At 46.7% G+C, this 72,089-nt stretch overlaps 1 protein-coding gene across 1 annotated transcript; it reads right to left on the bottom strand.

Annotated features, from left to right (window-relative positions):
* Positions 1 to 11,711: 11,711 nt before the first annotated feature.
* LOC120026327 (ceramide glucosyltransferase-like) lies at positions 11,712 to 69,386 on the bottom strand. Its single transcript, XM_038971167.1, has 9 exons — positions 69,213 to 69,386; positions 55,539 to 55,680; positions 45,091 to 45,193; positions 31,414 to 31,515; positions 26,274 to 26,386; positions 23,117 to 23,295; positions 22,185 to 22,271; positions 21,663 to 21,849; positions 11,712 to 12,942 (listed from the first exon to the last, which is right to left on the bottom strand). The coding sequence occupies exons 1-9, from the start codon at positions 69,308 to 69,310 to the stop codon at positions 12,772 to 12,774; spliced, it is 1,182 nt and encodes a 393-aa protein (XP_038827095.1). The 5' UTR covers positions 69,311 to 69,386; the 3' UTR covers positions 11,712 to 12,771.
* Positions 69,387 to 72,089: the final 2,703 nt, after the last annotated feature.

Below are 72,089 nucleotides of genomic sequence, written 5' to 3'. Positions count from 1 at the left end.
GGTAACATGAATAAGTATATTTCAAGCTATACGGGCAACCTGATGGATCCAGAGCTGTAGAGGTTAATTATGGACTTTATACAACATACTACTGCATTATACAGGGACCCATAGGATATTATACAGGGACCAATAGGATATTATACAGGGACCCATAGGATATTATACAGGGACCCATAGGATATTATACAGGGACCCATAGGATATTATACAGGGACCCATAGGATATTATACAGGGACCAATAGGATATTATACAGGGACCAATAGGATATTATACAGGGATCAATAGGATATTATACAGGGACCAATGGGATATTATACAGGGACCCATAGGATATTATACAGGGACCAATAGAATATTATACAGGGACCCATAGGATATTATAGCCTTGCTGCTATTCCAGTTTCAACTGTTCTGCCTGCGGTTATGGAACCGCCACCTGTCCCAGACCTGCTGTTTTCAACTCTTAATGATCGGCTATGAAAAGCCAACTGAAAATTATTCATGATTATTATTTGACCATGCTTGTCACTTATGAACATTTTGAACATCTTGGCATAGTTCTGTTATAATCTCCACCCGGCACAGCCAGAAGAGGACTGGCCACCAATGTGTATTCAAATTGTGTATCTTATGTATTATACATATTTATTACGTTTGGTTGATACCATTACAAGCACTGCTTTCTGACACCTCGTTTATTTAAAGTTTGAAAATATGATGATATTTTCCCTCTAAATTGTGTAGGTATCTAATCTATTAGTGGAAAAACAAAGGCTGGACAAATGTGTTTAAAAAAAATATGTTTTCCTTGTTTTTATTTACTGTTTACCTCTGTATTGTACAGCTGGAAACTATCATAGCAAGAGATATTAAAGCTTTATCAAACCATACCAAGGTGTACAGTCTTCATTGTATACGTATTGTTTTATATAATATAAATATTGTATTGGACCTCCGATATTATCTAACTTCAGTGGAATTTTACATTGAGTTTAACCTATTTTCTACAGGAAGTAGTTGCAGACAGGAAGTTGTCTCATTGTTTTCCAGAACATTTCTTGGTGTTCAAACTGGCTACAATCCACTGTCATCCTTGTGCTGAAAACTCTTTAGATGGCATAATCTGTATGTAGAAACATTCTGGAATATTATATCAGCACTTATGTGGCACTATTTAGTTTATTGGTACGTTTGCCCTGCTTTTAACGGAGTTAAAATTTCGCTAGCTAGCTACCTTTTAGAATTAGCCGCTCCCGTTGTAATGAATGGAATTTTGCTAGGCAGCACGGATTTACCATTCATCACTGCTACACTGTTACAGGTGTATGTAAATGTGTATTTATGTTACAATCTACTTACGTTAAGCTATACTCACCTCTAAATTGATCCAAATTGTTACTATGGGATCAACTAAAGAGTGATATATTTTCATGTGTAACCTGTTTGACAGTATTATATTTAGCTTACCTGCTGTATATAAAACTTCTTTTTGTATTGCAGTTTCACACTTGATAATTGTACATTAAACCTGCCAAAGACAACACCTGCCTACTCCTTGGAGGAGGAGTTTATGAAGAGTTTACCTGGCTGTTGGACACATGCTTATTGGGAGACTGAGGTCAAGTTGGTTTCCTATTCACACATTCGGACATTCAACAGGCATAACCCAAAAGCCATTTTAAGAATGTAAAAATCAATCAACTAATATACCGTTTGTTACAGAATCATCAAACTAGATATTATTGGGCCTCCCGGGTGGCGCAGTGGTCTAAGGCACTGCATTGCAGTGCTAGCTGTGTCACTAGAGGTTCTGGGTTCGAGTCCAAGCTCTGTCACAGCCGGCCGCAACCGGGAGACCCATGGGGTGGCGCACAATTGGCCCAGCATCGTCCGGGTTAGGGGAGGCAGGGATATTGACCGGCAGGGAAATCCTTGTCCCATTGCGCACTAGAAACTCTTGTGGCAGGCCCGGGCGCAGTGCACGCTGACACGGTTGCCAGGAGCACTGTGTTTCCTCCAACACATTGGTGCGACTGGCTTCCGGGTTAAGTGGGCATTGTGTCAAGAAGCAGTGCGGCTTGGCTGGGTCGTGTTTCTGAGAACGCACGGCTCTCGACATTCGCCTCTCCCGAGTCCGTACGGGAGTTGCAGCGATGAGACTGTAACTACAAATTGGATACCACGAAATTGGAGAGAAAAAAGGGGTAAAAGTAACAACAATAATAAAATTAAAATAAAAAGACTGAGGCCTTCATGTTACAGTGTGGACAGACTGCATCCCATAACGGCACCCTATTCCCTATATAGTGCACTACTTTAGACCGGAACCCTATTCCTAATATAGTACACTACTTTAGACCAGAGCCCTATGGCACCCTATTCCCTATATATAGTGCACTACTTTAGACCAGAGCCCTATAGAACCCTATTCCCTATATATAGTGCACTACCGCTGACCAGAGCCCTGTGGTAAGTACCCTTGTCCAAGCCAGAATGTCCTGTTTTCTGAAGCGTGAGGCAGCTTGATGTACAGGTACACCCCTTGGACACAATGCTAGTCTATCGTTGACCCCTATAGGCCTTCCTTGGTCTAAAGTAGTGCACTATATCGGGAATAGTGTGCCATTTGGGACGCAGACACTGCCACTGTGGTCCATTAGTCCTGCCAGGCTGGGACATTAACATGGCCTGATACTCCAACCTGCCAGTTAGATTCATGACTTCACCTGATCACCAGTCACTAGGTAGTTATCCTCATGTCCTACTACACATCACAGCAAGTTATAACATGAGCTAGATGTTATGATGATGCTCAACATCGTATCAATGAGACAAAAAAATAAAATAAAATCAGGTCACCTAATTGTCACATGCTGACCAAACCGCCCACACGTTGATGTCGTCCACCCACACGTTGATGTCGTCCACCCACACGTTGATGTTGTTCACCCACACGTTGATGTCGTCCACCCACACGTTGATTTTGTTCACCCACACACGTTGATGTTGTTCACCCACACGTTGATGTTGTTCACCCACACGTTGATGTCGTCCACCCACACGTTGATGTTGTCCACCCACACGTTGATGTTGTCCACCCACACGTTGATGTCGTCCACCCACACGTTGATGTCGTCGACCCACACGTTGATGTTGTCCACCCACACGTTGATGTCGTCCACCCACACGTTGATGTCGTCCACCCACACGTTGATGTCGTCCACCCACACGTTGATGTCGTCGACCCACACGTTGATGTTGTTCACCCACACGTTGATGTCGTCGACCCACACGTTGATGTTGTTCACCCACACGTTGATGTCGTCCACCCACACGTTGATGTTGTTCACCCACACGTTGATGTTGTTCACCCACACGTTGATGTCGTCCACCCACACGTTGATGTCGTCCACCCACACGTTGATGTTGTTCACCCACACGTTGATGTCGTCCACCCACACGTTGATGTTGTCCACCCACACGTTGATGTTGTTCACCCACACGTTGATGTCGTCCACCCACACGTTGATGTTGTCCACCCACACGTTGATGTTGTCCACCCACACGTTGATGTCGTCCACCCACACGTTGATGTCGTCCACCCACACGTTGATTTTGTTCACCCACACGTTGATGTTGTTCACCCACACGTTGATGTCGTCCACCCACACGTTGATTTTGTTCACCCACACGTTGATGTTGTTCACCCACACGTTGATTTTGTTCACCCACGAGTTGATGTTGTCCACCCACACGTTGATGTTGTTCACCCACACGTTGATGTTGTCCACCCACACGTTGATTTTGTTCACCCACACGTTGATGTTGTTCACCCACACGTTGATGTTGTTCACCCACACGTTGATGTCGTCCACCCACACGTTGATGTCGTCCACCCACACGTTGATGTCGTCGACCCACACGTTGATGTTGTCCACCCACACGTTGATGTCGTTCACCCACACGTTGATTTTGTTCACCCACACGTTGATTTTGTTCACCCACACAAGTTGATTTTGTTCACCCACGAGTTGATTTTGTCCACCCACACGTTGATGTTGTTCACCCACACGTTGATGTCGTTCACCCACACGTTGATTTTGTTCACCCACACGTTGTTGTTCACCCACACACGTTGATTTTGTTCACCCACACGTTGTTGTTCACCCACACACGTTGATTTTGTTCACCCACACACGTTGATGTTGTTCACCCACACGTTGATGTTGTTCACCCACACGTTGATGTCGTCCACCCACACACGTTGATGTCGTCCACCCACACGTTGATGTCGTCCACCCACACGTTGATGTCGTCCACCCACACGTTGATGTCGTCCACCCACACGTTGATGTCGTCCACCCACACGTTGATGTTGTTCACCCACACGTTGATGTTGTCCACCCACACCAGAAGCGATCAGGTACCCCAGGTTGAAATATCAAAACAAACTCTGAACCAATTATATTAATTTGGGGACAGGTCAAAAAGAATGAAACATTTATGGCAATTTAGCTAGCTAGATTGTTGTTGCTAACTAATTTGTCCTGGGATATAAACATTGGGTTGTTATTTTACCTGAAATGCACAAGGTCCTCTACTCCAACAATTAATCCACAGATAAAACGGTCAACTGAATTTGTTTCTCGTAATCTCTCCTCCTTCATTCAGGCTTCTTTTTTATGTTTGGACTTTATATGACGGTTGGCAACCAACTTTACAGCATTACTACAACCGACTGGAGCGTGGACCTAAGTTCATCTTTCAAAACACCCATGTGGGTATATGCTCCTAAAAACCAATGAGGAGATGGGATGTGGGTATATGCTCCTATCAACCAATGAGGAGATGGGATGTGGGTATATGCTCCTAAAAACCAATGAGGAGATGGGACATGGGTATATACTCCTATAAACCAATGAGGAGATGGGACGTGGGTATATACTCCTAAAAACCAATGAGGAGATGGGACGTGGGTATATACTCCTATAAACCAATGAGGAGATGGGACGTGGGTATATGCTCCTATCAACCAATGAGGAGATGGGACGTGGGTATATGCTCCTAAAAACCAATGAGGAGATGGGAGAGGCCGGACTTGCAGTGCGTTGAGGGTCACAAATAGAACCAATTTCTATTTTAGTGCCTGGCCACGCACGAGCAGTGTGGGTGCAATGATTGGTAGTTGTTCGATGAGTAACATGTAGATAGACATTTATTTAGCGACGCTCACGAGCTGTGTGGTCAGCACGTTAGTAGGTAGTTGTTCCATGAGTACAGAAGACTGCACTCAAAGAAAAAACTTTCAAAGTTGACATTTTCCCAGTTTGACTGACGTTCACATCTTAAAGTAAGGGACTGTCGTTTCTCTTTATTTATTTGAGCTGTTCTTGCCATAATATGGACTTGGTCTTTTACCAAATAGGGCTATCTTCTGTATACCAACCCTACCTTGTCACAACACAACTGATTGGTTCAAACACATTAAGGAAAGAAATTCAAAATTAACCTTTAACAAGGCACAGCTGTTAATTGAAATCCATTCCAGGTGACTAGCTCATGAAGCTGGTTGAGAAAATTGCAAAGTGTGCAAAGCTGTCAAGGCAAAGAGTGGCTATTTGAAGAATCTCAAACAAATCAAAATATATTTTATATTTAACACTTTTTTGGTTACTACATGATTCCATATGTGAAATTTCATAGTTTTGATGTCTTCACTATTATTCTACAATGTAGAAAATAGTAAAAAAAATAAAGAAAAACCCTTGAATGAGTAGGTGTGTGTCCAAACTCTTGACTGGTAGTGTATGTAATAATCATAGAGACTCTGACGCAGGCATAAATAGTAAAACTAGTTCAGTTCCCCAAAGTACATCACAATAATACAATCTTTTTTTATTTGCAATGTTCAAAAAAGGCCATCAATAGCATGGACACACACACGCGCACACACAAAATAAGTCTAAACTAGGAAATGTACAGTGCATTGTAGACTTGTCAATCAATGAGGTGATCAGATGATACTTTATGAAGAGAACAGTTGAAAGAGGGAAACCAGCATTCTGACGACAGCTCTGATAGTCACTCACAACCATGAAGCAAGATGGCTGCCAGATCATATATAAATGCTCACCTAGGCTATCGTCCCAAAAATGGCACCTTATTCCCTATTTAGTAGCAAACATTGTTCAAACGGCTTACATCAGCTCTAACTGAAAACCTAAACAAATAGTATTCTAACAATTATTTACAGGCATTATTCCATTCAATAGTCTTATTGAAGTCTTATTGAACTACATAAGTTGTTTTTTAAATTTACATACCGTCTTTCAATATCTGAAATGTTTCAAAACGAGACAGGAAGATAATGCATCTTAAATCTATTCTGTTTTAGTGGAATAAAGTCTCGTTCAGGAAACTGTATTCCTTATTGCTGTTACTTTCGCTTCCTCTGTCTTTGTCACTAAGGACAATCTTTACATCTCAAATGGCACCATATTCCTTACATAGTGTACTAGTTTTGACCGGGGCCCATCACGAGACCAGGGTCCAGTAAAAACTAGTGCACTTTATAGGGAATAGCGTCCCATTTGGCCTTCACCCTGTGTTATTGATGGGGCTCTGGAATCTCAATGGCTTCTTTCACTGTATCCCTGGTGTCCGGCCTGAGAATTTCCCTGGGCTAAGACCCTGGTGTCCGGTCTGAGACCTTCCCTGGGATAAGACCCTGGTGTCCGGCCTGAGACCTTCCCTGGGATAAGACCCTGGTGTCCGGCCTGAGACCTTCCCTGGGATAAGACCCTGGTGTCCGGCCTGAGACCTTCCCTGGGATAAGACCCTGGTGTCCGGCCTGAGACCTTCCCTGGGCTTAAACCCTGGTGTCCGGCCTGAGACCTTCCCTGGGATAAGACCCTGGTGTCCGGCCTGAGACCTTCCCTGGGATAAGACCCTGGTGTCCGGCCTGAGACCTTCCCTGGGATAAGACCCTGGTGTCCGGCCTGAGACCTTCCCTGGGATAAGACCCTGGTGTCCGGCCTGAGACCTTCCCTGGGATAAGACCCTGGTGTCCGGCCTGAGACCTTCCCTGGGATAAGACCCTGGTGTCCGGCCTGAGACCTTCCCTGGGATAAGACCCTGGTGTCCGGCCTGAGACCTTCCCTGGGATAAGACCCTGGTGTCCGGCCTGAGACCTTCCCTGGGATAAGACCCTGGTGTCCGGCCTGAGACCTTCCCTGGGATAAGACCCTGGTGTCCGGCCTGAGACCTTCCCTGGGATAAGACCCTGGTGTCCGGCCTGAGACCTTCCCTGGGATAAGACCCTGGTGTCCGGCCTGAGACCTTCCCTGGGATAAGACCCTGGTGTCCGGCCTGAGACCTTCCCTGGGATAAGACCCTGGTGTCCGGCCTGAGACCTTCCCTGGGATAAGACCCTGGTGTCCGGCCTGAGACCTTCCCTGGGATAAGACCCTGGTGTCCGGCCTGAGACCTTCCCTGGGATAAGACCCTGGTGTCCGGCCTGAGACCTTCCCTGGGATAAGACCCTGGTGTCCGGCCTGAGACCTTCCCTGGGATAAGACCCTGGTGTCCGGCCTGAGACCTTCCCTGGGATAAGACCCTGGTGTCCGGCCTGAGACCTTCCCTGGGCTTAAACCCTGGTGTCCGGCCTGAGACCTTCCCTGGGCTTAAACCCTGGTGTCCGGCCTGAGACCTTCCCTGGGCTAAGACCCTGGTGTCCGGCCTGAGACCTTCCCTGGGCTAAGACCCTGGTGTCCGGCCTGAGACCTTCCCTGGGATAAGACCCTGGTGTCCGGCCTGAGACCTTCCCTGGGCTTAAACCCTGGTGTCCGGCCTGAGACCTTCCCTGGGCTAAGACCCTGGTGTCCGGCCTGAGACCTTCCCTGGGCTAAGACCCTGGTGTCCGGCCTGAGACCTTCCCTGGGCTAAGACCCTGGTGTCCGGCCTGAGACCTTCCCTTGGCTTAAACCCTGGTGTCCGGCCTGAGACCTTCCCTGGGATAAGACCCTGGTGTCCGGCCTGAGACCTTCCCTGGGATAAGACCCTGGTGTCCGGCCTGAGACCTTCCCTGGGATAAGACCCTGGTGTCCGGCCTGAGACCTTCCTGGGCTAAGACCCTGGTGTCCGGCCTGAGACCTTCCTGGGCTAAGACCCTGGTGTCCGGCCTGAGACCTTCCCTGGGCTAAGACCCTGGTGTCCGGCCTGAGACCTTCCCTGGGATAAGACCCTGGTGTCCGGCCTGAGACCTTCCCTGGGATAAGACCCTGGTGTCCGGCCTGAGACCTTCCCTGGGATAAGACCCTGGTGTCCGGCCTGAGACCTTCCCTGGGATAAGACCCTGGTGTCCGGCCTGAGACCTTCCCTGGGATAAGACCCTGGTGTCCGGCCTGAGACCTTCCCTGGGATAAGACCCTGGTGTCCGGCCTGAGACCTTCCCTGGGATAAGACCCTGGTGTCCGGCCTGAGACCTTCCCTGGGATAAGACCCTGGTGTCCGGCCTGAGACCTTCCCTGGGATAAGACCCTGGTGTCCGGCCTGAGACCTTCCCTGGGATAAGACCCTGGTGTCCGGCCTGAGACCTTCCCTGGGATAAGACCCTGGTGTCCGGCCTGAGACCTTCCCTGGGATAAGACCCTGGTGTCCGGCCTGAGACCTTCCCTGGGATAAGACCCTGGTGTCCGGCCTGAGACCTTCCCTGGGATAAGACCCTGGTGTCCGGCCTGAGACCTTCCCTGGGATAAGACCCTGGTGTCCGGCCTGAGACCTTCCCTGGGATAAGACCCTGGTGTCCGGCCTGAGACCTTCCCTGGGATAAGACCCTGGTGTCCGGCCTGAGACCTTCCCTGGGATAAGACCCTGGTGTCCGGCCTGAGACCTTCCCTGGGATAAGACCCTGGTGTCCGGCCTGAGACCTTCCCTGGGATAAGACCCTGGTGTCCGGCCTGAGACCTTCCCTGGGATAAGACCCTGGTGTCCGGCCTGAGACCTTCCCTGGGATAAGACCCTGGTGTCCGGCCTGAGACCTTCCCTGGGCTTAAACCCTGGTGTCCGGCCTGAGACCTTCCCTGGGCTAAGACCCTGGTGTCCGGCCTGAGATCTTCCCTGGGCTAAGACCCTGGTGTCCGGCCTGAGACCTTCCCTGGGCTAAGACCCTGGTGTCCGGCCTGAGACCTTCCCTGGGATAAGACCCTGGTGTCCGGCCTGAGACCTTCCCTGGGATAAGACCCTGGTGTCCGGCCTGAGACCTTCCCTGGGATAAGACCCTGGTGTCCGGCCTGAGACCTTCCCTGGGATAAGACCCTGGTGTCCGGCCTGAGACCTTCCCTGGGATAAGACCCTGGTGTCCGGCCTGAGACCTTCCCTGGGATAAGACCCTGGTGTCCGGCCTGAGACCTTCCCTGGGATAAGACCCTGGTGTCCGGCCTGAGACCTTCCCTGGGATAAGACCCTGGTGTCCGGCCTGAGACCTTCCCTGGGATAAGACCCTGGTGTCCGGCCTGAGACCTTCCCTGGGATAAGACCCTGGTGTCCGGCCTGAGACCTTCCCTGGGATAAGACCCTGGTGTCCGGCCTGAGACCTTCCCTGGGATAAGACCCTGGTGTCCGGCCTGAGACCTTCCCTGGGCTTAAACCCTGGTGTCCGGCCTGAGACCTTCCCTGGGCTTAAACCCTGGTGTCCGGCCTGAGACCTTCCCTGGGCTAAGACCCTGGTGTCCGGCCTGAGACCTTCCCTGGGCTAAGACCCTGGTGTCCGGCCTGAGACCTTCCCTGGGATAAGACCCTGGTGTCCGGCCTGAGACCTTCCCTGGGATAAGACCCTGGTGTCCGGCCTGAGACCTTCCCTGGGATAAGACCCTGGTGTCCGGCCTGAGACCTTCCCTGGGATAAGACCCTGGTGTCCGGCCTGAGACCTTCCCTGGGATAAGACCCTGGTGTTGCACCACGTCAGACCGCTACCTCCCTAGCCATGACGAAATTATATGTTCTGTTTAGTCGTATCTATCAGGCAGGGGGGGGGGGGGGGGGATCCCAAAATGGCACCCTATTCCCTATACACTGAGTGGACAAAACATTAAGAACACCTGCTCTTTCCATTGACACAGACTGACCAGGTGAACTCTATGATCCCTTATTGATGTCACCTGTTAAATCCAGTTCAATCAGTGTAGATGAAGGAGAGGAGACAAGGTTAAAGAAGGATTTTTAAGCCTTGAGACAAATGAGACATGGATTGTGTGTGTGTGTCATTCAGAGGGTGAATGGACAAGACAAAAGATTTAAGTTTGTGTCAAGAACTGCAATGCTGCTGGGTTTTTCACACTCAACAGTTTCCCGGGTGTATCAAGAATGGTTCACCACCCAAAGGGCATCCAGCAGTCAACTTGACACAACTGTGGGAAGCATTGGAGTCAACATGGGCCAGCATCCCTGTGGAATGCTTTTGACACCTTTGTAGAGTCCATGCCCCGATGAACTAAGGCTGTTCTGAGGTCAGGTGGCCTCTCTTTTGACTAAATAAATATCGTATTTCCTTCAGTCAGTCGACAGGTCACAATAATCACTGTGCTGATAATGTAGTCTGCCGGTCATTGTAAATATGGTGCATGGTTGTGGCACAGGGTTACTTTGTCCACTACACTTTTAGCCAGCGGAAAACCTCTTGCTGAGGTAACTAAATCAAAGCTGCCATTTCGTTTTGGGAGTGGGAGGCACCCAGAACCTTTTCATTAGACCTGTCTGTCTGTCTGTATATAGTCATTAGACCCGTCTGTCTGTCTGTATATAGTCATTAGACCCGTCTGTATATTCCTCATGTCCTCTCTCCCCCCAGACCTGATTAGGATTATCTGGCTCACCATTGGGTCTATCCCCTATTTAGTGCATTACTTTTGACCAGGGCTCTGGTCCAATTTGGGACACATCCAGGGACTTTCTGAGCTCAACATGTTAACGCTCTACTGATTCATCTCATAGAATAATGAATAGCAGCTGATTATCTGACTTCACAATACTGCTCTATGTCCAGACAGCCTGGGGAGGGAGAGAGAGAGAGAGGGAGAGGCAGGGAGGCTACGTGAGAGTGAGCGAGAGGCAGGGAGGCTACGTGAGAGTGAGCGAGAGACAGGGAGGCTACGTGAGAGTGAGAGAAAGGCAGGGAGGCTACGTGAGAGTGAGAGAGAGACAGGGAGGCTACGTGAGAGTGAGAGAGAGGCAGGGAGGCTACGTGAGAGTGAGCGAGAGGCAGGGAGGCTACGTGAGAGTGAGAGAAAGGCAGGGAGGCTATGTGAGAGTGAGAGAGAGAGAGGGAGCGAGGGAGAGATATAAATAATATAGATATAAAAAGTATTCACTTTAAAAAGGTATTCTCTCGTATGTATAGGTTTGCCATCCAACCCCAGAGTCTAAGCCTGGTAGCACAGTAGTCACATTATGTATACAGTCACACGATAAAAGACCTAGGGTTGTGTCACAAATGGAACCCTGTTCACCCTACATAGTGCACTACAGAGCTACATGGGACCAGGTCAAAAGCAGTAAATGATAGGGAACAGGGTACCATTGTGGACGCACACCCTACAGCTATAGAACTTCCACACTACACAATGTGACACGAATGAAATGGAGGCAGAAGATAGAAACATATGGAAAACATTTCTTCTCACCAAAAAAACACACTTTTAAACCCCCAAAATGTTTCAGCCTAAACTTTATATTGCTGCCTGTCTTCTTGTGTTTAAATGACAGCACACTGACAGACCAGACAGGGGAACTTCACAGGAGTGAAGGTGGAACAGAGCTTCATACTGTAGGGTCGGGCTTTTGTTCCAACCCTGCACCAAAACACACCCAATCAGCTAATCAATGGTCCAGACCCAAAGTGTGTTAGTGCTGGGTTGTAATAAAAACCTTGCACAACCAGGAAGTAACTCTCCAGGAGCTAAGCAGGAAACTCCTGATGAGTAAGTAGAGCTGTGATCTTGTCGGCTCAGATAACTACAGATCAGAGTACCAGCACATGGCTTGAAAATAAATCTGACCAGGCAACAACAACAAAAAAATGGAGCAAAGGGAATTCATAAATTGTAGTTCTCATATTTAAAAAATATATATTTTTAAAGTGAGTGGAGAATGATTTTATTCTAGTTAGTGCTGCTTGAGACTTAGCGATATTGTACCAACATATTAATGATAGCCCAGTGAAGCTTACAGTAAGAAGTGCACATCTTACCCCCAAAGCCTGGCTGAAGAGAGTCACGCTATTTGCAAATGGCACCCTATTCCCTTTATAGGGCCCATTGGGCTCTGGTCAAAAGTAGTGCACTACATAGGGAATAGGGTGCATTTGGGACACAGGCCGGACACAGCCCACAACCCGGTCTCCCTATTGGAGAATCGTCCAAGCAAGAGTTTTAAATAAAAAACAGGAAAGACAAGCAACAGTAACATAAAGAATGAAAACATTTTAACACGCAGGTTAAAAACAGCCAAAAGTTTTGGATGATTCCATAGCTGTTTCTTTCTTCTTAACGTTACCATCTCTTTGTCCGCGTCCCGAATGGTAACCTACGGCTCTTATAGTCCACTACTGTTGAGCAGAGCAGAAAGTATGGGCAAGTGTGGGCCCAGGTCAGAAAGTGCACTATGTAGGGTACCATCCGGGACACGGGTCTCAGTCTGTGTCTGGGTATTGTCTCTGGCCCCTGGGGGTGATTGGACCCAGGGTATTGTCCCTGTAGGTGGGACAGTACAGCTATACGTCCAGGATCTCGTCGGCCGTACCCCCACATCGTAACCTGTAGCGCCCCGTCCTCCAGCTGATGGTGGGGTCCCACAGGGCCGACAGGAAGATCTGGATGGTCATGGACTCTCTGATGAACCAGGCTACAGCATAGTCCAGTTTGGAGAAGGCCAGCGCACCGCCCTGTGACATGGAATAAAGGAATATGGTTTCTATCCAGCTTGATTCTCCATGTTTCTGTCTCAAGTTACAGGAAGTCGTCGCTAATCGAGTCTCTTAACTTTCAAACTTCTCTGGCGCTAGCTAGCACTGGGCTGTACAGATTAAACCTCTGGCGCTAGCTAGCACTGGGCTGTACAGATTAAACCTCTGGCTCTAGCTAGCGCCGGGCTGTACAGATTAAACCTCTGGCTCTAGCTAGCACCGGGCTGTAGAGATTAAACATCTGGCTCTAGCTAGCACCGGGCTGTAGAGATTAAACCTCTGGCTCTAGCTAGCACCAAACTGTACAGATTAAACCTCTGGCTCTAGCTAGCACCGGGCTGTACAGATTAAACCTCTGGCTCTAGCTAGCACCGGACAGTACAGATTAAACCTCTGGCTCTAGCTAGCACTGGACTGTACAGATTAAACCTCTGGCTCTAGCTAGCACTGGGCTGTACAGATGAAACCTCTGGCTCTAGCTAGCACTGGGCTGTACAGATGAAACCTCTGGCTCTAGCTAGCACTGGGCTGTACAGATGAAACCTCTGGCTCTAGCTAGCACTGGGCTGTACAGATGAAACCTCTGGCTCTAGCTAGCACTGGGCTGTACAGATGAAACCTCTGGCTCTAGCTAGCACTGGGCTGTACAGATGAAACCTCTGGCTCTAGCTAGCACCGGGCTGTAGAGATTAAACCTCTGGCTCTAACTAGCACCGGGCTGTACAGATTAAACCTCTGGCTCTAGCTAGCACCGGGCTGTACAGATGAAACCTCTGGCTCTAGCTAGCACTGGACTGTACAGATTAAACCTCTGGCTCTAGCTAGCACTGGACTGTACAGATAACCTCTGGCTCTAGCTAGCACTGGACTGTACAGATGAAACCTCTGGCTCTAGCTAGCACTGGGCTGTACATATTAAACCTCTGGCTCTAGCTAGCACCGGGCTGTAGAGATTAAACCTCTGGCTCTAGCTAGCACCGGACTGTACAGATGAAACCTCTGGCTCTAGCTAGCACTGGGCTGTACAGATGAAACCTCTGGCTCTAGCTAGCACTGGACTGTACAGATTGAACCTCTGGCTCTAGCTAGCACTGGACTGTACAGATTAAACCTCTGGCTCTAGCTAGCACCGGGCTGTACAGATGAAACCTCTGGCTCTAGCTAGCACTGGGCTGTACAGATGAAACCTCTGGCTCTAGCTAGCACTGGGCTGTACAGATTAAACCTCTGGCTCTAGCTAGCACTGGACTGTACAGATTAAACCTCTGGCTCTAGCTAGCACCGGGCTGTAGAGATTAAACCTCTGGCTCTAGCTAGCACTGGACTGTACAGATGAAACCTCTGGCTCTAGCTAGCACTGGACTGTACAGATGAAACCTCTGGCTCTAGCTAGCACTGGACTGTACAGATCAAACCTCTGGCTCTAGCTAGCACTGGACTGTACAGATGAAACCTCTGGCTCTAGCTAGCACTGGACTGTACAGATGAAACCTCTGGCTCTAGCTAGCACTGGACTGTACAGATTAAACCTCTGGCTCTAGCTAGCACTGGACTGTACAGATTAAACCTCTGGCTCTAGCTAGCACTGGACTGTACAGATTAAACCTCTGGCTCTAGCTAGCACTGGACTGTACAGATTAAACCTCTGGCTCTAGCTAGCACTGGACTGTACAGATTAAACCTCTGGCTCTAGCTAGCACCGGGCTGTACAGATGAAACCTCTGGCTCTAGCTAGCACCGGGCTGTACAGATGAAACCTCTGGCTCTAGCTAGCACTGGACTGTACAGATTAAACCTCTGGCTCTAGCTAGCACTGGACTGTACAGATAACCTCTGGCTCTAGCTAGCACTGGACTGTACAGATGAAACCTCTGGCTCTAGCTAGCGCCGGGCTGTACAGATTAAACCTCTGGCTCTAGCTAGCGCCGGGCTGTAGAGATTAAACATCTGGCTCTAGCTAGCACCGGGCTGTAGAGATTAAACCTCTGGCTCTAGCTAGCACCAAACTGTACAGATTAAACCTCTGGCTCTAGCTAGCACCGGGCTGTACAGATTAAACCTCTGGCTCTAGCTAGCACCGGACAGTACAGATTAAACCTCTGGCTCTAGCTAGCACTGGACTGTACAGATTAAACCTCTGGCTCTAGCTAGCACTGGACTGTACAGATTAAACCTCTGGCTCTAGCTAGCACTGGACTGTACAGATTAAACCTCTGGCTCTAGCTAGCACTGGACTGTACAGATTAAACCTCTGGCTCTAGCTAGCACTGGACTGTACAGATTAAACCTCTGGCTCTAGCTAGCACTGGACTGTACAGATTAAACCTCTGGCTCTAGCTAGCACCGGGCTGTAGAGATTAAACCTCTGGCTCTAACTAGCACCGGGCTGTACAGATGAAACCTCTGGCTCTAGCTAGCACCGGGCTGTACAGATGAAACCTCTGGCTCTAGCTAGCACTGGACTGTACAGATTAAACCTCTGGCTCTAGCTAGCACTGGACTGTACAGATAACCTCTGGCTCTAGCTAGCACTGGACTGTACAGATGAAACCTCTGGCTCTAGCTAGCGCCGGGCTGTACAGATTAAACCTCTGGCTCTAGCTAGCGCCGGGCTGTAGAGATTAAACATCTGGCTCTAGCTAGCACCGGGCTGTAGAGATTAAACCTCTGGCTCTAGCTAGCACCAAACTGTACAGATTAAACCTCTGGCTCTAGCTAGCACCGGGCTGTACAGATTAAACCTCTGGCTCTAGCTAGCACCGGACAGTACAGATTAAACCTCTGGCTCTAGCTAGCACTGGACTGTACAGATTAAACCTCTGGCTCTAGCTAGCACTGGGCTGTACAGATGAAACCTCTGGCTCTAGCTAGCACTGGGCTGTACAGATGAAACCTCTGGCTCTAGCTAGCACTGGGCTGTACAGATGAAACCTCTGGCTCTAGCTAGCACTGGGCTGTACAGATGAAACCTCTGGCTCTAGCTAGCACTGGGCTGTACAGATGAAACCTCTGGCTCTAGCTAGCACTGGACTGTACAGATGAAACCTCTGGCTCTAGCTAGCACTGGGCTGTACAGATGAAACCTCTGGCTCTAGCTAGCACTGGACTGTACAGATTAAACCTCTGGCTCTAGCTAGCACTGGACTGTACAGATTAAACCTCTGGCTCTAGCTAGCACTGGGCTGTACAGATTAAACCTCTGGCTCTAGCTAGCACTGGGCTGTACAGATTAAACCTCTGGCTCTAGCTAGCACTGGGCTGTACAGATTAAACCTCTGGCTCTAGCTAGCACTGGGCTGTACAGATGAAACCTCTGGCTCTAGCTAGCACTGGACTGTACAGATGAAACCTCTGGCTCTAGCTAGCGCCGGGCTGTACAGATTAAACCTCTGGCTCTAGCTAGCGCCGGGCTGTAGAGATTAAACATCTGGCTCTAGCTAGCACCGGGCTGTAGAGATTAAACCTCTGGCTCTAGCTAGCACCAAACTGTACAGATTAAACCTCTGGCTCTAGCTAGCACCGGGCTGTACAGATTAAACCTCTGGCTCTAGCTAGCACCGGACAGTACAGATTAAACCTCTGGCTCTAGCTAGCACTGGACTGTACAGATTAAACCTCTGGCTCTAGCTAGCACTGGGCTGTACAGATGAAACCTCTGGCTCTAGCTAGCACTGGGCTGTACAGATGAAACCTCTGGCTCTAGCTAGCACTGGGCTGTACAGATGAAACCTCTGGCTCTAGCTAGCACTGGGCTGTACAGATGAAACCTCTGGCTCTAGCTAGCACTGGGCTGTACAGATGAAACCTCTGGCTCTAGCTAGCACTGGGCTGTACAGATGAAACCTCTGGCTCTAGCTAGCACTGGGCTGTACAGATGAAACCTCTGGCTCTAGCTAGCACTGGGCTGTACAGATGAAACCTCTGGCTCTAGCTAGCACTGGACTGTACAGATGAAACCTCTGGCTCTAGCTAGCACTGGGCTGTACAGATGAAACCTCTGGCTCTAGCTAGCACTGGACTGTACAGATTAAACCTCTGGCTCTAGCTAGCACTGGACTGTACAGATTAAACCTCTGGCTCTAGCTAGCACTGGGCTGTACAGATTAAACCTCTGGCTCTAGCTAGCACTGGGCTGTACAGATTAAACCTCTGGCTCTAGCTAGCACTGGGCTGTACAGATTAAACCTCTGGCTCTAGCTAGCACTGGACTGTACAGATGAAACCTCTGGCTCTAGCTAGCACTGGACTGTACAGATGAAACCTCTGGCTCTAGCTAGCACTGGACTGTACAGATGAAACCTCTGGCTCTAGCTAGCACTGGACTGTACAGATGAAACCTCTGGCTCTAGCTAGCACTGGACTGTACAGATCAAACCTCTGGCTCTAGCTAGCACTGGACTGTACAGATGAAACTTCTGGCTCTAGCTAGCACTGGGCTGTACAGATGAAACCTCTGGCTCTAGCTAGCACTGGGCTGTACAGATTAAACCTCTGGCTCTAGCTAGCACTGGACTGTACAGATTAAACCTCTGGCTCTAGCTAGCACTGGACTGTACAGATTAAACCTCTGGCTCTAGCTAGCACTGGACTGTACAGATTAAACCTCTGGCTCTAGCTAGCACTGGACTGTACAGATTAAACCTCTGGCTCTAGCTAGCACTGGACTGTACAGATTAAACCTCTGGCTCTAGCTAGCACTGGACTGTACAGATTAAACCTCTGGCTCTAGCTAGCACCGGGCTGTAGAGATTAAACCTCTGGCTCTAACTAGCACCGGGCTGTACAGATTAAACCTCTGGCTCTAGCTAGCACCGGGCTGTACAGATGAAACCTCTGGCTCTAGCTAGCACTGGACTGTACAGATTAAACCTCTGGCTCTAGCTAGCACTGGACTGTACAGATAACCTCTGGCTCTAGCTAGCACTGGACTGTACAGATGAAACCTCTGGCTCTAGCTAGCACTGGGCTGTACATATTAAACCTCTGGCTCTAGCTAGCACCGGGCTGTAGAGATTAAACCTCTGGCTCTAACTAGCACCGGGCTGTACAGATGAAACCTCTGGCTCTAGCTAGCACCGGGCTGTACAGATGAAACCTCTGGCTCTAGCTAGCACTGGACTGTACAGATGAAACCTCTGGCTCTAGCTAGCACTGGACTGTACAGATGAAACCTCTGGCTCTAGCTAGCACTGGACTGTACAGATGAAACCTCTGGCTCTAGCTAGCACTGGGCTGTACAGATGAAACCTCTGGCTCTAGCTAGCACTGGACTGTACAGATGAAACCTCTGGCTCTAGCTAGCACTGGACTGTACAGATGAAACCTCTGGCTCTAGCTAGCACTGGACTGTACAGATCAAACCTCTGGCTCTAGCTAGCACTGGACTGTACAGATTAAACCTCTGGCTCTAGCTAGCACTGGACTGTACAGATTAAACCTCTGGCTCTAGCTAGCACCGGGCTGTACAGATGAAACCTCTGGCTCTAGCTAGCACCGGGCTGTACAGATGAAACCTCTGGCTCTAGCTAGCACCGGGCTGCACAGATGAAACCTCTGGCTCTAGCTAGCACCGGGCTGCACAGATTAAACCTCTGGCTCTAGCTAGCACCGGGCTGTAAAGATTAAACCTCTGGCCCTAGCTAGCATTGGGCTGTACAGATTAAACCTCTGGCTCTAGCTAGCACTGGGCTGTACAGATTAAACCTCTGGCTCTAGCTAGCACTGGGCTGTACAGATTAAACCTCTGGCTCTAGCTAGCACTGGACTGTAGAGATTAAACCTCTGGCTCTAGCTAGCACTGGGCTGTACAGATTAAACCTCTGGCTCTAGCTAGCACTGGACTGTACAGATTAAACCTCTGGCTCTAGCTAGCACCGGGCTGTAGAGATTAAACCTCTGGCTCTAGCTAGCACTGGACTGTACAGATGAAACCTCTGGCTCTAGCTAGCACTGGACTGTACAGATGAAACCTCTGGCTCTAGCTAGCACTGGACTGTACAGATTGAACCTCTGGCTCTAGCTAGCACTGGACTGTACAGATTGAACCTCTGGCTCTAGCTAGCACCGGACTGTACAGATTAAACCTCTGGCTCTAGCTAGCACTGGGCTGTACAGATGAAACCTCTGGCTCTAGCTAGCACTGGGCTGTACAGATGAAACCTCTGGCTCTAGCTAGCACTGGGCTGTACAGATTAAACCTCTGGCTCTAGCTAGCACTGGACTGTACAGATGAAACCTCTGGCTCTAGCTAGCACCGGGCTGTAGAGATTAAACCTCTGGCTCTAGCTAGCACTGGACTGTACAGATGAAACCTCTGGCTCTAGCTAGCACTGGACTGTACAGATGAAACCTCTGGCTCTAGCTAGCACTGGACTGTACAGATCAAACCTCTGGCTCTAGCTAGCACTGGACTGTACAGATGAAACTTCTGGCTCTAGCTAGCACTGGGCTGTACAGATGAAACTTCTGGCTCTAGCTAGCACTGGGCTGTACAGATTAAACCTCTGGCTCTAGCTAGCACTGGACTGTACAGATTAAACCTCTGGCTCTAGCTAGCACTGGACTGTACAGATTAAACCTCTGGCTCTAGCTAGCACTGGACTGTACAGATTAAACCTCTGGCTCTAGCTAGCACTGGACTGTACAGATGAAACCTCTGGCTCTAGCTAGCACTGGACTGTACAGATGAAACCTCTGGCTCTAGCTAGCACTGGACTGTACAGATGAAACCTCTGGCTCTAGCTAGCACTGGACTGTACAGATGAAACCTCTGGCTCTAGCTAGCACTGGACTGTACAGATGAAACCTCTGGCTCTAGCTAGCACTGGACTGTACAGATCAAACCTCTGGCTCTAGCTAGCACTGGACTGTACAGATGAAACTTCTGGCTCTAGCTAGCACTGGGCTGTACAGATGAAACTTCTGGCTCTAGCTAGCACTGGGCTGTACAGATTAAACCTCTGGCTCTAGCTAGCACTGGACTGTACAGATTAAACCTCTGGCTCTAGCTAGCACTGGACTGTACAGATGAAACCTCTGGCTCTAGCTAGCACTGGGCTGTACAGATTAAACCTCTGGCTCTAGCTAGCACCGGGCTGTAGAGATTAAACCTCTGGCTCTAGCTAGCACCGGGCTGTAGAGATTAAACCTCTGGCTCTAACTAGCACCGGGCTGTACAGATGAAACCTCTGGCTCTAGCTAGCACCGGGCTGTACAGATGAAACCTCTGGCTCTAGCTAGCACTGGACTGTACAGATGAAACCTCTGGCTCTAGCTAGCACTGGGCTGTACAGATGAAACCTCCGGCTCTAGCTAGCACTGGACTGTACAGATTAAACCTCTGGCTCTAGCTAGCACTGGACTGTACAGATTAAACCTCTGGCTCTAGCTAGCACCGGGCTGTACAGATGAAACCTCTGGCTCTAGCTAGCACCGGGCTGTACAGATGAAACCTCTGGCTCTAGCTAGCACCGGGCTGCACAGATTAAACCTCTGGCTCTAGCTAGCACCGGGCTGTAAAGATTAAACCTCTGGCCCTAGCTAGCATTGGGCTGTACAGATTAAACCTCTGGCTCTAGCTAGCACTGGACTGTACAGATTAAACCTCTGGCTCTAGCTAGCACTGGACTGTACAGATTAAACCTCTGGCTCTAGCTAGCACTGGGCTGTACAGATTAAACCTCTGGCTCTAGCTAGCACTGGACTGTAGAGATTAAACCTCTGGCTCTAGCTAGCACTGGGCTGTACAGATTAAACCTCTGGCTCTAGCTAGCACTGGACTGTACAGATTAAACCTCTGGCTCTAGCTAGCACCGGGCTGTAGAGATTAAACCTCTGGCTCTAGCTAGCACTGGACTGTACAGATGAAACCTCTGGCTCTAGCTAGCACTGGGCTGTACAGATGAAACCTCTGGCTCTAGCTAGCACTGGACTGTACAGATTGAACCTCTGGCTCTAGCTAGCACTGGACTGTACAGATTAAACCTCTGGCTCTAGCTAGCACCGGGCTGTACAGATGAAACCTCTGGCTCTAGCTAGCACTGGGCTGTACAGATGAAACCTCTGGCTCTAGCTAGCACTGGGCTGTAGAGATTAAACCTCTGGCTCTAGCTATCACTGGACTGTACAGATGAAACCTCTGGCTCTAGCTAGCACTGGGCTGTACAGATGAAACCTCTGGCTCTAGCTAGCACTGGGCTGTACAGATGAAACCTCTGGCTCTAGCTAGCACCGGGCTGTAGAGATTAAACCTCTGGCCCTAGCTAGCACAGGGCTGTAGAGATTAAACCTCTGGCTCTAGCTAGCACTGGGCTGTACAGATTAAACCTCTGGCTCTAGCTAGCACTGGGCTGTACAGATTAAACCTCTGGCTCTAGCTAGCACCGGGCTGTAGAGATTAAACCTCTGGCCCTAGCTAGCACTGGGCTGTACAGATTAAACCTCTGGCCCTAGCTAGCACTGGGCTGTACAGATTAAACCTCTGGCTCTAGCTAGCACTGGACAGATTAAGTGTGTAAATGTGAAAGCAGCTATTGAGAGTTAGAGAGTACGCCATCTGGTACCTAAACCTGTCTGTGGACCCCTCGAAACTGGATGTAGTCAGAGATTAACCATACCAGACACTCTCTGTCTGTCTGTCTGTCTGTGTGTGTGTGTGTGTGTGTGTGTGTGTGTGTGTGTGTGTGTGTGTGTGTGTGTACCTGGACTCCTCGGAGCTGGATGTAATCAGAGATGAACCACGCCAGACAGTGGCACATGAAGAAGACCATAATATCCCAGTGGAACACGTGATGCGCCGCCCAGCCAATGATCAGGCTGGCTAGGAAACACTCCGAGATGGGCTCACAGATGGTGGCGGGGAGCATGTTGATACGAAGCTTGGCCCATCTGAGAGGGACACCATAGTAGAAACTGAAGAATTATCCCCAAATGTAGCAGGCCAGTCAGTGGACTTCAAAATGGACTATTAGGAGACTAATACAAAAGCTAAATAAACATGTTGAAATAAACTAGAACAAAGCTCAGTTCCTGGAGGGTTGTGTCTGCTGTCGTCTTCACGGATCCATCAAGTCCAAAGAAGAGTGAAATCACACAGACCCGTGTCCCTCCAGGAACTCAGTTTGACACCCCTGCTCTAGAACAATGGGTGTGTGTGACATTTTACATCTCTGGCTCTTCCACTATGGGTTATGGGGGACAAACACAAAGCCCCGATGGCTTACCTGATCATGCGGGACTGGAACTGAGCAATCGAATAGGACCCAGAGTTCTGCATGGCTACCTGTGTTGCCATGGAGAACTTCCATCCCCTGTGAGAAAAGGGAGGGACAAAAAGGAAACCGTGAGCCTTCAGTTAAAAAGGGGAAGTTCAAGTTGCAATCACTCCCATTGATTGTTAGCTAGCAGTGGTTTGGGTTAAGTTAGCTGGCGTTTCTAGTGTCGGTTTACAGAAAACCGACCGTGGATTACAGTTTGTCCTGGCCTATATTCAGGGTGAGGAACCTTCATTATGGACTTCTCGTTTAACACCTATAGTAGGACCTGGACCTGGACCATAGCCATACACATTTCTTTCTTCAGGGTAGCCCAATTGAGACCATGATCTCATTCCAATGGAAGCGCATCAATAAACCATACCACAGAATGATCAATTACTGATGTTTAGTGGCACAATAATCAATAAAAAAACAGGCCACCGTGCCGGGGGGAGGACGAGAGGCAGGCCACCGTGCCGGGGGAGGACGAGAGGCAGACCACCGTGCCGGGGGAGGACGAGAGGCAGGCCACCGTGCCGGGGGAGGACGAGAGGCAGGCCACCGTGCCGGGGGAGGACGAGAGGCAGGCCACCGTGCCGGGGGAGGACGAGAGGCAGGCCACCGTGCCGGGGGAGGACGAGAGGCAGGCCACCGTGCCGGGGGAGGACGAGAGGCAGGCCACCGTGCCGGGGGAGGACGAGAGGCAGGCCACCGTGCCGGGGGAGGACGAGAGGCAGGCCACCGTGCCGGGGGAGGACGAGAGGCAGGCCACCGTGCCGGGGGAGGACGAGAGGCAGGCCACCGTGCCGGGGGAGGACGAGAGACAGGCCACCGTGTCGGTAGCGCTAACGCATCAACTCCTCCTAGGGCTAACATGGAAGATAAAGTAATGACTGCACCTGTCAGCGATAGCCTTCGCCATGAAGTAGTCCTCAGCGATGTATTGAGCGAAGGCGATCAGCCCTCCAGCCTGGTCCAGGATATCTTTCCTCATCAGACAGGACATTCCGGTCACACACTTAATACCCGTCACGTTGGCTGAGATGTAGGAGCGCGGGTGGGACGTGCCAAAATACACCTGTTAGGAAATGGAGGTAGATTACTGGTAGGACAGATTACTGATCATTTAGACAGGCCTAAGACCCCCAGGGATCATTAACTAGATTCAGCCACGGGCCGATTCTTTCTTGAGTGGACGGTCAGGTGGCCGGATCATAATTAACAAATCATTTGTAGACTGCAAATTGGCTGCAATGCGGCCAAACAGATATAATACTTATCTAAAACATAATCACATTACATTTGTATACAATCACAAACTCGGCAAAAAAAGAAAACGTCCCTTTTTCAGGATGGCAACAACAACTGCCCGAGTTACACCAGGAACATACAATGCCTCCATCAGTGCTAAGACTGTCCGCAATAGGCTGAGGTCGGCTGGACTGAGGACTTGTAGGCCTGTTGTAAGGCAGGTCCTCACCAGACATTACCGGCAACAACGTCGCCTATGGGCACAAACCCACCGTCGCTGGACCAGACAGGACTGGCAAAAAGTGCTCTTCACTGACGAGTTGCGGTTTTGTCTCACCAGAGGTGATGGTCGGATTTGCGTTTATCGTCAAAGGAATGAGCGTTACACCGAGGCCTGTACTCTGGAGCGAGATCGATTTGGAGGTGGAGGGTCCGTCATGGACTGGGGCGGTGTGTCACAGCATCATCGGACTGAGCTTGTTGTCATTGCAGGCAATCTCAACGCTGTGCGTTACAGGGAAGACATCCTCCTCCCTCATGTGGTACCCTTCCTGCAGGCTCATCCTGACATGACCCTCCAGCATGACAATGCCACCAGCCATACTGCTCGTTCTGTGCGTGATTTCCTACAAGACAGGAATGTCAGTGTTCTGCCATGGCCAGCGAAGAGCCCGGATCTCAATCCCATTGAGCACGTCTGGGACCTGTTGGATCGAAGGGTGAGGGCTAGGGCCATTCCCCACAGAAATATCCGGGAACTTGCAGGTGCCTTGGTGGAAGAGTGGGGTAACATCTCACAGCAACAACTGGCAAATCTGGTGCAGTCCATGAGGAGGAGATGCACTGCAGTACTTAATGCAGCTGGTGGCCACACCAGATACTGACTGTTACTTTTGATTTTGACCCCCCCTTTGTTCAGGGACACATTATTCCATTTCTGTTAGTCACATGTCTGTGGAACTTGTTCAGTTTATGTCTCAGTTGTTGAATCTTGTTATGTTCATACAAATATTTACACATGTTAAGTTTGTTGAAAATAAACGCAGTTGACAGTTAGAGGACGTTTCTTTTATATATATTTATATATATATAATGCGTGGGACTACTTTGGAAAAGATTTTCAAAATCAGCTGATTCGCTGGTGTTTTTAGTCTTCTGTCCATCTCCCCCAAAAATAAGTAAATATTTTTTTTGCTCAGAAAACAATAATAGTAAAAAATAAAGAAAAACCATTGAATGAGTTGGTGCGTCTAAACTTTTCACTGGTACTGTATGTGTGTTTTTGTTGTCAGGTGTACTTGGGCAAGTTCTAGGGCAGGTTTCCCAACTGGCGGCCCGCCGGTGATTTTATTTGCAAATAAATTCATAAAAAATCCTACAAATGTGATTTTCTGGATTTTTTTCCCTCATTTTGTCTGTCATAGTTGAAGTGTACCTATGATGAAAATTACAGGCCTCTCTCATCTTTTTAAGTGGGAGAACTTGCACAATTGGTGGCTGACTAAATACTTTGTTGCCCCACTGTACATATCAGGATATTATGTTTGACTATATATATAAATGCGATATTGTCAAAACGATATTATATATATATATCGTTTTGACAATATCGCAATATTATTTGTGTGCTCATTGGCTGTACCTGAACCAAAATCCCAGTATTTTTCCTTCATAGCTTTGTTCTCCATCTTCTTTTTAAACAGGAAGCCAAATTTGTTTTCAGCGGTGACACACTGGCTCTCGACAACTTGAACGCGCCTCCGAGAGGAATAATTCTCTCACACAGAACACACCACAACAAGCCGACGAGGTAAACAACCATTCTACTAGGGGGGGGGGGGGGGGGGGGTTGTCTGATTTTGTTTTAAGAACAACATTGCAGAAATAGTAGCAGTGGAAAGTTAAATCCTGAGTGATGAAATAGAGGCTTTGAATGACTTCACCAGCAGTTACATTAGGCACACTCAATCTATCAAATATAATGTCTTTTTAAAGCCATTCTTACATCAGCTAATATCACAAAGTGCTGTACAGAAACCCAGCCTAAAACCCAAAACAGCAAACAATGCAGGTGTAGAAGCACGGTGGATCGGAAAAACTCCCTAGAAATTAAATACTATTTAGTTCCCTTCATCTGACCATCGGATTGTCAGCAACAGTCATGCAGGTCAGCTCTGTGCACCCAGCGTAACATAGAAAATACAATATTTGAGAATAAATGTTTCTTTAATTCCTAACATCCTCGCCGCTTCGTCAAAACGCACTGGAGAAGGTCAGAAGGGAGGGACCTTAAACCTTCTCTAGCTAAACACTGGAGAAGGTCAGAAAAAAGGGACCGTAAACCTTCCCTAGCTAAACACTGGAGAAGGTCAGAAAGGAGGGACCGTAAACCTTCCCTAGCTAAACACTGGAGAAGGTCAGAAAGGAGGGACCGTAAACCTTCCCTAGCTAAACACTGGAGAAGGTCAGAAAGGAGGGACCGTAAACCTTCCCTAGCTAAACACTGGAGAAGGTCAGAAAGGAGGGACCGTAAACCTTCCCTAGCTAAACACTGGAGAAGGTCAGAAAGGAGGGACCGTAAACCTTCTCTAGCTAAACACTGGAGAAGGTCAGAAAGGAGGGACCGTAAACCTTCCCTAGCTAAACACTGGAGAAGGTCAGAAAGGAGGGACCGTAAACCTTCCCTAGCTAAACACTGGAGAAGGTCAGAAAGGAGGGACCTTCCCTAGCTAAACACTGGAGAAGGAAGCGAGGAAGGAAATGGCAGAAAGATGAACTGAGGTTGAAGAGTCTACGGACACTCACCTGTTCTAGTGTAGCAGCGAAGCCCTGTCTGTCGGCCACATAGGGAAGGCCATGGACTAACCCCACCTTCTCCGTCATCTGATAGGCCATATCCGTCAGGGTGTCCGGTTTCACTGGTGAGGGAAGAGGACAGGATTGGCCAATCAATCGTTGTCACCAAAAGCTTTTACAAAATCAGGCAACGGGATCAAAATGAACTTATCAAAGTATTTCATCCAACTACAGTATTTGAATCAAATAGTAACATGTTTGTAAGTAAAAGCAATCAAAGCCTGATGATCTACAGTTGAAGTCGGAAGTTACGTACATTGAGGTTGGAGTCATTAAAACTCGTTTTTCAACCACTTCACAAATTTCTTGTTAACAAACTATAGTTTTGGCAAGTCGGTTAGGACATCTACTTTGTGCATGACACAAGTCATTTTTCCAACAATTATTTACAGACAGATTATTTCTCTTATAATTCACTGTATCACAATTCCAGTGGGTCAGAAGTTTACATACACTAAGTTGACTGTGCCTTTAAACAGCTTGGAAAATTCCAGAAAATTATGTCATGGCTTTAGAAGCTTCTGATAGGTTAGTTGACATCATTTGAGTCAATTGGAGGTGTACCTGTGGATGTATTTCAAGGCCTACCTTCAAACTCAGTGCCTCTTTGCTTGACATCATGGGAAAATCAAAAGAAATCAGCCAAGACCTCAGAAAAATAATTGTAGACCTCCACAAGTCTGGTTCATCCTTGGGAACAATTTCCAAACGCCTGAAGGTACCACGTTCATCTGTACAAACAACAGTACGCAAGTATAAACACCATGGGACCACGCAGCCGTCATACCGCTGAGGAAGGAGACACGTTCTGTCTCCTAGAGATTAACGTACGTTGGTGCAAAAAGTGCAAATCAATCCCAGGACAGCAAAGGACCTTGTGAAGATGCTGGAGGAAACAGGTACAAAAGTATCTATATCCACAGTTAAACGAGTCCTATATTGACATAACCTGAAAGGCCGCTCAGCAAGGAAGAAGCCACCGCTCCAAAAACGCCATAAAACGCCAGACTACAGTTTGCAACTTCACATGGGGACAAACATCGTACTTTTTGGAGAAATGTTCTCTGGTCTGATGAAACAAAAATATAACTGTTTGGCCATAATGACCATCGTTATGTTTGGAGGAAAAAGGGGGAGGCTTGCAAGCCGAAGAACACCATCCCAACCGTGAAGCACGGGGGTGGCAGCATCATATTGTGGGGGTGCTTTGCTGCAGGAGGGACTGGTGCACTTCACAAAATAGATGGCATCATGAGGAAGGGAAATTATGTGGATATATTGAAGCAGCATCTCAAGACATCAGTCAGGAAGTTAAAGCTTGGTCGCAAATGGGTCTTCCAAATGGACAATGACCCCAAGCATACTTCCAAAGTTGTGGCAAAATGGCTTAAGGACAACAAAGTCAAGGTATTGGAGTGGCCATCACAAAGCCCTGACCTCAATCCTATAGAACATTTGCGGGCAGAACTGAAAAAGCATGTGCGAGCGAGGAGGCCGACAAACCTGACTAAGTTACACCAGCTCTGTCAGGAGGAATGGGCCAAAATTCACCCAACTTATTGTGGGAAGCTTGTGGAAGGCTACCCAAAACATTTGACCCAAGTTAAACTATTTAAAAAGGCAATGCTACCAAATACTAATTGAGTGTATGTAAACTTCTGACCCACTGGGAATGTGATGAAAGAAATAAAAGCTGAAATAATTCATTCTCTCTACTATAATTCTGACATTTCACATTCTTAAAATAAAGTGGTGATCCTAACTGACCTGAGACAGGGAATTTTTACTAGGATTAAATGTCAGGAATTGTGAAAAACTGAGTTTAAATGTATTTGGCTAAGGTGTCTGTAAAACTGAGTTTAAATGTATTTGGCTAAGGTGTCTGTAAAACTGGGTTTAAATGTATTTGGCTAAGGTGTCTGTAAAACGGAGTTTAAATGTATTTGGCTAAGGTGTCTGTAAAACGGAGTTTAAATGTATTTGGCTAAGGTGTCTGTAAAACGGAGTTTAAATGTATTTGTCTGTAAAACTTCCGACTTCAACTGTAGGTTCAAAACTAGAGCTGAATGGAACCTCCATTATCTAATGAGAAACACATCAGCCCTAGGGATAAGAAACACATGTGATAAGACACACATCAGCCCTAGGGATAAGACACACATCAGCCCTAGGGATAAGAAACACATCAGCCCTAGGGATAAGACACACATCAGCCCTAGGGATAAGACACACATCAGCCCTAGGGATAAGAAACACATCAGCCCTAGGGATAAGACACACATCAGCCCTAGGGATAAGACACACATCAGCCCTAGGGATAAGACACACATCAGCCCTAGGGATAAGACACACATCAGCCCTAGGGATAAGACACACATCAGCCCTAGGGATACGAAACACATGTGATAAGACACACATCAGCCCTAGGGATAAGACACACATCAGCCCTAGGGATAAGACACACATCAGCCCTAGGGATACGAAACACATGTGATAAGACACACATCAGCCCTAGGGATAAGAACCACATCAGCCCTAATGATAAGACACACATCAGCCCTAGGGATAAGACACACATCAGCCCTAGGGATAAGACACACATCAGCCCTAGGGATAAGAACCACATCAGCCCTAGGGATAAGACACATAACAGCCCTAGGGATAAGACACACATCAGCCCTAGGGATAAGAAACACATGTGATAAGACACACATCAGCCATAGGGATAAGAACCACATCAGCCCTAGGGATAAGAACCACACCAGCCCTAGGGATAAGACACACACATCAGCCCTAGGGATAAGACACACACATCAGCCCTAGGGATAAGACACACACATCAGCCCTAGGGATAAGACACACACATCAGCCCTAGGGATAAGACACATATCAGCCCTAGGGATAAGACACACATCAGCCCTAGGGATAAGACACACACATCAGCCCTAGGGATAAGACACACACATCAGCCCTAGGGATAAGACACACATCAGCCCTAGGGATAAGAAACACATCAGCCCTAGGGATAAGAAACACATCAGCCCTAGGGATAAGACACACATCAGCCCTAGGGATAAGACACACATGTGATAAGACACACATCAGCCCTAGGGATAAGACACACATGTGATAAGACACACATCAGCCCTAGGGATAAGACACACATGTGATAAGACACACATCAGCCCTAATGATAAGACACACATCAGCCCTAGGGATAAGAAACACATCAGCCCTAGGGATAAGACACACATGTGATAAGACACACATCAGCCCTAGGCATAAGACACACATCAGCCCTAGGGATAAGAAACACATCAGCCCTAGGGATAAGACACACATCAGCCCTAGGGATAAGACACACATGTGATAAGACACACATCAGCCCTAGGCATAAGACACACATCAGCCCTAGGGATAAGAAACACATGTGATAAGACACACATCAGCCCTAGGGATAAGACACACATCAGCCCTAGGGATAAGACACACATCAGCCCTAGGGATAAGAAACACATCAGCCCTAGGGATAAGACACACATCAGCCCTAGGGACAAGAAGCACATCAACCCTAGGGATAAGAAACACATCAGCCCTAGGGATAAGAAACACATCAGCCCTAGGGATAATACACACATCAGCCCTAGGGATAATACACACATCAGCCCTAGGGATAAGACACACACATCAGCCCTAGGGATAAGACACACACATCAGCCCTAGGGATAAGAACCACATCAGCCCTAGGGATAAGACACATATCAGCCCTAGGGATAAGACACACATCAGCCCTAGGGATAAGACACACATCAGCCCTAGGGATAAGACACACACATCAGCCCTAGGGATAAGAAACACATCAGCCCTAGGGATAAGACACACATCAGCCCTAGGGATAAGACACACATCAGCCCTAGGGATAAGACACACATCAGCCCTAGGGATAAGACACACATGTGATAAGACACACATCAACCCTAGGAATAAGACACACATCAGCCCTAGGGATAAGACACACATCAGCCCTAGGGATAAGACACACATCAGCCCTAGGGATAAGACACACATCAGCCCTAGGGATAAGACACACATGTGATAAGACACACATCAGCCCTAGGGATAAGACACACATGTGATAAGACACACATCAGCCCTAATGATAAGACACACATCAGCCCTAGGGATAAGAAACACATCAGCCCTAGGGATAAGACACACATGTGATAAGACACACATCAGCCCTAGGCATAAGACACACATCAGCCCTAGGGATAAGAAACACATCAGCCCTAGGGATAAGACACACATCAGCCCTAGGGATAAGACACACATCAGCCCTAGGGATAAGAAACACATCAGCCCTAGGGATAAGACACACATGTGATAAGACACACATCAGCCCTAGGGATAAGACACACATCAGCCCTAGGGATAAGACACACATCAGCCCTAGGGATAAGAAACACATCAGCCCTAGGGATAAGACACACATCAGCCCTAGGGATAAGAAACATCAGCCCTAGGGACAAGAAGCACATCAACCCTAGGGATAAGAAACACATCAGCCCTAGGGATAAGAAACACACATCAGCCCTAGGGATAAGAAACACACATCAGCCCTAGGGATAAGAAACACACATCAGCCCTAGGGATAAGAAACACACATCAGCCCTAGGGATAAGAAACACATCAGCCCTAGGGATAAGAAACACATCAGCCCTAGGGATAAGAAACACATCAGCCCTAGGGATAAGAAACACATCAGCCCTAGGGATAAGAAACACATCAGCCCTAGGGATAAGAAACACATCAGCCCTAGGGATAAGAAACACATCAGCCCTAGGGATAAGAAACACATCAGCCCTAGGGATAAGAAACACATCAGCCCTAGGGATAAGAAACACATCAGCCCTAGGGATAAGAAACACATCAGCTCTAGGGATAAGAAACACATCAGCCCTAGGGATAATGATGAAATTGGAGTAAGAATGCGTACCAAATGGCACCCTATTCCCTATGCAGTGCACTACTTTTGACCAGGGTAGTGCACTATGTAGGAAATGGGGCGCCATTTGGGTTAGTTTCCTACCTCGTATTCCGCTGTCGCAGATCCACACCAGGCCGTGCTTTGCCCCCTCATAACCTGGCATCAGGTTATTAATCTTGGGGTTGATGCCAACCTTCTTCCCTCCTGGAATGGAAAGAAACAAATGTCAGCTTTCTGGCCTGAAGTGTCCTAGCCATAACGACTGTGTCACTGACCGCCAGACTGACCGCCAGACTGACCGTCGCTGATCGCCAGACTGACCGTCGCTGATCGCCAGACTGACCGTCGCTGATCGCCAGACTGACCGTCGCTGATCGCCAGACTGACCGTCGCTGATCGCCAGACTGATCGCCAGACTGACCGTCACTGATCGCCAGACTGATCCCCAGAGACATTCTCTTAAACCTATATTCTTTCACTTCCCTTTAAAGCAGAAATCCTTAAAACGGAGAAACTTCCACTTCCTTTTGCAATATTACAACAAAGGAGTCACATCAAACAGCGAACCCTGTCTTTTATTCTCTGACATCATTGCACACGCTATAGAAGAGCAGAATATGTACTGCAACTTATTTTTACCCACGATGCAACAAAACAAAAGAAGGTGCTGGGGTGAACAGCTGTTTCCTCCTTTAGGATCTCACCTTACGGACAAATAGGATTGGGTCAGGGTCGTCTGTTAAACTAAATGGACACGCCAAGCCGTTCAGTCTCTAACAGATGGGCAGAGAGTATAAAGGTCACACCAAGCCGTTCAGTCTCTAACAGATGGGCAGAGAGTATAAAGGTCACACCAAGCCGTTCAGTCTAACAGATGGGCAGAGAGTATAAAGGTCACACCAAGCCGTTCAGTCTAACAGATGGTCAGAGAGTATAAAGGTCACACCAAGCCGTTCAGTCTAACAGATGGGCAGAGAGTATAAAGGTCACACCAAGCCGTTCAGTCACTAACAGATGGGCAGAGAGTATAAAGGTCACACCAAGCCGTTCAGTCTAACAGATGGGCAGAGAGTATAAAGGTCACACCAAGCCGTTCAGTCTAACAGATGGGCAGAGAGTATAAAGGTCACACCAAGCCGTTCAGTCTCTAACAGATGGGCAGAGAGTATAAAGGTCACACCAAGCCGTCCAGTCTAACAGATGGGCAGAGAGTATAAAGGTCACACCAATCACTAGGGTTGCACATTTTGGGGAATATGCAGAGGTGAAACTTTCCGTGGGAATTAACGGGAATTAACAGAAATATATGCTAATTAATATTAATACTATTTAGAATTTAGATTTTTTTGCATTGGATATATTTTCCATATCATATGGAGACAGAAACATAAACCTTTTACATTATCATAAGTAGACATAATTGCAAATTATTAAATCCTTCCAATATAAATAAAAAAAACTATTTAGTTATGAATTTAACTTTAATTAAATGAGTTGACTCTTCACACAGGATGATTTCACTGAACAACTAAAGAAAGGGAATATTGAATGATCCCCAATGATCCATCGCATCTCCCAAAAACGCTTTCAACATCTGTAAAAAGATAGTCTAGAAACTAAAGCTTTGGTTGTCTTCCTCTCAGGCTTCCATGTCTTCTCTCCTGGACCTCCTCAATGTCCACCTCTTGAACATCAGACTCCATGTCTTCTCTCCTGGACCTCCTCAATGTCCACCTCTAGAACATCAGACTCCATGTCTTCTCCCTGGACCTCCTCAATGTCCACCTCTTGAACATCAGACTCCATGTCTTCTCCCTGGACCTCCTCAATGTCCACCCCTTGAACATCAGACTCCATGTCTTCTCTCCTGGACCTCCTCAATGTCCACCTCTAGAACATCAGACTCCATGTCTTCTCCCTGGACCTCCTCAATGTCCACCTCTTGAACATCAGACTCTGAGGCCTCATCTTCACTGTCACTTTCCAACCTTGTTGAGCATGGCTCGTTGTCAGGCTCAAAAAGCCTCAAATTCGCCCAGATAGACAATTTTTCAACCCTTGTATTGGTCAGCCTGTTGCGTGTTTTGGTGTGTTCCCAAACAAGGATCAGTTGCGCTCAGGAGGATGTTGGAGGCAACAGGGGAAAGAGCCTCAGATCCACAGTCCCTTCCACCAGGTGGCTGATGAGATATGTTGGCACGACTGCCATATTGCATCTCCATCCCAAAGCCCTTGCTTGGAAGTGTACTTCGTCAGACTGCCCAGAACCTTGTTCTCATCCAGGCCAATGTGGCGAGACACGGTAGTGATGACACCATAGGCCTTGTTGATCTCTGCACCAGACAGGATGCTCTTGCCAGCATACTTGGGGTCCAACATGTACGCTGGGGTGTGTACGGGCTTCAGGCTGAAGTCTTCATGCTTTTTGATGTATTTCAGCACTGAAGTTTCCTCTGCTTGGAGCAACAGTGAAGTGGGCAGGGCAGTACGGATCTCTTCTCTTACATCTGCAAGCAGAGTCTGAACATCAGACAGGATGGCATTGTCTCCCTCAATCCGTGCCATGGCTACTGCTATAGGTTTCAGGCTGCTTACAACTCTCTCTCAAAATACATCATCCAGGAGGATCCTCTTGATGGGGCTGTCCATATCAGCAGACTGTGATATGGCCATTTCTTGGAGAGACTCCTTCCCCTCCAGGAGACTGTCAAACATGATGACAACACCACCCCAACGGGTGTTGCTGGGCTGCTTCAATGTGGTGCTCTTATTCTTCTCACTTTGCTTGGTGAGGTAGATTGCTGCTATAACTTGATGACCCTTCACATACCTAACCATTTCCTTGGCTCTCTTGTAGAGTGTATCCATTGTTTTCAGTGCCATGATGTCCTTGAGGAGCAGATTCAATGCATGAGCAGCACAGCCAATGGGTGTGATGTGAGGGTAGGACTCCTCCACTTTAGACCAAGCAGCCTTCATGTTGGCAGCATTACCTGTCACCAGTGCAAATACCTTCTGTGGTCCAAGGTCATTGATGACTGCCTTCAGCTCATCTGCAATGTAGAGACCGGTGTGTCTGTTGTCCCTTGTGTCTGTGCTCTTGTAGAATACTGGTTGAGGGGTGGAGATGATGTAGTTAATTATTCCTTGCCCATCAGTTCGACCACCCATCAGAGATGATTGCAATACAGTCTGCTTTCTCTATGATTTGCTTGACCTTCACTTGAACTCTGTTGAACTCTGCATCCAGACAATTAGTAGATAAAGCATGTCTGGTTGGAGGGGTGTATGCTGGGTGAAGAACATTCAGAAATCTCTTCCAATACACATTGCCTATGAGCATCAGAGGTGAACCAGTTGCATACACAGCTCGAGCAAGACATTCATCAGCATTTCTCTGACTACGTTCCTCCATTGAGTTAAAAAAAAACATCTGATTCCAGGAAGCCCATGAGCTGTTGCTATCGATAAGGTGTCTGATTCATCATTTTCACTTTGACAAAAGTCTCTACTTCTATTTGGAGGTTGCTTGTCGTGAGCGCTGAGGGAACTTTATGCACTTGGCCAGATGATTCTGCATCTTTGTTGCATTCTTCACATATGATTGGGGACAGTATTTGCAAATGTACACAGCTTTTCCTTCTACACTTCTAAATGCCCGTGGCATTTTCCTGTAAAGATTATTTAAAAAATGAGTAAAAAAAACAAATACAATTCCATGTACAGATAAATAGTTAAGCAGTTAGATGAATCAACTCCTTTGTAAGATAAATGTTTTGAAATGAACCATGTATGGAAACAGGTGAATTATCACTCCTCAGTTTGCAGGCTCAAGCAGAGTTAAAACCCACACGGTAGCAAAAACTAACCAGCAGAAATTGTTGACAAGTTAGAAATGATTTAAACACACTTTGCTGTAGGCTACTATTTACTAGTTAACATAAAATCTTGAGTTATGTTAGATTCATTCTGGGGATTTTAAGGACATGAAACACTCGGAAAGTAGACAGACCACTTCCCCTTTTTCCACATTTTGTTACGTTACAGCCTTATTCTGAAGAAAAGAAACAAATCCTCAATCTACACAGATTACCCAATAATGACAAAGTGAAAACAAGTTTTTAGAAAAGTTTGCACATTTAAAAATATAAAAACTGAAATACTTTATTTAAATAAGTATTCAGACCCGTTGCTATGAGACTGGAAATGGAGCTCGGGTGCATCTGGATTTTCCTTGATCATCCATGAGATGTTTCTACAACTTGGAGTCCACCTGTGATAAATTCAATTGACAGGACATAATTGGAAAGGCACAAACCTGTCTATATAAGGTCCCACAGTTGACAGTGCATGTCAGAGCAAAAACCAAGCCAAGAGGTCGAAGGAATTGTCCGTAGAGTTCCGAGACAGGATTGTGTCGAGGCACAGATCTGGGGAAGGGTAGCAAAACATTGTCTGCGGTCCCCAGGAACACAGGGTCATCCATCATTCTTAAAATGGAAGAAGTTTGGAACCACCAAGACTTTTCATAGAGCTGGCCGCCCGGCCAAACTGACCAATCGGGAGAGAAGGGCCTTGGTAAGGGAGGTGACCAAGAACCCGATGGTTACTCAGACTGAGCTCCCAAGTTCCTCTGTGGAGATGGTTGTCCTTCTTCTCCTAAAGAGTCTCAGACCATGAGAAAGAAGATTCTCTGTTCTGATGAAACCATAATTGAGCTCTTTGGCCTGAATGCCAAGCGTCACAACTGGAGGAAACCTGGCACCATCCCTACGGTGAAGCATGGTGGTGGCAGCATCATGCTGTGTGGATGTTTTTCAGTGGCAGGACTGGGAGAAAGATGAACAGAGCAAAGTACAGAGAGATCCTTGATGAAAACCTGCTCCAGAGCGCTCAGGACCTCAGACTGGGGCGAAGGTTCACCTTCCAACAGGACAACGACCATAAGCACACAGCCAAGACAATGCAGGAGTGGCTTTGGGACAAGTCTCTGAATGTCCTTGAGTGGCCCAGCCAGAGCCCGGACTTGAACCCGATCTAACATCTCTGGAGAGACCTGAAAATAGCTGTGCAGCGACACTCGCCATCCAACCTGACAGAGCTTGAGAGGATCTGCAGAGAAGAATGGGAGAAACTCCCCAAATACAGGTGTGCCAAGCTTGTAGCGTCATACCCAAGAAGACTCGAGGCTGTAATCGTTGCCAAAGCTGCTTCAACAAAGTACTGAGTAAAGGGTCTGAATATTTACAGTACCGTTCAAAAGTTTGGGGTCACTTAGAAATGTCCTTGTTTTTGAAAGTCCATCAAAATAACATCAAATTGAACAGAAATACAGTGTAGACATTGTTAATGTTGTAAACAACCATTGTAGCTGGTAACGGCAGATTTTTTTATGGAATATCTACATAGGCGTACAGAGGCCCATTATCAGCAACCATCACTCCTGTGTTCCAATGGCACGTTGTGTTAGCTAATACAAGTTTATAATTTTAAAAAGCTAATTGATCATTAGAAAACCCTTTTGCAATTATGTTAGCACAGCTGAAAACTGTTGTTCTGATTAAAGAAGCAATAAAAACTGGCCTTCTTTAGACTAGTTGAGTATCTGGAGCATCAGCATTTGTAGGTTTGATTACAGGCTCTAGAGACCGCAGGAGCGGTAGAGATACTCTTAATGATCGGCTATGAAAAGCCAACTGACATTTACTCCTGATTATTATTTGACCATGCTGGTCATTTATGAACATTTGAACATCTTGGCCATGTTCTGTTATAATCTCCACCCGGCACAGCCAGAAGAGGACTGGCCACCCCTCATAGCCTGGTTCCTCTCTAGGTTTCTTCCTATGTTTTGGCCTTTCTAGGGAGTTTTTCCTAGCCGCCGTGCTTCTACACCTGCATTGCTTGCTGTTTGGGGTTTTAGGCTGGGTTTCTGTACAGCACTTCGAGATATTAGCTGATGTACGAAGGGCTATATAAAATAAACTTGATTTGATTTGAAATGGCCAGAAACAAAGACCTTTCTTCCGAAACTCGTCAGTCTATTCTTGTTCTGAGAAATGAAGGCTATTCCATGTGAGAAATTGTCAAGAAACTGAAGATCTCGTACAACGCTGTGTTATACTCCCTTCACAGAACAGTGCAAACTGGCTCTAACCAGAATAGAAAGAGGAGTGGGAGGCCCCGGTGCACAACTGAGCAAGAGGACAAGTACATAGTGTCTTGTTTGAGAAACAGACACCTCACAAGTCCTCAACTGGCAGCTTTATTAAATAGTACCCGCGAAATTCCAGTCTCAACGTCAACAGTGAAGAGGCGACTCCGGGATGCTGGACTTCTAGGCAGAGTTGCAAAGAAAAAGCCATATCTCAGACTGGCCAATAAAAATAAAAGATTAAGATGGGCAAAAGAACACAGACACTGGACAGAGGAACTCTGCCTAGAAGGCCAGCATCTCGGAGTCCCAAATCCTGTTTTTGCTTTGTCATTATGGGGTATTGTGATCTCATTACGGGGTATTGTATTGGAGATTGATGAGGAAAAACATTTATTTTATCCATTTTAGAAACTGGGTTGTAACGTAACAAACGTGGAAAAAGTCAAGGGGTCCGAATACTTTCTGAATGTGCACATATAAAAGTACGTGGACACCACTTAAAATTAGTGGATTCGGCTAGTTCAGCCACACCCGTTGCTGACAGGTGTATAAAATCGAGCACACAGCCATGCAATCTCCATAGACAAACATTGGCAGTAGAATGGCCCGGACTGAAGAGCTCTGTGACTTTCAACGTGGCACCGTCATAGGATGCCACCTTTCCAACAAGTCAGTTCGACAAATGTCTGCCCTGCTAGATCTGCCCCCGGTCAACTGTATGTGCTGTTATTGTGAAGTGGAAAACGTCAAGGAGCAACAACGGCTCAGCCGCGAAGTGGTAGGCCACACAAGCTCACAGAACGGGACCGCCGGGTGCTGAAAAGCTTATCGATCGTCTGTCCTCGGCTGCAACACTCACTACCGAGTTCCAAACTGCCTCTGTCCTCGGCTGCAACACTCTACCGAGTTCCAAACTGTCCTCGGCTGCAACACTCACTACCGAGTTCCAAACTGTCCTCGGCTGCAACACTCACTACCGAGTTCCAAACTGTCCTCGGCTGCAACACTCACTACCGAGTTCCAAACTGTCCTCGGCTGCAACACTCACTACCGAGTTCCAAACTGTCCTCGGCTGCAACACTCACTACCGAGTTCCAAACTGCCTCTGTCCTCGGCTGCAACACTCACTACCGAGTTCCAAACTGCCTCTGTCCTCGGCTGCAACACTCACTACCGAGTTCCAAACTGTCCTCGGCTGCAACACTCACTACCGAGTTCCAAACTGCCTCTGTCCTCGGCTGCAACACTCACTACCGAGTTCCAAACTGTCCTCGGCTGCAACACTCACTACCGAGTTCCAAACTGTCCTCGGCTGCAACACTCACTACCGAGTTCCAAACTGTCCTCGGCTGCAACACTCACTACCGAGTTCCAAACTGCCTCTGTCCTCGGCTGCAACACTCACTACCGAGTTCCAAACTGTCCTCGGCTGCAACACTCACTACCGAGTTCCAAACTGTCCTCGGCTGCAACACTCACTACCGAGTTCCAAACTGTCCTCGGCTGCAACACTCACTACCGAGTTCCAAACTGCCTCTGTCCTCGGCTGCAACACTCACTACCGAGTTCCAAACTGCCTCTGTCCTCGGCTGCAACACTCACTACCGAGTTCCAAACTGCCTCTGTCCTCGGCTGCAACACTCACTACCGAGTTCCAAACTGCCTCTGTCCTCGGCTGCAACACTCACTACCGAGTTCCAAACTGCCTCTGTCCTCGGCTGCAACACTCACTACCGAGTTCCAAACTGTCCTCGGCTGCAACACTCACTACCGAGTTCCAAACTGTCTCTGTCCTCGGCTGCAACACTCACTACCGAGTTCCAAACTGCCTCTGTCCTCGGCTGCAACACTCACTACCGAGTTCCAAACTGCCTCTGTCCTCGGCTGCAACACTCACTACCGAGTTCCAAACTGCCTCTGTCCTCGGCTGCAACACTCACTACCGAGTTCCAAACTGCCTCTGTCCTCGGCTGCAACACTCACTACCGAGTTCCAAACTGCCTCTGTCCTCGGCTGCAACACTCACTACCGAGTTCCAAACTGCCTCTGTCCTCGGCTGCAACACTCACTACCGAGTTCCAAACTGCCTCTGTCCTCGGCTGCAACACTCACTACCGAGTTCCAAACTGCCTCTGTCCTCGGCTGCAACACTCACTACCGAGTTCCAAACTGCCTCTGTCCTCGGCTGCAACACTCACTACCGAGTTCCAAACTGCCTCTGTCCTCGGCTGCAACACTCACTACCGAGTTCCAAACTGCCTCTGTCCTCGGCTGCAACACTCACTACCGAGTTCCAAACTGCCTCTGTCCTCGGCTGCAACACTCACTACCGAGTTCCAAACTGCCTCTGTCCTCGGCTGCAACACTCACTACCGAGTTCCAAACTGCCTCTGTCCTCGGCTGCAACACTCACTACCGAGTTCCAAACTGCCTCTGGAAGCAACGTCAGCACAATAACTGTTCGTCGGGAGCTTCACGAAATGGGTTTCCACACACAAGCCTAAGATCACCATACGCAATGCCAAACGTCGGCTGGAGTGGTGTTTAGCTCACCGCCATTGGACTCTGGAGCAGCGTTCCCTGGAGTGATTTTTTTTATTTTATTTAACCTTTATTTATCCAGGCAAGTCAGTTAAGAACAAATTCTTATTTACAACGACGGCCTACCCCAGACAAACCCGGACGACGCTGGGCCAATTGTGCGCCGCCCTATGGGACTACCAATCACGACCGGTTGTGATACAGCCTGGATGAATGACGCTTCACCATCTGGCAGTCCGACGGACGAATCTGGGTTTGGAGGATTCCAGGAGAATGCTACCTGCCCGAATGTAGTGTCAACTGTAAAGTTTGGTGGAGGAGGAATAATGGTCTGGTTTTGGTTTTCATGGTTCGGGCCCCTTAGTTCCAGTGAAGGGAAATCTTAACACTACAGCATACAATGACATTCTAGAAGATTCTGTGCTTCCAACTTTCTGGCAACAGTTTGGGGAAGGCTCTTTCCTGTTTCAGCATGACAATGCCCCCGTGCACAAAGCGAGGTCCATACAGAAATGGTTTGTCGAGATCAGTGAGGAAGACCTTGACTGGCCTGCACAGAGCTCTGACCTCAACCTCATCTAACACTTTTGGGATGAATTGGATTGCTGACTGCGAGCCAGGCCTTATCGCCCAACATCAGTGCCCGACCTCACTAATGCTCTTGTGGCTGAATGGAAGCAAGTCCCAGCAGCAATGTTCCAACATCTAGTAGAACACCTTCCCAGAAGAGTGGAGGCTGTTATAGCAGCAATGGGGGGACCATCTCCATACTAATACCCATGATTTTGGAATGAGATGTTCGACAAGCAGGTGTGCACATACTTTTGTTAATGTAGTGTAGGCTTCCATGTGTAGTGTCTCATGGGGGACAAACATCATACACCAAACGGGGAATCGGTCAGGAGACGAGCAACAGAAAAACACTTGCCAATCGGTGTGGTCAGCGGCACTTTAAAGGGATACTGTGAGATTTTGGTTGTTGATCTACTAGAGTCAGAGAAACTCATGGATACCATTTATGTTTTTAGGACATTACATTTACTGTTAGATTAAAACATGGTAATTAGCAGGGGGCTACATTTAGAATTAACTAATGAGTTTCCACTTCCTCAGGTGATGAATTAGCACCAATTCAATAAGGCCTTCGTATAGTATTGGGGTAAATAAAGATGAAAGGCAAATTCATTTTTTTTTGCCCTATTTTGACAGTAAAATATAACAAAAATAGCCTAATTGTCAACCCAAAATTCATGCCAATCACTGAACTAGGCTGCATATCAAAATGTTTTGAATCCTCCATTCCAGCGTGGACATGTTAGACGTAACGACGTATTTATTAAATACCATCTCAGTCGTCTACTGCACCTCTTCATAAAGCACTGTGAATTACTTTATACTGACTTCATTAGATAACGACTCAAATGTAGTCGATTGTTTGACGCTGCAGAAACTTTTTGGGGGGGTGCCACCGACTGGGGGGGGGGGTGCCTTTCAGACAGCACAGTGTGGATCCCCTGCCTTTCAGACAGCACAGTGTGGATCCCCTGCCTTTCAGACAGCACAGTGTGGATCCCCTGCCTTTCAGACAGCACAGTGTGGATCCCCTGCCTTTGACAGCACAGTGTGGATCCCCTGCCTTTCAGACAGCACAGTGTGGATCCCCTGCCTTTCAGACAGCACAGTGTGGATCCCCTGCCTTTCAGACAGCACAGTGTGGATCCCCTGCCTTTCAGACAGCACAGTGTGGATCCCCTGCCTTTCAGACAGCACAGTGTGGATCCCCTGCCTTTCAGACAGCACAGTGTGGATCCCCTGCCTTTCAGACAGCACAGTGTGGATCCCCTGCCTTTCAGACAGCACAGTGTGGATCCCCTGCCTTTCAGACAGCACAGTGTGGATCCCCTGCCTTTCAGACAGCACAGTGTGGATCCCCTGCCTTTCAGACAGCACAGTGTGGATCCCCTGCCTTTCAGACAGCACAGTGTGGATCCCCTGCCTTTCAGACAGCACAGTGTGGATCCCCTGCCTTTCAGACAGCACAGTGTGGATCCCCTGCCTTTCAGACAGCACAGTGTGGATCCCCTGCCTTTCAGACAGCACAGTGTGGATCCCCTGCCTTTCAGACAGCACAGTGTGGATCCCCTGCCTTTCAGACAGCACAGTGTGGATCCCCTGCCTTTCAGACAGCACAGTGTGGATCCCCTGCCTTTCAGACAGCACAGTGTGGATCCCCTGCCTTTCAGACAGCACAGTGTGGATCCCCTGCCTTTCAGACAGCACAGTGTGGATCCCCTGCCTTTGACAGCACAGTGTGGATCCCCTGCCTTTGACAGCACAGTGTGGATCCCCTGCCTTTGACAGCACAGTGTGGATCCCCTGCCTTTCAGACAGCACAGTGTGGATCCCCTGCCTTTCAGACAGCACAGTGTGGATCCCCTGCCTTTCAGACAGCACAGTGTGGATCCCCTGCCTTTCAGACAGCACAGTGTGGATCCCCTGCCTTTCAGACAGCACAGTGTGGATCCCCTGCCTTTCAGACAGCACAGTGTGGATCCCCTGCCTTTCAGACAGCACAGTGTGGATCCCCTGCCTTTCAGACAGCACAGTGTGGATCCCCTGCCTTTCAGACAGCACAGTGTGGATCCCCTGCCTTTCAGACAGCACAGTGTGGATCCCCTGCCTTTCAGACAGCACAGTGTGGATCCCCTGCCTTTCAGACAGCACAGTGTGGATCCCCTGCCTTTCAGACAGCACAGTGTGGATCCCCTGCCTTTCAGACAGCACAGTGTGGATCCCCTGCCTTTCAGACAGCACAGTGTGGATCCCCTGCCTTTCAGACAGCACAGTGTGGATCCCCTGCCTTTCAGACAGCACAGTGTGGATCCCCTGCCTTTCAGACAGCACAGTGTGGATCCCCTGCCTTTCAGACAGCACAGTGTGGATCCCCTGCCTTTCAGACAGCACAGTGTGGATCCCCTGCCTTTCAGACAGCACAGTGTGGATCCCCTGCCTTTCAGACAGCACAGTGTGGATCCCCTGCCTTTCAGACAGCACAGTGTGGATCCCCTGCCTTTCAGACAGCACAGTGTGGATCCCCTGCCTTTCAGACAGCACAGTGTGGATCCCCTGCCTTTCATACAGCACAGTGTGGATCCCCTGCCTTTCATACAGCACAGTGTGGATCCCCTGCCTTTCATACAGCACAGTGTGGATCCCCTGCCTTTCATACAGCACAGTGTGGATCCCCTGCCTTTCATACAGCACAGTGTGGATCCCCTGCCTTTCAGACAGCACAGTGTGGATCCCCTGCCTTTCAGACAGCACAGTGTGGATCCCCTGCCTTTCAGACAGCACAGTGTGGATCCCTGCCTTTCAGACAGCACAGTGTGGATCCCCTGCCTTTCAGACAGCACAGTGTGGATCCCCTGCCTTTCAGACAGCACAGTGTGGATCCCCTGCCTTTCAGACAGCACAGTGTGGATCCCCTGCCTTTCAGACAGCACAGTGTGGATCCCCTGCCTTTCAGACAGCACAGTGTGGATCCCCTGCCTTTCAGACAGCACAGTGTGGATCCCCTGCCTTTCAGACAGCACAGTGTGGATCCCCTGCCTTTCAGACAGCACAGTGTGGATCCCCTGCCTTTCAGACAGCACAGTGTGGATCCCCTGCCTTTCAGACAGCACAGTGTGGATCCCCTGCCTTTCAGACAGCACAGTGTGGATCCCCTGCCTTTCAGACAGCACAGTGTGGATCCCCTGCCTTTCAGACAGCACAGTGTGGATCCCCTGCCTTTCATACAGCACAGTGTGGATCCCCTGCCTTTCATACAGCACAGTGTGGATCCCCTGCCTTTCATACAGCACAGTGTGGATCCCCTGCCTTTCATACAGCACAGTGTGGATCCCCTGCCTTTCAGACAGCACAGTGTGGATCCCCTGCCTTTCAGACAGCACAGTGTGGATCCCCTGCCTTTCAGACAGCACAGTGTGGATCCCCTGCCTTTCAGACAGCACAGTGTGGATCCCCTGCCTTTCAGACAGCACAGTGTGGATCCCCTGCAGACAGCACAGTGTGGATCCCCTGCAGACAGCACAGTGTGGATCCCCTGCCTTTCAGACAGCACAGTGTGGATCATTGCCTTTCAGACAGCACAGTGTGGATCCCCTGCCTTTCAGACAGCACAGTGTGGATCCCCTGCCTTTCAGACAGCACAGTGTGGATCCCCTGCCTTTCAGACAGCACAGTGTGGATCCCCTGCCTTTCAGACAGCACAGTGTGGATCCCCTGCCTTTCAGACAGCACAGTGTGGATCCCCTGCCTTTCAGACAGCACAGTGTGGATCCCCTGCCTTTCAGACAGCACAGTGTGGATCCCCTGCCTTTCAGACAGCACAGTGTGGATCCCCTGCCTTTCAGACAGCACAGTGTGGATCCCCTGCCTTTCAGACAGCACAGTGTGGATCCCCTGCCTTTCAGACAGCACAGTGTGGATCCCCTGCCTTTCAGACAGCACAGTGTGGATCCCCTGCCTTTCAACAGTGTGGATCCCCTGCCTTTCATACAGCACAGTGTGGATCCCCTGCCTTTCATACAGCACAGTGTGGATCCCCTGCCTTTCAGACAGCACAGTGTGGATCCCCTGCCTTTCAGACAGCACAGTGTGGATCCCCTGCCTTTCAGACAGCACAGTGTGGATCCCCTGCCTTTCAGACAGCACAGTGTGGATCCCCTGCCTTTCAAACAGCACAGTGTGGATCCCCTGCCTTTCAAACAGCACACTAGAGAGAGACCTCAACAGATGCTGCTAATGAGCTAGAATCAATAGTTTCTCCAAATGGCCTCACACTATTATGGAATAGGGTGACAATTTGGCCTCTATAATCCAATAACACACATTTTGACATCATTTTTTATATTTATAGACTAGACTACCTTGGAATCAATGTATAAAACTGTTAATACCAACAGGTTCCCCACTTCAATACTACACAAACATATTTATTAGACAGATTGTAGAAATGTCAGAAACATGAATATTAAATTAACAGTTTCTTCTAATAAAACATAAAGTCAAGCTCTTACCTACAAACAACCTAGCATCTACGTTGGGATATTTTCCCAGGAGCTTTTTACACACATCAACGGCTGGGTCATCATGGTCCTGCACACACAACAGGATCTCATACTGGGGAGAGAAACACAGAGAGAGAGAGAGACATTAGTCCAATACTGGGGAGAGAAACACAGAGAGAGAGAGACATTAGTCCAATACTGGAGAGAAACACAGAGAGAGAGAGACATTAGTCCAATACTGGGGAGAGAAACACAGAGAGAGAGAGACACCTTAGTCCAATACTGGGGAGAGAAACACAGAGAGAGAGAGAGACACATTAGTCCAATACTGGGGAGAGAAACACAGAGAGAGAGAGAGACACATTAGTCCAATACTGGGGAGAGAAACACAGAGAGAGAGAGAGACACATTAGTCCAATACTGGGGAGAGAAACACAGAGAGAGAGAGAGAGACACATTAGTCCAATACTGGGGAGAGAAACACAGAGAGAGAGAGAGAGACACATTAGTCCAATACTGGGGAGAGAAACACAGAGAGAGAGAGAGACACATTAGTCCAATACTGGGGAGAGAAACACAGAGAGAGAGAGAGACACATTAGTCCAATACTGGGGAGAGAAACACAGAGAGAGAGAGAGACACATTAGTCCAATACTGGGGAGAGAAACACAGAGAGAGAGAGAGAGACACATTAGTCCAATACTGGGGAGAGAAACACAGAGAGAGAGAGAGAGACACATTAGTCCAATACTGGGGAGAGAAACACAGAGAGAGAGAGAGAGACACATTAGTCCAATACTGGGGAGAGAAACACAGAGAGAGAGAGAGAGACACATTAGTCCAATACTGGGGAGAGAAACACAGAGAGAGAGAGAGACACATTAGTCCAATACTGGGGAGAGAAACACAGAGAGAGAGAGAGACACATTAGTCCAATACTGGGGAGAGAAACACAGAGAGAGAGAGAGACACATTAGTCCAATACTGGGGAGAGAAACACAGAGAGAGAGAGAGACACATTAGTCCAATACTGGGGAGAGAAACACAGAGAGAGAGAGAGACACATTAGTCCAATACTGGGGAGAGAAACACAGAGAGAGAGAGAGACACATTAGTCCAATACTGGGGAGAGAAACACAGAGAGAGAGAGAGACACATTAGTCCAATACTGGGGAGAGAAACACAGAGAGAGAGAGAGACACATTAGTCCAATACTGGGGAGAGAAACACAGAGAGAGAGAGAGACACATTAGTCCAATACTGGGGAGAGAAACACAGAGAGAGAGAGAGACACATTAGTCCAATACTGGGGAGAGAAACACAGAGAGAGAGAGACACATTAGTCCAATACTGGGGAGAGAAACACAGAGAGAGAGAGAGACACATTAGTCCAATACTGGGGAGAGAAACACAGAGAGAGAGAGAGACACATTAGTCCAATACTGGGGAGAGAAACACAGAGAGAGAGAGAGACACATTAGTCCAATACTGGGGAGAGAAACACAGAGAGAGAGAGAGACACATTAGTCCAATACTGGGGAGAGAAACACAGAGAGAGAGAGAGACACATTAGTCCAATACTGGGGAGAGAAACACAGAGAGAGAGAGAGACACATTAGTCCAATACTGGGGAGAGAAACACAGAGAGAGAGAGAGACACATTAGTCCAATACTGGGGAGAGAAACACAGAGAGAGAGAGAGACACATTAGTCCAATACTGGGGAGAGAAACACAGAGAGAGAGAGAGACACATTAGTCCAATACTGGGGAGAGAAACACAGAGAGAGAGAGAGACACATTAGTCCAATACTGGGGAGAGAAACACAGAGAGAGAGAGAGACACATTAGTCCAATACTGGGGAGAGAAACACAGAGAGAGAGAGAGACACATTAGTCCAATACTGGGGAGAGAAACACAGAGAGAGAGAGAGACACATTAGTCCAATACTGGGGAGAGAAACACAGAGAGAGAGAGAGACACATTAGTCCAATACTGGGGAGAGAAACACAGAGAGAGAGAGAGACACATTAGTCCAATACTGGGGAGAGAAACACAGAGAGAGACATTAGTCCAATACTGGGGAGAGAAACACAGAGAGAGACATTAGTCCAATACTGGGGAGAGAAACACAGAGAGAGAGAGAGAGACATTAGTCCAATACTGGGGAGAGAAACACAGAGAGAGAGAGAGACATTAGTCCAATACTGGGGAGAGAAACACAGAGAGAGAGAGAGAGACATTAGTCCAATACTGGGGAGAGAAACACAGAGAGAGAGAGAGACATTAGTCCAATACTGGGGAGAGAAACACAGAGAGAGAGAGAGACATTAGTCCAATACTGGGGAGAGAAACACAGAGAGAGAGAGACATTAGTCCAATACTGGGGAGAGAAACACAGAGAGAGAGAGACATTAGTCCAATACTGGGGAGAGAAACACAGAGAGAGAGAGAGACATTAGTCCAATACTGGGGAGAGAAACACAGAGAGAGAGACACATTAGTCCAATACTGGGGAGAGAAACACAGAGAGAGACACATTAGTCCAATACTGGGGAGAGAAACACAGAGAGAGAGAGAGACACATTAGTCCAATACTGGGGAGAGAAACACAGAGAGAGACACATTAGTCCAATACTGGGGAGAGAAACACAGAGAGAGAGAGACATTAGTCCAATACTGGGGAGAGAAACACAGAGAGAGACACATTAGTCCAATACTGGGGAGAGACACATTAGTCCAATACTGGGGTGAGAAACACAGAGAGAGAGATAGAGAGACATTAGTCCAATACTGGGGAGAGAAACACAGAGACACATTAGTCCAATACTGGGGAGAGAAACACAGAGAGAGAGAGAGACACATTAGTCCAATACTGGGGAGAGAAACACAGAGAGAGACATTAGTCCAATACTGGGGAGAGAAACACAGAGAGAGACATTAGTCCAATACTGGGGAGAGAAACACAGAGAGAGAGACATTAGTCCAATACTGGGGAGAGAAACACAGAGAGAGAGAGACATTAGTCCAATACTGGGGTGAGAAACACAGAGAGAGAGATAGAGAGACATTAGTCCAATACTGGGGAGAGAAACACAGAGACACATTAGTCCAATACTGGGGAGAGAAACACAGAGAGAGAGAGACATTAGTCCAATACTGGGGAGAGAAACACAGAGAGAGAGAGACACATTAGTCCAATACTGGGGAGAGAAACACAGAGAGAGAGAGACACATTAGTCCAATACTGGGGAGAGAAACACAGAGAGAGAGAGACACATTAGTCCAATACTGGGGAGAGAAACACAGAGAGAGACATTAGTCCAATACTGGGGAGAGAAACACAGAGAGAGACATTAGTCCAATACTGGGGAGAGAAACACAGAGAGAGACATTAGTCCAATACTGGGGAGAGAAACACAGAGAGAGAGAGAGAGACATTAGTCCAATACTGGGGAGAGAAACACAGAGACACATTAGTCCAATACTGGGGAGAGAAACACAGAGAGAGAGAGAGACACATTAGTCCAATACTGGGGAGAGAAACACAGAGAGAGAGACACATTAGTCCAATACTGGGGAGAGAAACACAGAGAGAGAGAGATATTAGTCCAATACTGGGGAGAGAAACACAGAGAGAGAGACACATTAGTCCAATACTGGGGAGAGAAACACAGAGACACATTAGTCCAATACTGGGGTGAGAAACACAGAGATAGAGAGACATTAGTCCAATACTGGGGAGAGAAACACAGAGACACATTAGTCCAATACTGGGGAGAGAAACACAGAGAGAGAGACACATTAGTCCAATACTGGGGAAAGAAACACAGAGAGAGAGACACATTAGTCCAATACTGGGGAGAGAAACACAGAGAGAGAGACACATTAGTCCAATACTGGGGAGAGAAACACAGAGAGAGAGAGACATTAGTCCAATACTGGGGAGAGAAACACAGAGAGAGAGAGACATTAGTCCAATACTGGGGAGAGAAACACAGAGAGAGAGACACATTAGTCCAATACTGGGGAGAGAAACACAGAGAGAGACACATTAGTCCAATACTGGGGAGAGAAACACAGAGAGAGAGAGACACATTAGTCCAATACTGGGGAGAGAAACACAGAGAGAGAGAGACACATTAGTCCAATACTGGGGAGAGAAACACAGAGAGAGAGAGACATTAGTCCAATACTGGGGAGAGAAACACAGAGAGAGACATTAGTCCAATACTGGGGAGAGAAACACAGAGAGAGAGACATTAGTCCAATACTGGGGAGAGAAACACAGAGAGAGAGAGACATTAGTCCAATACTGGGGTGAGAAACACAGAGAGAGAGATAGAGAGACATTAGTCCAATACTGGGGAGAGAAACACAGAGACACATTAGTCCAATACTGGGGAGAGAAACACAGAGAGAGAGAGACATTAGTCCAATACTGGGGAGAGAAACACAGAGAGAGAGACATTAGTCCAATACTGGGGAGAGAAACACAGAGAGAGAGAGACATTAGTCCAATACTGGGGAGAGAAACACAGAGAGAGAGAGACACATTAGTCCAATACTGGGGAGAGAAACACAGAGACACATTAGTCCAATACTGGGGAGAGAGACACAGAGAGAGAGAGACATTAGTCCAATACTGGGGAGAGAAACACAGAGAGAGAGAGATTAGTCCAATACTGGGGATAGAAACACAGAGAGAGACATTAGTCCAATACTGGGGAGAGAAACACAGAGAGAGAGAGACATTAGTCCAATACTGGGGAGAGAAACACAGAGAGAGAGAGACATTAGTCCAATACTGGGGAGAGAAACACAGACACACATTAGTCCAATACTGGGGAGAGAGACATTAGTCCAATACTGGGGAGAGAAACACAGAGAGAGAGAGAGAGACATTAGTCCAATACTGGGGAGAGAAACACAGAGAGAGAGAGACATTAGTCCAATACTGGGGAGAGAAACACAGAGAGAGAGAGACATTAGTCCAATACTGGGGAGAGAAACACAGAGAGAGAGACATTAGTCCAATACTGGGGAGAGAAACACAGAGAGAGAGACACATTAGTCCAATACTGGGGAGAGAAACACAGAGAGAGAGAGACATTAGTCCAATACTGGGGAGAGAAACACAGAGAGAGAGACACATTAGTCCAATACTGGGGAGAGAAACACAGAGAGAGAGAGAGACACACATTAGTCCAATACTGGGGAGAGAAACACAGAGAGAGAGAGAGACACACATTAGTCCAATACTGGGGAGAGAAACACAGAGAGAGAGAGAGAGACACATTAGTCCAATACTGGGGAGAGAAACACAGAGAGAGAGAGAGAGACACATTAGTCCAATACTGGGGAGAGAAACACAGAGAGAGAGACACATTAGTCCAATACTGGAGAGAAACACAGAGAGAGAGAGAGACACATTAGTCCAATACTGGGGAGAGAAACACAGAGAGAGAGAGAGACACACATTAGTCCAATACTGGGGAGAGAAACACAGAGAGAGAGAGACACATTAGTCCAATACTGGAGAGAAACACAGAGAGAGACAAATTAGTCCAAAGCTGCCATGTTATTACCCCGGTCTGGTTAACGGGCCTCATACTGACAGCTGCCATGTTATTACCCCGGTCTGGTTAACGGGCCTCATACTGACAGCTGCCATGTTATTACCCCGGTCTGGTTAACGGGCCTCATACTGACAGCTGCCATGTTATTACCCCGGTCTGGTTAACGGGCCTCATACTGACAGCTGCCATGTTATTACCCCGGTCTGGTTAACGGACCTCATACTGACAGCTGCCATGTTATTACCCCGGTCTGGTTAGCGGGCCTCATACTGACAGCTGCCATGTTATTACCCCGGTCTGTTTAACGGGCCTCATACTGATCCCCTCCACTCTAAACCCCTAGGCTACCAGCCGCCCCTCCGCTCTAACCGCTAGGCTACCAGCCGCCCCTCCGCTCTAACCGCTAGGCTACCAGCCGCCCCTCCGCTCTAACCGCTAGGCTACCAGCCGCCCCTCCGCTCTAACCGCTAGGCTACCAGCCGCCCCTCCCCTCTAACCGCTAGGCTACCAGCCGCCCCTCCGCTCTAACCGCTAGGCTACCAGCCGCCCCTCCGCTCTAACCGCTAGGCTACCAGCCGCCCCTCCGCTCTAACCGCTAGGCTACCAGCCGCCCCTCCCCTCTAACCGCTAGGCTACCAGCCGCCCCTCCGCTCTAGCCACTTAGTACTTGTTCTACGGGAAGCAGCACGTAGTACTTGTTCTACGGGAAGCAGCACGTAGTACTTGTTCTACGGGAAGCAGCACGTAGTACTTGTTCTACGGGAAGCAGCACGTAGTACTTGTTCTACGGGAAGCAGCACGTAGAACTTGTTCTACGGGAAGCAGCACGTAGAACTTGTTCTACGGGAAGCAGCACGTAGAACTTGTTCTACGGGAAGCAGCACGTAGAACTTGTTCTACGGGAAGCAGCACGTAGAACTTGTTCTACGGGAAGCAGCACGTAGAACTTGTTCTACGGGAAGCAGCACGTAGAACTTGTTCTACGGGAAGCAGCACGTAGAACTTGTTCTACGGGAAGCAGCACGTAGAACTTGTTCTACGGGAAGCAGCACGTAGTACTTGTTCTACGGGAAGCAGCACGTAGTACTTGTTCTACGGGAAGCAGCACGTAGTACTTGTTCTACGGGAAGCAGCACGTAGTACTTGTTCTACGGGAAGCAGCACGTAGTACTTGTTCTACGGGAAGCAGCACGTAGTACTTGTTCTACGGGAAGCAGCACGTAGTACTTGTTCTACGGGAAGCAGCACGTAGTACTTGTTCTACGGGAAGCAGCACGTAGTACTTGTTCTACGGGAAGCAGCACGTAGTACTTGTTCTACGGGAAGCAGCACGTAGTACTTGTTCTACGGGAAGCAGCACGTAGTACTTGTTCTACGGGAAGCAGCACGTAGTACTTGTTCTACGGGAAGCAGCACGTAGTACTTGTTCTACGGGAAGCAGCACGTAGTACTTGTTCTACGGGAAGCAGCACGTAGTACTTGTTCTACGGGAAGCAGCACGTAGTACTTGTTCTACGGGAAGCAGCACGTAGTACTTGTTCTACGGGAAGCAGCACGTAGTACTTGTTCTACGGGAAGCAGCACGTAGTACTTGTTCTACGGGAAGCAGCACGTAGTACTTGTTCTACGGGAAGCAGCACGTAGAACTTGTTCTACGGGAAGCAGCACGTAGAACTTGTTCTACGGGAAGCAGCACGTAGAACTTGTTCTACGGGAAGCAGCACGTAGAACTTGTTCTACGGGAAGCAGCACGTAGAACTTGTTCTACGGGAAGCAGCACGTAGTACTTGTTCTACGGGAAGCAGCACGTAGTACTTGTTCTACGGGAAGCAGCACGTAGTACTTATAGACACGCACGATATAGAACAGGTAGTACCGTCGGGTAGGGTATAGACACGCACGATATAGAACAGGTAGTACCGTGGGGTAGGGTATAGACACGCACGATATAGAACAGGTAGTACCGTGGGGTAGTTGAGGGATAGGGTATAGACATGTAGGATATAGAACAGGTAGTACCGTGGGGTAGTCGAGGGATAGGGTATAGACATGTAGGATATAGAACAGGTAGTACCGTGGGGTAGTCGAGGGATAGGGTATAGACATGTAGGATATAGAACAGGTAGTACCGTGGGGTAGTCGAGGGATAGGGTATAGACACGTAGGATATAGAACAGGTAGTACCGTGGGGTAGTCGAGGGATAGGGTATAGACACGTAGGATATAGAACAGGTAGTACCGTGGGGTAGTCGAGGGATAGGGTATAGACACGTAGGATATAGAACAGGTAGTACCGTGGGGTAGTCGAGGGATAGGGTATAGACACGTAGGATATAGAACAGGTAGTACCGTGGGGTAGTCGAGGGATAGGGTATAGACACGCAGGATATAGAACAGGTAGTACCGTGGGGTAGTCGAGGGATAGGGTATAGACACGCACGATATAGAACAGGTAGTACCGTGGGGTAGTCGAGGGATAGGGTATAGACACGCACGATATAGAACAGGTAGTACCGTGGGGTAGTCGAGGGATAGGGTATAGACACGCACGATATAGAACAGGTAGTACCGTGGGGTAGTCGAGGGATAGGGTATAGACACGTAGGATATAGAACAGGTAGTACCGTGGGGTAGTCGAGGGATAGGGTATAGACACGTAGGATATAGAACAGGTAGTACCGTGGGGTAGTCGAGGGATAGGGTATAGACACGTAGGATATAGAACAGGTAGTACCGTGGGGTAGTCGAGGGATAGGGTATAGACACGTAGGATATAGAACAGGTAGTACCGTGGGGTAGTCGAGGGATAGGATATAGACACGTAGGATATAGAACAGGTAGTACCGTGGGGTAGTCGAGGGATAGGATATAGACACGTAGGATATAGAACAGGTAGTACCGTGGGGTAGTCGAGGGATAGGATATAGACACGTAGGATATAGAACAGGTAGTACCGTGGGGTAGTCGAGGGATAGGATATAGACACGTAGGATATAGAACAGGTAGTACCGTGGGGTAGTCGAGGGATAGGGTATAGACACGTAGGATATAGAACAGGTAGTACCGTGGGGTAGTCGAGGGATAGGGTATAGACACGTAGGATATAGAACAGGTAGTACCGTGGGGTAGTCGAGGGATAGGGTATAGACACGTAGGATATAGAACAGGTAGTACCGTGGGGTAGTCGAGGGATAGGGTATAGACACGTAGGATATAGAACAGGTAGTACCGTGGGGTAGTCGAGGGATAGGGTATAGACACGTAGGATATAGAACAGGTAGTACCGTGGGGTAGTCGAGGGATAGGGTATAGACACGTAGGATATAGAACAGGTAGTACCGTGGGGTAGTCGAGGGATAGGGTATAGACACGTAGGATATAGAACAGGTAGTACCGTGGGGTAGTCGAGGGATAGGGTATAGACATGTAGGATATAGAACAGGTAGTACCGTGGGGTAGTCGAGGGATAGGGTATAGACATGTAGGATATAGAACAGGTAGTACCGTGGGGTAGTCGAGGGATAGGGTATAGACATGTAGGATATAGAACAGGTAGTACCGTGGGGTAGTCGAGGGATAGGGTATAGACACGTAGGATATAGAACAGGTAGTACCGTGGGGTAGTCGAGGGATAGGGTATAGACACGTAGGATATAGAACAGGTAGTACCGTGGGGTAGTCGAGGGATAGGGTATAGACACGTAGGATATAGAACAGGTAGTACCGTGGGGTAGTCGAGGGATAGGGTATAGACACGTAGGATATAGAACAGGTAGTACCGTGGGGTAGTCGAGGGATAGGGTATAGACACGTAGGATATAGAACAGGTAGTACCGTGGGGTAGTCGAGGGATAGGGTATAGACACGTAGGATATAGAACAGGTAGTACCGTGGGGTAGTCGAGGGATAGGGTATAGACACGTAGGATATAGAACAGGTAGTACCGTGGGGTAGTCGAGGGATAGGGTATAGACACGTAGGATATAGAACAGGTAGTACCGTGGGGTAGTCGAGGGATAGGGTATAGACACGTAGGATATAGAACAGGTAGTACCGTGGGGTAGTCGAGGGATAGGGTATAGACATGTAGGATATAGAACAGGTAGTACCGTGGGGTAGTCGAGGGATAGGGTATAGACATGTAGGATATAGAACAGGTAGTACCGTGGGGTAGTCGAGGGATAGGGTATAGACATGTAGGATATAGAACAGGTAGTACCGTGGGGTAGTCGAGGGATAGGGTATAGACATGTAGGATATAGAACAGGTAGTACCGTGGGGTAGTCGAGGGATAGGGTATAGACATGTAGGATATAGAACAGGTAGTACCGTGGGGTAGTCGAGGGATAGGGTATAGACATGTAGGATATAGAACAGGTAGTACCGTGGGGTAGTCGAGGGATAGGGTATAGACATGTAGGATATAGAACAGGTAGTACCGTGGGGTAGTCGAGGGATAGGGTATAGACATGTAGGATATAGAACAGGTAGTACCGTGGGGTAGTCGAGGGATAGGGTATAGACATGTAGGATATAGAACAGGTAGTACCGTGGGGTAGTCGAGGGATAGGGTATAGACATGTAGGATATAGAACAGGTAGTACCGTGGGGTAGTCGAGGGATAGGGTATAGACATGTAGGATATAGAACAGGTAGTACCGTGGGGTAGTCGAGGGATAGGGTATAGACATGTAGGATATAGAACAGGTAGTACCGTGGGGTAGTCGAGGGATAGGGTATAGACATGTAGGATATAGAACAGGTAGTACCGTGGGGTAGTCGAGGGATAGGGTATAGACATGCAGGATATAGAACAGGTAGTACCGTGGGGTAGTCGAGGGATAGGGTATAGACACGCACGATATAGAACAGGTAGTACCGTGGGGTAGTCGAGTTCAAAGAAGGTCTCCAGGTTATTGATGAGGTTGGGGTCTACTCCTTTCAGAGGCTTCAGTAGAGAGACCCCCGCCAGCTTACTGTAGGGCTGCTTGTCACTGCTCTTCTTGTTGAGGCAGAGTCGGCTACAGGAGAGACAAGCACAAATCACAACGTTATTGTCACTGCTCTTCTTACGGAGACAGACGAGCACTAATTATATTTATTTGTGTGGTGCATTGTAGGGGTAAGGCCTAGGCAACCAAAGACTTGTTTGTTGCTCGTTTCTTCAGCAAGGAGTAACGAAGTTTAATCACACTGTTAAGAGTCTATGTTTCCACAGAACGGACTCAACCACAAGAATAGGGCTGGTCAATATGGTCACAAAAATCATATTTAGATTTTTTCCAAACTTAACGGCGATTCACGAGATAGATATATATATATTTTTAATATCTATCTATATATATTATCAACAAAAAATGTTCGCTCTAAATAAGCTTTGTTGTACAATTAAAAAGGTCAAATACCCCACATTTCAAACAGTTAGCAATAATCTAATGAATTCAGGGTGTATGAAATTAGACTAATAATTTAATTATTTTATCACAATAGTATAACCTGCTTTATTTGCAATAATCACTGACCTGGCTTTCAAGTCTGTCTATGAAAACGACCTTTTTCTTCAATTTAACCAGAACGCACATCCACGAATAAAGACTCGCTATTGTATATAGTCTGTCTTTTTACTGCTGTTTTTATTTCTTTACCTACCTATTGTTCACCTAATACCTTTTTTGGCACTATTGGTTAGAGCCTGTAAGTAAGCATTTCACTGTAAGGTCTACTACACCTGTTGTATTCAGCATTTCACTGTGAGGTCTACTACACCTGTTGTATTCAGCATTTCACTGTGAGGTCTACTACACCTGTTGTATTCAGCATTTCACTGTGAGGTCTACTACACCTGTTGTATTCAGCATTTCACTGTAAGGTCTACTACACCTGTTGTATTCAGCATTTCACTGAGAGGTCTACTACACCTGTTGTATTCAGCATTTCACTGTGAGGTCTACTACACCTGTTGTATTCAGCATTTCACTGTAAGGTCTACTACACCTGTTGTATTCAGCATTTCACTGTGAGGTCTACTACACCTGTTGTATTCAGCATTTCACTGTGAGGTCTACTACACCTGTTGTATTCAGCATTTCACTGTGAGGTCTACTACACCTGTTGTATTCAGCATTTCACTGTAAGGTCTACTACACCTGTTGTATTCAGCATTTCACTGTAAGGTCTACTACACCTGTTGTATTCAGCATTTCACTGTAAGGTCTACACCTGTTGTATTCAGCATTTCACTGTGAGGTCTACTACACCTGTTGTATTCAGCATTTCACTGTAAGGTCTACTACACCTGTTGTATTCAGCATTTCACTGTAAGGTCTACACCTGTTGTATTCAGCATTTCACTGTGAGGTCTACTACACCTGTTGTATTCAGCATTTCACTGTGAGGTCTACTACACCTGTTGTATTCAGCATTTCACTGTGAGGTCTACTACACCTGTTGTATTCAGCATTTCACTGTAAGGTCTACTACACCTGTTGTATTCAGCATTTCACTGTAAGGTCTACTACACCTGTTGTATTCAGCATTTCACTGTAAGGTCTACACCTGTTGTATTCAGCATTTCACTGTGAGGTCTACTACACCTGTTGTATTCAGCATTTCACTGTAAGGTCTACTACACCTGTTGTATTCAGCATTTCACTGTGAGGTCTACTACACCTGTTGTATTCAGCATTTCACTGTGAGGTCTACTGCACCTGTTGTATTCAGCATTTCACTGTGAGGTCTACTACACCTGTTGTATTCAGCATTTCACTGTGAGGTCTACTACACCTGTTGTATTCAGCATTTCACTGTGAGGTCTACTACACCTGTTGTATTCAGCATTTCACTGTGAGGTCTACTACACCTGTTGTATTCAGCATTTCACTGTGAGGTCTACTACACCTGTTGTATTCAGCATTTCACTGTGAGGTCTACTACACCTGTTGTATTCAGCATTTCACTGTGAGGTCTACTACACCTGTTGTATTCAGCATTTCACTGTGAGGTCTACTACACCTGTTGTATTCAGCATTTCACTGTAAGGTCTACTACACCTGTTGTATTCAGCATTTCACTGTAAGGTCTACACCTGTTGTATTCAGCATTTCACTGTAAGGTCTACTACACCTGTTGTATTCAGTATTTCACTGTCAGGTCTACTACACCTGTTGTATTCAGCATTTCACTGTAAGGTCTACTACACCTGTTGTAATCAGCATTTCACTGTGAGGTCTACTACACCTGTTGTATTCAGCATTTCACTGTAAGGTCTACTACACCTGTTGTATTCAGTATTTCACTGTAAGGTCTACTACACCTGTTGTATTCAGCATTTCACTGTGAGGTCTACTACACCTGTTGTATTCAGCATTTCACTGTGAGGTCCACTACACCTGTTGTATTCAGCATTTCACTGTGAGGTCTACTACACCTGTTGTATTCAGCATTTCACTGTGAGGTCTACTACACCTGTTGTATTCAGCATTTCACTGTGAGGTCTACTACACCTGTTGTATTCAGCATTTCACTGTGAGGTCTACTACACCTGTTGTATTCAGCATTTCACTGTAAGGTCTACTACACCTGTTGTATTCAGCATTTCACTGTAAGGTCTACTACACCTGTTGTATTCAGCATTTCACTGTGAGGTCTACTACACCTGTTGTATTCAGCATTTCACTGTAAGGTCTACTACACCTGTTGTATTCAGCATTTCACTGTGAGGTCTACTACACATGTTGTATTCAGCATTTCACTGTGAGGTCTACTACACCTGTTGTATTCAGCGTTTCACTGTAAGGTCTACCTACACCTGTTGTATTCAGCATTTCACTGTAAGGTCTACTACACCTGTTGTATTCAGCATTTCACTGTGAGGTCTACTACACCTGTTGTATTCAGCATTTCACTGTGAGGTCTACTACACCTGTTGTATTCAGCATTTCACTGTGAGGTCTACTACACCTGTTGTATTCAGCATGTCACTGTGAGGTCTACTACACCTGTTGTATTCAGCATTTCACTGTGAGGTCTACTACACCTGTTGTATTCAGCATTTCACTGTGAGGTCTACTACACCTGTTGTATTCAGCATTTCACTGTAAGGTCTACTACACCTGTTGTATTCAGCATTTCACTGTGAGGTCTACTACACCTGTTGTATTCAGCATTTCACTGTAAGGTCTACTACACCTGTTGTATTCAGCATTTCACTGTGATGTCTACTACACCTGTTGTATTCAGCATTTCACTGTGAGGTCTACTACACCTGTTGTATTCAACATTTCACTGTAAGGTCTATTACACCTGTTGTATTCAGCATTTCACTGTAAGGTCTACTACACCTGTTGTATTCAGCATTTCACTGTACGGTCTACTACACCTGTTGTATTCAGCATTTCACTGTGAGGTCTACTACACCTGTTGTATTCAGCATTTCACTGTGAGGTCTACTACACCTGTTGTATTCGGCATTTCACTGTAAGGTCTACTACACCTGTTGTATTCAGCATTTCACTGTGAGGTCTACTACACCTGTTGTATTCAGCATTTCACTGTGAGGTCTACTACACCTGTTGTATTCAGCATTTCACTGTAAGGTCTACACCTGTTGTATTCAGCATTTCACTGTAAGGTCTACTACACCTGTTGTATTCAGCATTTCACTGTAAGGTCTACTACACCTGTTGTATTCAGCATTTCACTGTGAGGTCTACTACACCTGTTGTATTCAGCATTTCACTGTAAGGTCTACACCTGTTGTATTCAGCATTTCACTGTGAGGTCTACTACACCTGTTGTATTCAGCATTTCACTGTAAGGTCTACTACACCTGTTGTATTCAGCATTTCACTGTAAGGTCTACCTACACCTGTTGTATTCAGCATTTCACTGTGAGGTCTACTACACCTGTTGTATTCAGCATTTCACTGTGAGGTCTACTACACCTGTTGTATTCAGCATTTCACTGTGAGGTCTACTACACCTGTTGTATTCAGCATTTCACTGTGAGGTCTACTACACCTGTTGTATTCAGCATTTCACTGTGAGGTCTACTACACCTGTTGTATTCAGCATTTCACTGTGAGGTCTACTACAGCTGTTGTATTCAGCATTTCACTGTGAGGTCTACTACACCTGTTGTATTCAGCATTTCACTGTAAGGTCTACTACACCTGTTGTATTCAGCATTTCACTGTGAGGTCTACTACACCTGTTGTATTCGGCATTTCACTGTGAGGTCTACTACACCTGTTGTATTCAGCATTTCACTGTAAGGTCTACTACACCTGTTGTATTCAGCATTTCACTGTAAGGTCTACTACACCTGTTGTATTCAGCATTTCACTGTAAGGTCTACTACACCTGTTGTATTCAGCATTTCACTGTGAGGTCTACTACACCTGTTGTATTCAGCATTTCACTGTAAGGTCTACTACACCTGTTGTATTCAGCATTTCACTGTAAGGTCTACTACACCTGTTGTATTCAGCATTTCACTGTGAGGTCTACTACACCTGTTGTATTCAGCATTTCACTGTGAGGTCTACTACACCTGTTGTATTCAGCATTTCACTGTGAGGTCTACTACACCTGTTGTATTCAGCATTACACTGTGAGGTCTACTACACCTGTTGTATTCAGCATTTCACTGTGAGGTCTACTACACCTGTTGTATTCAGCAGTTCACTGTAAGGTCTACTACACCTGTTGTATTCAGCATTTCACTGTGAGGTCTACTACACCTGTTGTATTCAGCATTTCACTGTGAGGTCTACTACACCTGTTGTATTCAGCATTTCACTGTGAGGTCTACTACACCTGTTGTATTCAGCATTTCACTGTGAGGTCTACCTACACCTGTTGTATTCAGCATTTCACTGTGAGGTCTACTACACCTGTTGTATTCAGCATTTCACTGTGAGGTCTACTACACCTGTTGTATTCAGCATTTCACTGTGAGGTCTACTACACCTGTTGTATTCAGCAGTTCACTGTAAGGTCTACTACACCTGTTGTATTCAGCATTTCACTGTGAGGTCTACTACACCTGTTGTATTCAGCATTTCACTGTGAGGTCTACTACACCTGTTGTATTCAGCATTTCACTGTGAGGTCTACTACACCTGTTGTATTCAGCATTTCACTGTGAGGTCTACCTACACCTGTTGTATTCAGCATTTCACTGTGAGGTCTACTACACCTGTTGTATTCAGCATTTCACTGTAAGGTCTACTACACCTGTTGTATTCAGCATTTCACTGTGAGGTCTACTACACCTGTTGTATTCAGCATTTCACTGTGAGGTCTACTACACCTGTTGTATTCAGCATTTCACTGTGAGGTCTACACCTGTTGTATTCAGCATTTCACTGTAAGGTCTACTACAGGTCTACTACACATGAATTCGGCATGTGACAAATAAACTTTGATTTGAAAGACCAACTTCTGGTAGGAGGCCATATAGATCCTTAACAAGGCCTCACTAACAATCTCTCAGGAACAAGCCCACATGCTAGTGAGTAACCAGCTAAACGTTAGATTTAAATTCTAGACAAAAACGGATCTATTTTCTTGCTAACTAGGTAGAACAGTTGAACTGTTCTGTATACGGCGATTCACCCTCCTGTCCGTCTCCAACTGTTAACAACACAGCCTGTTCACTTTGTTTACATGTTGAAATCAAGTGGCCTACCTGGATAAGACGATGCTTATTACTCAGAATGAGAAGCCAAATCCTGCTATAAAACCTGTATTTTTATGCTCACTCAATATGTATAAAAAAAGAAACACAAACTAGACAGGTAGCACATAAGAGTCTTTTTGCTACTACGCGGTACCGCAATGGCCTACCTGAATAAAAAAACTTGAGCACACATTTCCTCGATCATGTTCATTGATCCTCTCATTTTAGTAGGGTCTGCTCTGTTCAACATGTTCATTATTCCTCTCGTTTTAGTAGGGCCTGCTCTGTTCATTAATCCTCTCGTTTTAGTAAGGTCTGCTGTGTTCATTATTCCTCTCGTTTTAGTAGGGTCTGCTCTGTTCATTAATCCTCTCGTTTTAGTAGGGCCTGCTCTGTTCATTAATCCTCTCGTTTTAGTAGGGTCTGCTGTGTTCATTAATCCTCTCGTTTTAGTAGGGCCTGCTGTGTTCATTAATCCTCTCGTTTTAGTAGGGCCTGCTCTGTTCATTAATCCTCTCGTTTTAGTAGGGTCTGCTCTGTTCATTAATCCTCTCATTTTAGTAGGGTCTGCTGTGTTCATTAATCCTCTCGTTTTAGTAGGGTCTGCTGTGTTCATTAATCCTCTCGTTTTAGTAGGGCCTGCTCTGTTCATTAATCCTCTCGTTTTAGTAGGGCCTGCTGTGTTCATTAATCCTCTCGTTTTAGTAGGGCCTGCTCTGTTCAACATGTTCATTATTCCTCTCGTTTTAGTAGGGCCTGCTCTGTTCATTAATCCTCTCGTTTTAGTAGGGTCTGCTCTGTTCAACATGTTCATTAATCCTCTCGTTTTAGTAGGGTCTGCTGTGCTCATTAATCCTCTCGTTTTAGTAGGGTCTGCTGTGTTCATTAATCCTCTCGTTTTAGTAGGGTCTGCTGTGTTCATTAATCCTCTCGTTTTAGTAGGGTCTGCTGTGTTCATTAATCCTCTCGTTTTAGTAGGGTCTGCTGTGTTCATTAATCCTCTCGTTTTAGTAGGGTCTGCTCTGTTCATTAATCCTCTCGTTTTAGTAGGGCCTGCTCTGTTCATTAATCCTCTCGTTTTAGTAGGGCCTGCTGTGTTCAACATGTTCATTAATCCTCTCGTTTTAGTAGGGTCTGCTCTGTTCATTAATCCTCTCGTTTTAGTAGGGTCTGCTCTGTTCATTAATCCTCTCGTTTTAGTAGGGTCTGCTGTGCTCATTAATCAGGGTCGATATGACCGATTCTGTTGTAGCAAACCTCAAATAGCTCGTTGAATCTGCTCGTTGTTCGAGAACAAGTTATCTTTTGTCTTCTGTTGCTGTTGTTGTTGTGAGCGGCAGAGGGAGGGGCTTGGCGTCTGTGGAGTGGGAAGGTGCACAGTGCACACAGCACAGAAGGAGATGAGACCAAAGACACAGAACGCTCTTAAAAAATGTTAAAAATGTAAATAAAAACCTTGATTCTTGCGATATACTTAAGCAATAAGGTACGAGGGGTTGTGGTATATGGCCAATATACCACGGCTAAGGGAGATTCTTAGTGCCTGGATACAGCCCTTAGCCGTGGTATATTGGCCATATACCACAAACCCCAGAGGAGCCTTATTGCTATTATAAACTGGTTACCAACGTGATTAGAGCAGTAAAAATAGAATGTTTTGTCATAGTCGTGGTATACGGTCTGATATACCACGGCTGTCAGACAATCAGCATTCAGGGCTCGAACCATGCGGTTTATAAAAGGCATTTGGAACGTTGCGCTAAAACAGACATTTGAATTATATCGATATAATAGCCGATCCCTACTTTCCATTTTTCTAACTGTTAACGACGATGACATAATGCTGGAGTCGACTCCAAAGTAATGTATTCCTCGACCCCCTTGCATGGCGACTCCCATTTCGGAGTGTCAACATTCGATTCTGCAAGGAATCGACTCCTAAGAATCAGTATTTTTGAAAACGGAGGAGACTGATTAGTTGCCATACAGCCGAGCAACACAAACACTGGCATCCTTCATAGCGACCTAGCGAGAGATGGAAAGAGACGGGAGGGACACAATACAGGCAGGTCGGCCAACATGCAGACAGTCAGAATCCTGACCTAGGCCTATCTATCGGCAACCAAAAAGCTGTATCTCGCAATTTCTTGACTTGGCTTGCAATGTCTCACAACTTCTGTAAAGCTGGTCCTATCATGAATGAATAGATATTGATGATATTGATGAGTGAGATGTTGCTTAAGTTTAGTTTGTTTTGCATCTTTTACTTTCGGTTTTGTACACCAGCAGCTGATTATACAATATTTTTCCACAGCGGTTTAGATGGTACAATGATTCTCTACACTACACTTGCTTGTTAAGCCACAAACTGAAAATAGGCGAACTATTCACATTTTTGTAATGGCGGAATGAATTCTGCATAGTGCATCTTTAAAACCTCTTGAAGCTAGGGGGCAGAATTTTTAGGTTTGGAAAAATAACGTTCCCATTGTAAGCTGCCTATTTCTCAGGTCCAGATGCTAGAATATGCATATAATTGACAGGGTAGGATAGAAAACACTCTAAAGTTTCCAAAACTGTCAAAATATTGTCTGTGAGTATAACATAACTGATTTTGCAGGCGAAAACCTGAGAAAATCCAACCCGGAAGTGACTTCTATTTTGAAAAATCCCTGTTCCATTGCCTGCCTATCCTCCATTTAAAGGGATATCAACCAGATTCCTTTTCCTGTGGCTTCCTCAGGGTGTGAACAGTCTTTAGACATAGTTTCAAGCTTTTATTTTGAAAAATTTGCGAGATTTATCAAAACGCGTCGGTGGATACACGGATGTCCCTCCATTAGTTGATGCGCTCGACACTGTTTGCTCGATATTTTCTTTCTCTCCAGTATTGAATAGTTTACAGTCCGGTTCAAATATTATCGTTTATTGATGTTAAAAACAACCTGAGGATTGATTATTAAAAACTTTTGACATGTTTCTAAGAACTTTACGGATACTCTTTGGAATTTTCGTCAAGCCTCGATGACCTGTCTAAGGCTGTGGAATACTGAACATAACGCGCCAAACAAATGGAGGTTTTTGAATATAAAAATTATCTTTAACGAACATTTATTGTGTAACTGGGAGTCTGAGTGCAAACATCCGAAGATCATCAACGGTAAGCGATTCATTTTATTGCTTTTCTGGCTTTCGTGACCAATCTACACTGCTGCTAGGTGTTCTTAATGTTTTGCATAGTGATCGATAAACTCACACAAACGCTTGGATTGCTTTCGCTGTAAAGCATATTTTCAAAATCTGACACGACAGGTGGATTAACAACAAGCTAAGCTGTGTTTTGCTATATTGCACTTGTGATTTCATGAATATAAATATTTTTTGAAGAAAATAATAAATTTGGCGCTCTGCAATTTAGCAGGTGTTGATGAAATAGATCCCGCTAAAGGGATCCGTGCGTCAATAAGTTTTTAAAGTTTAAAAAGGTTCACATCACATATTTAATGTAATAGGTCTAGTTAGTGTTTTTACCGTCATGCGTTTCCTACTTGTGGGCTAGGACTTGAGGTAAATAAATATATTATTTTTTCTTAATTGAAGCACTACCTCACTGCTTTAGCAAATGGACACAGTTACATGGGTTCACATGTAAACGATGCTAAACATGGCGGGCTTAAGGGGATGTAAACGATGCTAAACATGGCGGGCTTAAGGGGCCGTAAACGATGCTAATAAACATGGCGGGCTTAAGGGGCCGTAAACGATGCTAATAAACATGGCGGGCTTAAGGGGCCGTAAACGATGCTAATAAACATGGCGGGCTTAAGGGGCCGTAAACGATGCTAATAAACATGGCGGGCTTAAGGGGCCGTAAACGATGCTAATAAATATGGCGGGCTTAAGGGGCCGTAAACGATGCTAATAAATATGGCGGGCTTAAGGGGCCGTAAACGATGCTAATAAATATGGCGGGCTTAAGGGGCCGTAAACGATGCTAATAAATATGGCGGGCTTAAGGGGCCGTAAACGATGCTAAATATGGCGGGCTTAAGGGAAGTTAAGACAAAAGAGCAACAATAAAATAGACAATATATACAGGGGGATACCGGTATCGAGTCAATGTGCGGGGGTACAGGTTAGCCGAGGTAGTATGTACATGTAGGTAGGGGTGAAGTGACTATGGATAGGTAATAGATAATAAACAGCGTGTAGCAGCAGTGGGGGGGGGGGGGGGGGGGGTCAATGCTACTAGTCCGGTGGCCATTTGATTAATTGTTCAGCAGTCTTATGGCTTGGGGGTAGAAGCTGTTAAGGAGCCTTTTGGTCCTAGACTTGGTGCTCCGTTACCGCTTGCTGTGAGGTAGCAGAGAGAACAGTCTATGACTAGGGTGGCTGGAGTCAGTCAATTTTTAGGGTCTTCCTCTGACACCGCCTGGTATAGATGTCCTGGATGGCAGGAAGCTTGGCCCCAGTGATGTACTGGGCATTACACACTACCCTCTGTAGCGCCTTGCGGTCAGAGGCCAATCAGTTGCCACACCAGGCGGTGATGCAACCAGTCAGGATGCTCTCGATGGTGCATCTGTAGAACGTTTTGAGGATCTGGGGACCCATGCCAAATCTTTTGTCTCCTGAAGGGGAAAAGGTTTTGTCGTGCCCTCTTCACGACTGTCTTGGTGTGTTTGGACCATTCTAGTTTGTCGGTGATGTGGACGCCAAGGAACTTGAAGCTCTCAGCCTGCTCCAATACAGCCACGTCGATGAGAATGGGGGAGTGCTTGGCCCTCCTTTTCCTGTAGTCCACGATCATCTCCTTTGTCTTGATCATGTTGAGGGAGAGGTTGTTGTCCTGGAACCACACTGTCAGGTCTCTGAGCTCCTCCCTATAGGCTGTCTCATCGTTGTCGGTAACCAGGCCTACCACTGTTGTGTCATTAGCAAACTTAATGGTGTTGGAGTCGTGCTTGGCCACGCAGTCATGGGTGAACAGCGAGTACAGGAGGGGACTAAGCGCACACCCCTGAGGGGGCCCCCCATGTTGAGGATCAGCGTGGCAGATGTGTTGTTGTCTACCTGGTCAGAGTTTCCAAATGGAGGGTGAGGGAGAGCTTTGTTCCAAGTCTCTGTGTGTGGCGTAAAGGTGGTCTAGACGTTTTTTCCACTCTTGTTGCACATGTAACAGTTTCCCTGCGTTAAAGTCCCCGGCCACTAGGAGCACCGCCTCTGGAAGAGCATAACCTTGTTTGCTTATGGCGGAATACAGCTCGTTGAGTGCGGTCTTAGTGACAGCATCGGTTTATGGTGGTAAATAGACAGCTACAAAAAAAATATATAGATGAGAACTCTTGGTAAATAGTGTGGTCTACAGTTTATCATGAGATACTCTACCTCCGGCGAGCAAAACCTTGAGACTTCCTTAATATTTGATTTCGCACACCAGCTGTTGTTGACAAATAGCCACAGACCTCCAGCCCTTGTCTTACCGGAGGCAGCTGTTCTATCTTGCCGATGAACGGAAAACCCAGCCAGCTGTATGTTATCAATGTCGTCGTTCAGCCACGACTCGGTGAAAAATAAGATATTACAGTTTTTTATGACCCGTTGGTAGGATAGTCTTGAACGGAGCTCAAATGTACCAACTTTTAAAGCATGTTTCCTCCAACTACAGTGTATGCTACACCATTTTGAAGCCGTCTTTACTTTTATACAAAGCAAATCACTTAAAGGGATTTTTTTTTTTTTTAATGTCAACTTCATATTCATTATCTCCAGCAGCACTCCATCATTAGCTTATGTAAAAATAGAGCATTTCTATATTAGAAAAGATAGATGTGTTTTCAATTACTCTATTTGTATACATACCCTGTGATTACATAGAATGATTCGTTTATACTGTAGCCTGCATGTTTTAGTGTTTTATGTTGTCGTGTCTTATATGTACCATTCATCACCACACATGAAGTTCCCTCCCAGGAAATACAAGCTATTTGGAATGGCAGAGGGGTTTGGAACTCTTTGTTATTGGTCTATTAAACCACATGATGACATCACCTGGGAAAGACAAAACTCCCGCCCATGCAAACCTGTTGATTAGAAGGTCCTGTCTAGATAGTTGCTGATTGTAAAAAAACAACAGCAGGAATAACACTGATAAATAAAATAAAAAGCACACCGACAGGCACTGGGCCTTTTAAAAACTTACAGAAAGCAAATCATTTATCCAAAACTAAATATAAGTGTTGATACTAGTTGGCAGGGGTCTTCAACATTGTGTTTTGATGCATTTGATGTAAGCAGCAAATCCATTAGCTACACATGTATACATTACAAATGGTCAGCCTCCCCATCCATTACCTATAGTACCATACCAAACATACCACCTCTCTCCTGTCCAGACTCCTGGGTGCATCCCAAATGGCACCCTATTCCCTATAGTGCACTACTTTTGACTAGATCCCAATGGAACCCTATTCCCTATATAGTGCACTACTTTTGACTAGATCCCTATGACACCCTATTCCCTATATAGTGCACTACTTTTGATTAGATCCCTATGGCACCCTATTCCCTATATAGTGCACTACTTTTGACTAGATCCCAATGGAACCCTATTCCCTATATAGTGCACTACTTTTGACCAGAGCCCTATTGCACTACATAGGAGGGAATAGAGCAGCATTTCGTGGGCACCTCTAAATCACCCAACACTTGACAACCGCCCTTTCCCAGGCTTTGAGTAAAGAATTTACAAATCAGCAACTTCTATGTACCTTTGAATAACAGCCACTGCCTATCTACATCTGCCTAGACTCAAAACTAGTAGTTAGTATTTCATTTTACAAGGGTTCATGTAATGTGCACATGAGCAGCTAAAACACATTGATTGTTTTTTTTCCCCTGTAGGCAAATCTGAGTAAGTGTGTGGCTGAACTCTGTGTAGAGAGGTTTGTGCCTGAGACAGAAACGGGGCTGACCGAAAAGGTGGCTCCATCTCGTAGAGTTGAATTGGCTAACTCGCCATCAAATGGGGGGACGGTGCTTTCTCACGGTAATGAAAATGACAGAGGTAACGGATTTCCTTAGCCCCAAGAGCAGGTACTAGATCGCTATCAAACTAGCTAGCTAGATACCAAGCCACTAAGTAAAGTAACCATCTAGTTACTGTAGATAGTGCCGCATCAGAACCACAAGGAAGCGCTGAAAAACACCGGTTTAGACAACAAAAAACAAGTAGCATTAGTTACCAGTATCTTTGGTAGTATCTTACAAATAGTTAGCTAACAACTGTTACTAGTTACGTTTTAGTTAACCAACTTTACTGTGCCCACTTAACCTTAGCTAGGTAGCTAGTCAGCTGACGTTAGCTAGTAAGCTAATCGATGTTAAGTTAGCCATGTAGCTCACGGTGGCTAGTTAGTTATATGCGAGGTTAGGAGTTCTAAAATAAGTATATTGGCATAGATAACTAGTTAGATAGTAAGCTGCTACTATTTGACAACTTTGAGTAGGCTACCGTTAGCGTGCTACCTTGTCTTGAGCGACATACCTAGCCGACTAAACTCAACGATTTACGGTGGAGTTGAGCGGCGACTAACGTTAGTTTGGACGGACTGGAGTTTTTCAAAAACTACTGATTTCAGCACCCAAACAATAGGCCATAATTACGCATAACAATGTCGTGTGTAATTGCAGGCTATTCTTTGGGTGCTGAAATCTATCGTTTTTTATTAAAAAAAAAACTTCATTTGATGTGACTCAGAGCTCATCTCTGCCCACACTAACGTTAGTTACGGATCAACTCATCGTGGAGATGAGTTAAATTGGCTACAGTACTAACTTAGCTAGCTACCTAAATTGATAGGCAATACTTACACATAGATGATGGACATGAAATGCATAAACCAGAGTACGAGAAAAAGAATGAATCCAAAGACAGAGAGCCCTTGCATAGCAAGATCCACAAGGTCCATGGTTGCGCCTTGTTGTAGCTACACCACGGGTGTAAATACCCACGCAGACTGGTGAGCGAATCACCGAGGTAGAGAATCTGCTCCAAAACGTCGCATAAGGTACGAACTGGGCGGGGTACGGCACTTCCGCCCATGACGACAGTAGTCTTCTGACTCAAAAAAAGACTTCGAGTTCCTGACCAGAGAACCACGTCTCTCTCGTCTACTACAGATCATATTGCGCTATAATACAATACAACTTGTGTGAGAAAGCATGTCGATGCATTCCTTCTTTAGAATGATATACTATTGCAATATCAGCACCAGTTATAAATATCATTTGTAGGCCTATATTAGAGAAAGGAGTTCCTTAGAGAAGAACTAACTTAAGTTACAGAAGCTTTTGAAGATTAATTTTGCAGAACAGAAAAAAAGCTTTTCGTGTTTGCATAGTCAAGTTTCATGTTATCTTTATGAACAGATAATTTAATTCAAGTCCTTATCAAACTACCTTGTATTACAAGGCTGTATCACAACCGGTCGGGGTAGGCCATCATTGTAAATACGAATTTGTTCTTATCTGACTTGCCTAGTTAAATAAATGTACGTTATACCAACATGCGGTATGGATTAATTTTGATAGATTATTACCTGTCTGTTATTTGGTATTGTTGAAATATTTTGTACTGTTGAATTTTATGTCTTAACTTGCTTTGTTTATGTGTGGACAGTTTGTGTGTTAATTCATTCATGAATGTTTCACGTGTCACAAAAAAAGTTTTCAATTGGCTGTTTTTGGGGAAATAATTTGTAATGATTTATTCATGACCTATTGTGTACTGAATGGGTATACTTGGTAAGAGCACAATCACATCTCCTTTATAAAACTGTGCATCACACCCAATCCTTTCTATATGAACGAACGATGCACTCCACTCTTGTTCCCATGGATATGCGTCATTATGGCGTCATGGGACTGGAGTTTCTCCTCTGGTTGTTTCCACCGATATTTAATATGCCAACATCTCTTACCTGCTGAGTATTGCCTCACTCTCACTGACAATGTACATCTCGGGAGTCATACAACATGTACGAGGAAGCATGTGTGTCTTTGGAAATTCTCAATGGGTGCACATTCCCAAGTACATGTCATGCATTCCATGTATTTTAACCTTTATTTAACTAGGCAAGTCAGTTAAGAACATTTTATTTTTTACAATGACCGCCTACCCCGTCCAAACCCAGACGACGCTGGGCCAATTGTGCACCTCCCTATGGGACTCCCAATCACGGCCGGTTGTGATAGTCTGGAATCGAACCAGGGCCTGTAGTGACACCTCTAGCACTGAGATGCGGTGCCTTAGACCGCTGCGCCACTCGGGAGCACAAAATACATAACCTTCATCCATACAGCATGTTGGTTTGTTTACTAAAATAAACTTTACCTTTCTGGTGCTCTTAAACCTCTGTGGATATCTGACGCAATAATACTGATTACTGTAGTAACACTCAGACTTTGTCCTGTAAAATAATCTCACCCTTCTCCATAAAATCATTCTAAATGTATTAAGGCTCATTCAACAGTGTCTGACTGTTTTACAGCATATTGTTTTCAAAATGGGATTGACTCGCCATATTCCAAAGAAACGCTGTTGTAATGGAACAGACAATTTATGGATTTACTATTGTTTTTAGCTACATAGTAAGCTAGCCTCTGGGGTAGTAACTGGTTTATGATAGTAAAGGTGTTGCAGTAGTGTTTCATTGAGGCGGTTTACAAGCCTTGTAAGAAGAAAGGGACAGTAAAAAGTCTCCAGTTCTGAGTGAGGGTAGCCTGCATTATGCATTGAGGGTAGCCTGCATTATGCATTGAGGGTAGCCTGCATTGAGGGTAGCCTGCATTATGCATTGAGGGTAGCCTGCATTATGCATTGAGGGTAGCCTGCATTGAGGGTAGCCTGCATTGAGGGTAGCCTGCATTATGCATTGAGGGTAGCCTGCATTATGCATTGAGGGTAGCCTGCATTATGCATTGAGGGTAGCCTGCATTATGCATTGAGGGTAGCCTGCATTATGCATTGAGGGTAGCCTGCATTATGCATTGAGGGTAGCCTGCATTGTGCATTGAGGGTAGCCTGCATTATGCATTGAGGGTAGCCTGCATTGAGGGTAGCCTGCATTATGCATTGAGGGTAGCCTGCATTGAGGGTAGCCTGCATTGAGGGTAGCCTGCATTGAGGGTAGCCTGCATTGAGGGTAGACTGCATTGAGGGTAGCCTGCATTTAAAAGAACAGAAGTGGAGAAAACCACTCAAAAAGTGTGAATGACCTATGACCTCCCCAAATAGAAAAATAAATTCAGACTTTTCTATTAAGTCTATTAAACTAGTAAGAAAAACATGTTTATTTATCACTAGACAACTAGCCTACAGCTAGATATCAATATCACTAGACAACTAGCCTACAGCTAGATATCAATATCACAAGACAACTAGCCTACAGCTAGACACTAATATCACTAGACAACTAGCCTACAGCTAGACACCAACATCACTAGACAACTAGCCAACAGCTAGCTAGACACCAATATCACTAGACAACTAGCCTACAGCTAGATATCAATATCACAAGACAACTAGCCTACAGCTAGACACCAACATCACTAGACAACTAGCCTACAGCTAGATATCAATATCACTAGACAACTAGTCTACAGCTAGACACCAATATCACTAGACAACTAGCCTACAGCTAGACACCAATATCACTAGACAACTAGCCAACAGCTAGATATCAATAT

This window comes from Salvelinus namaycush, chromosome 31 (assembly GCF_016432855.1).
Source record: "Salvelinus namaycush isolate Seneca chromosome 31, SaNama_1.0, whole genome shotgun sequence".
In the NCBI taxonomy this organism is placed as follows: domain Eukaryota; kingdom Metazoa; phylum Chordata; class Actinopteri; order Salmoniformes; family Salmonidae; genus Salvelinus; species Salvelinus namaycush.
The sequence above is the reverse complement of the archived record's forward strand: the minus strand, read 5'-3'. Positions and strand labels throughout refer to the sequence as shown.

Bases quoted from the DNA above. Each gene is read 5' to 3' on its own strand.
- LOC120026327 (XM_038971167.1), bottom strand. From the start codon at position 69,310: ATGGACCTTGTGGATCTTGCTATGCAAGGGCTCTCTGTCTTTGGATTC. The intron at 55,681-69,212 runs GTAAGTATTGCC...TCTCTCCTGTAG, and splicing joins TTCATGTCCATCATCTATGT to CCGACTCTGCCTCAACAAGA. The intron at 12,943-21,662 runs GTACACACACAC...TCCATGTCACAG, and splicing joins TCCAGCTCCGAGGAGTCCAG to GGCGGTGCGCTGGCCTTCTC.